The 60,594-nt window shown below is 36.0% G+C and overlaps 1 protein-coding gene across 1 annotated transcript; it reads left to right on the forward strand.

Moving 5' to 3' along the window:
• Window positions 1-2,993: 2,993 nt before the first annotated feature.
• Window positions 2,994-56,513, forward strand: LOC132552513 (E3 ubiquitin-protein ligase ZNRF3-like). The gene is made up of 10 exons (XM_060216696.1): window positions 2,994-3,225; window positions 44,556-44,672; window positions 50,740-50,814; window positions 51,062-51,214; window positions 51,460-51,546; window positions 52,023-52,049; window positions 52,371-52,544; window positions 52,877-52,979; window positions 54,319-56,016; window positions 56,278-56,513. The coding sequence occupies exons 1-10, from the start codon at window positions 3,025-3,027 to the stop codon at window positions 56,337-56,339; spliced, it is 2,697 nt and encodes an 898-aa protein (XP_060072679.1). The 5' UTR covers window positions 2,994-3,024; the 3' UTR covers window positions 56,340-56,513.
• The last annotated feature ends 4,081 nt before the right edge of the window (window positions 56,514-60,594 follow it).

Genomic DNA, 60,594 nt, shown 5'->3' on the forward strand with positions numbered 1-60,594 from the left:
TCAGGCGGATATTTCCCCGCCACTGAACGTCAATACGGCCGAGCAGTCATCAGTGAAACTTCGTGGGAATTCGAGCATGCTTTGGAATTAAATAACTAGATTCAGTGTGTTAAACCATCCGAACTATACAATACATAAGAAGTCGATCCTGTTCGTAAAGATGTCCACTGTCCCGAAATGTCCATTCTAAGTCCTTCTGTTACAGAATCAATCTCATGCCGTTCCCTACAGTCGCAATACACCGTAATGCACTCTGAAAGAGATTGCGACTGTACCTCCTAGTTACGTACGAAGCAAAGTCTGGCGTCCTTCTATCACTGTATACGACTTAGTACCGAGAGGTTCTGTCTGGCGTCCGCCTATCACTGTATACGACTTAGTACCGAGAGGTTCTGTCTGACGTCCTTCTATCACTGTATACGACCTGGTACCGAGAGGTTCAGTCTGACGTCCTTCTATCACTGTATACGACCTGGTACGAGAGGTTCTGTCTGACGTCCTATAGTACAGGCTATATTTATGAGTAATGGAACTTCATCAACAGGAAGACAGAGAAAAGAGCAAAACGGCCCCGTGACTGTAACCCCATCCCTTCTCCATACCCTCCCTTTCAGAAATTGTAAAAGGAAAACCGTCAAAAGAAAAAGAATTTTTTTCTTTTGAGGCGAAAACATGTCAATTAGATGTGTTTTATGGGTTCCAAACAGAAAAGCAAAACATCACGTTTAGTTTGATAACTGGCGCTGTATCGTGTATTTTTGTCTTTGCCAAGTATTAAAGAGACGTTTTCCTTAATCGACTTGTCCTCGCGGAAAGTTACTGTTCACAAGAATGTTCCGTGTTTTTTGACGTTGCAGTGTTCACAAGAATGTTCCGTGTTTTTTGACGTTGCAGCGTTCACAAGAATGTTCCTTGTTTTTTGACGTTGCAATGTTCACAAGAACGTTCCGTGTTTTTTGACGTTGCAGTGTTCATAAGAATGTTCCTTGTTTTTTGACGTTGCAATGTTCACAAGAATGTTTCGCGTTTTTTTTTTTTTTTTTTGGCGTGGAAATGCTCACAAGAATCTTCCATGATTTTTGACGTTGCAAGACAATAACCCGAAAATCTGAAAAGAAAATGGCAACAAACAGTCCTACAGTACTCATACGCTATGAAAGGACATTAAAAGTTTGGTATTTTCCTAAGCCAAGAAAGATGTGCTAGGTACATGTACTAATATCATCAACCTACAAAAACAGAAGTTGGCATTTGTGACACAGTGAATGCCATTACCCCATGTGACCGTTCTGACTCTTTCGGCAGTGAAAGAATACTAAGTAAATCAAATCAAACGCAAATAAACAGAAAATGTAAGTATTGATATCGAACTATCTTTAAGTGGCATTTACAGGCGTTATGAAAGACATATATGGTATCTGAAAAAGAAAAAAAAACATACCAAGAGAATTTAACAGATTTACCAAATAATGCGTATATTTCATGTGTAAGCACATAAAGATTGTATCGATAGGTTAATTATTAAAAACAGCTGCAACAAATATAATTTCCTGATTTTGAAGAAACATTTCGTGTATATCACCTAATTTAAAACAAATATTTTTTCAATAATTATATTTCCCAGCTCATGCATGCAATTAGAAGAGAAAGAGCTGGTCTCCTGTATAGAAACACCGCATGCGTACTTACTTGTTAGCTACGTTACGACTTGCGTGTCACCGTTTTAAAACATTATAATAAACATATATCGCAATACTGATTAATTTATAGACTAGTAAGTCATACCAATATACGTCATGAGTGTTTTTACTTACTATCTAACGATCAGAACATTCATTATACTAAAGTAAATATAGAAATTAAAACTACAGAAAATGGCATTGTTCGTGTCCTTAATGTAATATAATTAAAAAAAACAATCCGTAAAATATCGACTTGTTAACAGAACAACTTGGGCAAAATCTATATAAAAAGTACAGGAAAAAATGAGACCAGGTGTTCCGGGAGGGTTGGTGTTCTCTGCTTCATTGACGACACCCATTGTGAAAATCTTGGCCGCTTGAAGAAACCAAGTAAAACAATGAAACCACGGGCATACTAACGAGCATCATACAAACAGACTGCTTCTCAATGAGATCGTTATGACGATCGTAACCTCAATGTTAGAAATACCATAAACAAAGCAAATTAATTAATTATTCTTAATTGTTTTATCGTACAGATGAACTACCGTTTAAGAGAGGTAAAGGGTTGGTATTTTTTGCCGTAATTGGAACATAGTCCTAATTGGCCTACCATGTCATGATGTTGCATAGATTTCACTAATTAAGATATATAATCTTGTCGAATTCAGCTCCATTATTTGAATAAGTGTGCAGCTTATAGGGATTATACCAACTCATATCTCCCATCATATTGTCTTTCTGACACCTAAACTATGACTACGGACTAAGATGTCGTAACAAACGTTATTTATGCCAGGAGGCATCATCACCCTCGTCGTCGTCAGATCAATTCTCGCTTTCTCCGTGGTATGGTTACAAGGCAAGCTTTAACAATAACCAAAGTAACAATAAGTTAATTCCTTATAGTGTAAATATCGGTATGTAACCGGTCGCACTAAAAGAAACTATCACAATGGCCCACAGCTAAACCGCTATGTTAGACTCTTTGTATGTATTAGGTTTACTATACACCGAGTTACCTGTATAAACTACACAGGTGAAATCGAGACTTTGATGTTTCTTTTTAGGGCACGAAATGTATGTACGTATTGATCCATTTACACAGGGAAACACCTGTAGGTGGCGCTTTCGTTGGGAGATCCACAATAAATTATTCATACGAAGATCGCTGTGGGCGGGGAAACCCTGGCAAAGTCACGTGATATACACTGGAAAACTCTTTAGATGCATGCCGCCATACGAGCTGTAGTGCTCCGTAAGGCAAGAGGTGTGTTGTGGCTTAACTTCTTTGTGGATTTTTTGGGATATACCTGCGAAATATGCCGCGAAGAAGGAAGCGATGTGTTTCACGATGAATGGAGAAGTACTGATATTCAGTCTTCTCTGCATGTTGGTCATGGGTATTAAAGAAAAGGCTATTTTGGAAATAGTGTTACATCGAGGCACTGAAAATGGCGAGTACGCTATCGAAACTGAGAGACTGTCTGGATACTACACATCTGCAGGGTCGACCGTCAGTGCTGAGGGGAATGTTTTACAGGTAAGTCCGTCCCCGGGGGGAATGTACCTGTGTACGGGTGTGAATTACCCTCCATAACCGTGCCCCGGTAGCGCACACACACTACGGAAGCTGATCGAGTGACAGTGTGTATTAGAGGGATCACTTCAACACCAGGTCCAGTGTTTCGGTGTTTGTAAAAGTTTGGAGACTACTGTCATTAGGGTGAACACATCTCCTGCCCCCTCATACCCGTGTTTCGAAGCTACAGCCGTGTTTTACATCATGGTTTTGTTTTATTTCCAACGAGATACGTCTGACGGACCGTGCACGTGTCCAGAAGGCTGGTGTGGACTACCTGTGTTGTTTACTACCAACGATGGTTATACCAACACGCATATTTTCCACGTGATTGACAGTGTTAGTGTTTTAATTGACACAGGTGTGTAGAGATAATTAATTGGGTGTATATTAGATAGAAGAATGTATTACAAAGTTCACATAGATACATTGTTGCTTTCTCTTGTTTAACGAGTCTAGTGTACCAAGTTCGGCCAAACACTAGCCTGTGTTATACAGGTAAGGCTGGAGTGTCGTTATTGACACACCTAGGGTCCCCGATCTCAGTAGATACGACATCCTTTGAAGTTGATTAGCTAAAATATATCTGGTTCGCTCCGGGCGACCGGAGATTACAGGCCATTATATCTTTGTAGTGGAGGGATCTGAGACAGAGTTGGCAGTATAAACTGTTTAGGGCTGTATCTCAAGCCGTCCCCTCTATCTCACTCAGTCACTACATTCCTGTGTCAGGGCCCAAAAACGACACCAAATAGTCATGTCCAGAGTGAAGTCCTTTTATATAGTGAGATATGACACTGTAACAACCTGGCGAAAAATAGCCTAGTTCAACGTGAAGCAGTTTTTTTTATACAAGTGAAAAAAGTCACCTGTACTGACAACAGAAAATATGTTTTATCTAACTAAATGTATTAAAAATAGAGCAGACTTTGCTGGACACAGATAGAAAACCTAGACCTGCTATATTACATCTTAAAATTTTCTTTTAACTCCATTATCATAAAAAATTGTTTGATGTTTAGAGATGATAAAAGAAAATGCTGCATTAGTTTTTATATTGGTGAACTGTACAAACATACCTGGTGTGTTAATGCTGAGAATGGTTATTACAGAATGTGTCATTTAGAAAAAAAAGAAAGAAAAACTGTTGTTGGGTTTAATGATATACAATTGGGATAACATTAGTATTGGTATGTTACTGTAATATTGTATCTAAAACAAAAACAATGTTATACTTATTTACACAAAAAAAAAATAGAGAAAAAATTACACCTTTTTTATGTATAACTGAAACATAGACATTAAAAGATATTTTAAAATTGTGCTTGTCAATGGATCAGAAAATTTTTAAAGCCATTTCTTGAATAGTTTAGAATTTGAATATATTTTTTAAAAGGATTTTTATCATGGAAACTTTAAGAAATAAATCATTTATGATGTAAGTGTACTAATTTATTTTAAAATCAATCTCATTTCATGTAAAAAATCAAAATGAACCGATCGACCATAAGCTCTTGGACTGTTCTTAACTTCCACCATATCAAATTTCATGAACCAATTGAAATGATTTATTAAATCTTGTTAAAGTGATGAATTTTAAGGAAATAGCTTATGATACGTAAAACCTTTGGTATAAAAGCTTAGGGCAGATGTATTCTGTAAAAATACAGTACACAACAAGTGTACATTTTTTTAAAAAATGAATAATTATAACGATATAGATATTATGTTCCAAATTTATATACACATAGATTAAATAATCTGGTTCATTTGATGACCAGGAAAACATTGCTTCTGATTTTCAGAAATTACTTCTGTTTTTGTTAATTTTTTTTCCTTTTTAAACAATTTCCGTAAAAGATATAATTCAAATATAATGTGTTCTTTCTGCAATGAAAATGGAATTGACTCACAATGGCAGAGAAGTCATCGTGAAGATCAGAATTGGATGGTGTATAACCTGGGTAGTGAACCATATCCATCCTGACCCTTGTCACACCTGAACTGTTAACTGCTACAGTGGAGAAATCCACTCCCCCTCCATCATATGTTACAAGGAATCACTTGAGGATTGAATTGCAACACCTATTTTGTGATAGTGACTGCATCAGTGATCAAAGGCTTCGGAGGATTGAAAAGCTTTAGAGATGGCACTGTAATCAGTCATTCACAAACTTCCTTATCTCTGTCAACTTAAGAGTTATCCTCAACAGCTTCACCTTTTTTCTCACACATTTTCATATTTATTTTTTTTGTGGTTTAAAGAAAATCATTTTGTCTTCCTAGAATGAACATGATTAATAATGATTTTTAATGTAAAATATACACTCGCTTTTGTCTTTGATATCTAATTTAAAATCGGTGTTAAGAGTTTTCCGTTAATTTGCCTTGAAGCTAACTAGAGTTGTATAAAGATAATTTTATTGAGTGAAGAAATTATAAATCAATTTATTTTGTTAATTGAAGCCAGGTGATTTAGTTTGATGTTATTAAAAGGCTGTGAATAGGTTTATGTTACTATGTAAGGTGTTGTAATGAGTTCCTATCCAGAAAGCTGTAATAGACTGCTGGCTTACAGCTGATAATTAGGCCAATGTATTGAATTGTCAGAAAGTGACAGACATAATTACACTTATTACTCTATGTAATATCAGCATGCGTCTGTTCCATAATGAAGTTTTGTGATTTTGATAACCAGCCTATTTGTGTTTCTTTGTCGGTATGTATGTTTTATTTTTATCTGAAAATTACTTCCATATTTATCAAAAAAGCTTATAACTTCAGTATGTATTGAATAAATACCAACATCCATTTAATTCCAATTAAGCTGTACACATTCTGCAGTGCATTTTAGGATCATAAACGAGGCTTGATTAGGTATAACAATTCAAATTGGCAGTCATAATAAACCATGACAGAAGGTATTGTTATTTATCCAAATTTTCCTGTCCACTGATGATGAACCACATTGTATGAGGTAGATTTGTCTGCTGAAGAGCAGAAAGGCCATAAAATAAAATAAAAATGAAATAGTGTAAATGATATCAGGATATAGATAGTAATTTTATTGATCTGTGCTTGCCTTCTGGTTCACACATTTTTTATGGTTTAGAATTTAAAGACTCCTGAATTGTCTAAATGTCAGTATACAGTATAAAGTTGACTTGTGGTAGAAGAAGATACCTAAATATCTAATTGATTATTAATATGTTTTTTACATAAGTAACTTCAATTAATTTAGATTTCCTGTTTTAAGACTTGAAGCATTTCAGGAATGTGCTTGATGTCTGAATAGAAAAAAAAACTGTTGGATGTTGTGTTGGAATATCCAGGTTTAGCAAAGAATGATATTTCTGTGGGGTAGCACTATAAAGTTGAGTTCTGGAGAAATACAATGAAATAAATGACCATAAGGTATCAGCTATCTATTTCTTAGCTTTGTTAACATATAAAATCACAATGAATTAAATAGAAAAGTAGAAATCTTATCAACATACAATATCATTATACATACAGAATCATTAAAAGGTCATGAAAGTCTTTAAATGTAGGTTAAGTTTTTAACCAATTTATACACAAACTTGAATAAAAATACCAACTGTCTGATCACTTACTGTCTAATCATGTCGAGTGGTTAGGATATAAAAAGTCAGCCATGTAAAAAATTAATGTCAGAATGAATTTGTTGATCTTCCAGTCCCAGACAGCAGCTACTATATTTACAAGGGAGGTTATCATCTTCTGCTTGTCCAGAGGGCAAGCACTGATAACACTCTGATATGGTAGGAGGGGAGATAGATTTGCTTTGACACAGAGGACAGGACTAGCAGGTGCCCCTTTTTATTGTCACAAAAAGTTGCCAGAAAAAAGGGGATCAAATTCTAATTCTTCAAAAAGAAAGTAGGAATAGCAGGTGTTGATCTATAAATCAAGTTCCTGGAGACTGACTTGTATAATGCTCACTTCATGTGTTTCTCTAAGGTTTTGGAGGCATTTTGTATCATTGCATGTATTATAATTATTGAGAAAAATAACACCATGCAATATTAATGAAAAAGATAATGGTTTAGACTGCTAATAACTGAAGGAAGCAAAATATTATTTTACAGATATTTTTATGAAGAAGTAGGAAATGAGTTCTATAGAAAACATCTTGAAGTTGCTCGTTCGTATACAAGGCATTTATGTTCTTTAACGCTAACACTTAGTGTGCTCAAACTGACGTGTAGTATATATATACATGAATCATGAGAGGCCGTTTCCTTGCCCATCTACTTACAAGTGTCTTTGTAAAATATAATTGTGTCTTTAACAAAAGCATTTCTTATGAAACGAGATGAAAGCTTTAGAGATGAATCAAGATACTACCAGTTGTTCAAATGTGTTTTTTTTTGTTTTTTTTTTAGCGTGTCACATTACACACAGTTTACTAGATCTTGATAAACTGGTCTGGCTCAACAGAATCAATTGTCACATCTGTCATAGTTACAATCAAGTATCTGGGTGGCTTTGTCTTATATCAAATGGTTCGGAAAATGGATGGAAGACAAAGCCACTGACATTGAGGGTGCACTAGATGTCAGCATGTTACTACAAAGAACTCTAGTCGAGTCTGCATATGGTGTCATTCTTGTGCATGGTGCTGCGATACTGTAGACAAGTATGATTATGTCCGAGCTATTTGTTTATTTTATAGCACCATAAATATACTACAAGAGATGTTGTATGACATGACGCTAGGAGGGAAATTGTAGGAAGCCTTGAATACAAAACGATCATGTAAATAGCAACTGGACACTAGAAGAGAAATTGTGTGACTCCATTCTATTTATAACTGAGAGCACTACTGAAAAATTGTATGAATAAGAGATGTGATTAATAGATGGGACATTTTTTCATTACGTTGGAAATAGGGCTAATGGCATAAAATTTGGGAAAAAAGTTGGGCAAAGTCTTAAGTTTGGCAAATGAAAAAACCACAAAGATATTAGAATTCAGTTATTACTAATAGGTGTGTCTAATTTCTCTCCAATATAGCAGAAAACTTTGTTCAAGGCAAAACATCACCATTTGACCTATGAATCTAGAGCTGACATGTTGTAGATGGGATGATGCCATCCATTTTTTTTTTTTTTGAAGAAAATTGTTACACTACATTGATTTTGAGGTTTTAATGCTTGAATGGGTGAGGGGAGAAGGGGGGGGGACTATGACTGGACAGTACATTAGGAAAGTATGAATCCATGTGAGGAAACAAATTTCAGGATTCTAAGCATGTTAAAAAATTCTATGATGGCGTGCTTTGTCACTGAGGGTCTGATGACATCTTAACTACTTACTTACTATAAAACATTGTCATACTGTTATGCTACCTTATCAGTATCAGAAATTTGTGCTATAGTAAAGTTCTGGGGATCCCAATCCACTAGATGTCACAACATAGATAATGAGTCTTATATACAGGTTTAACTTGATCAGTAGAAGCATGGGTTCAAGTAGTTATTATTTACAACTTTGTAAAGCTTAAGCCAGTTATGGTCAATGAATCTGAAGTGTTTAAGACATGACAATGATGCCTTCATCCCTGCAGGTCCAGGCCACATGCAGAGGGAAGGTGGGAGGATGTCAGTTCATGTAAACCACTGTAAACAATATCTATGCATTTCAGAGAAATTGTTTATAATTATATTCCTCAGCTTGGATTTTATTTGAAATAAGATTTATTTTAAATCCATGGCAGTTTACTGAATGTGGATGTGTATACTATACACATAAATATATATATATCTATGCGTGGTTATATGTCACTATTGTTAGCTTTTAGATTAAACATTCTAGGTTAGATATTGTAAAGTACAAAGGCACAACTTTGGTATGATAAAGCCTGCTTTGGCTAAATATGTTTTAGTTCAAAAGAATTTATACAAAAAAGGTAGGTTTATACATGACATAAAAAGGTGTTTATATATAAACATAAGCTAATTTCTGGAAGATTGGGAGGATGAAAGTTTAATAAAGGTATGATCATCAGTCCCCATGTGTCAAATGACTATATAATTATCACCATCAGTTTTATATTTAGAAGTGATACCCTATGTATAGATAGATAGGTCATTATTCTTGGATGTACCCAGTGTATTCCTCCAGAAGTATGTAAATATAATGACAGATGCCAGGAGCTACTCAGTCCTCTTCATTTTAATCAGCTCTTTCACAGATTGACGATTACATGGATGCCTGCACACTGCCTTAAAAACGTTTTGGTCATGCAGGTCTTTTCTATAAGTTTGATATATATAGAGGTGTGTCGTGGTAGTTATGATATTATTTTTCTATCAACTGGATCAATAGTGAATGAAGAAATTATATGGTCAAGGTCCACAATTATTTTTTCCCCACAGAGTTTATTTAATCGTTCCGCTGGCATAATTTTCATGAATTAGATGAAATATTATTTTTGAAAATAAAGACAGTTTGACTGACTGCTCTGGTTAACATCCTTTCATTTTAATGGTGTACATACATCTTTCCTGGAGTGTGATAGAGTATGGTAAAAGTCAACATGTTGATTCATATTTTGCAGCACTGTTGATATGTAGGATAAAGTGGCTTATGTACAGGTCTTTTATTTCAGTGGATTTAAAATAAAATGTTGGAAAATATTCCAGATATCAAATCTGTGGATGTTTTCCAGAACTCTGTCAAAAGTGTAATACAGACTTATGTATAAAAGATCCTGGGTGTGGTCTTCGTTACCAGGTGTAGAGCTGGTGGTCCTCATCATTATAGTCTTTACTAAATGGACCGTACAACTAAACATGTGTTCCTTCCTACCCAATACATTACCCCCCACCCAACTCCCACACCCCCACACCCTTCTCCTTTCACCCAGCCTTGTCATTCTAAAATCCTTCCCACTTAAACTGCTGTATGTTGTAAAATCTTTCATAATTATCTCTTTTCCAAGAAACATGGCACCCATTAAGCACATTAGAATTTGTCATAGATAAAGACAACATTAGTTCGTCCACAGAATTCTCGTTAACAGTGATGAAGTTTTATGAGTATTGTCAGATTTCATTTCCTCAACTCGTTAAAATTGCAACACAATAAAGCTAAAAAGACTTCTGTTTTATAGAACAAGAATTCTTAGGTTATTTAATATCGAATTTTGCTGGAGATACATATTTTGAGTATTTGTCGTGTATGTCAATCCTATGGTTAGCTAACCATTCATTTGGACCCAGTTTTAGTTTAAACAAGTAGTCATGAATTGGAATGGTTACATATTTAATTGGGAAAAGAGTCCTTGTAATACAAATGTGCTGTATTTTATGTTATCTGTAGTAAAAAAAAGGCTCACAGAAATCAAAGAAACTGAATCTACTATTTATCCCGACCAAATTTTAGGATGGCCTTGGAGTATGAAACCACAATATATTCTAGAAGGGCACAAAATAAATGTCTTTTTCATGTTTCAATACTAACAATGATTGATATGCAGCAAACAAAATAAAAAAAACCCAGAAATAACCGTGAAACTGGCATCAATGTAAATTAAACCTGAACAGGGACAGAGGATAACAGAAGATCTAGGATTCAATGTAGAAGTTGTCCTTATACATACATAGCAGGGCTGTGAAACATATTTGGTAGCATGCCTCTGATTAACTTCAGTTAATGAAATATAAAGATTTCCTGAAAGCTTTGAAAATTGATTTTTAACCTTTATGAGGGTGTGAAGGCAAAGCAATTAGATCCAATTTGCAGCTAAAAATAATTAAGGATATTAAGTGAATGTCAATAGATATCGCTTTCTAAAATGAATTTTCTAAAAAAACATTGAAAGTGAACATGAGTTGATTAGTCTCTCCCAGCAAATATCGTTAGAATTTTGCATAAAATCTTAATTGCTACGAAAATTAGAAAAAGTCTGTGTAATATCTTAATGGACGAACAGCTTAAAAGAGCAAATATTTCCCCTTTTTTCTTCATAACAGCAGTTTTCTGTTTGTATGCATTTTTAATGTATTCAGCTCTTTAGATTTTATGGAAAGTTATTAAAAGGGAAAGTGGTATATACCAGGTTCATTTAGTGTATATATGATCGTTATATCTTGATGTCAAAATTCATTTTGGATCAAGATACACGGATCCAAGTAAAGTCATTCAAACCGTAAAGTAGGCTTCTATTCATATTCAAATTCCGTTTGTAGCTATCTGTTAAAGATCTGTTTCGGTGCATAATAAATTCAGTTATTCACGTTTTCATTGTTATACTGTCAAAACCTCTTTTGTAAACAATATGTGCTGTTTTTATAAACTTCTTTGAAGTTCTATCCAGATTGATTTTGATATTTATGGAATAAATCACAACTTGAGCATCAGAGTGTTTGTAACGCATCATTTGTTCCTGTAGATCAACCTAAGATGATTTGTAAATCGTGTCGAAGCGTAAACCTGTGAAGCGCTCTCCACATTTGTTTGTTGGGAGCTCAAGATAGAGAGTCAATGTTTTGGTCAAACAAAATTTTATGAATGAAAGCTGGGAACAATGTTGGGTGCATTTAACACAAGTTGATTGTAAGCTGTCAAGGGGGCTGGTCTGATGTGATTGAGAATGGAGGGCAGACCCTACCAAACAAGGTCAACATCATTTATAGTACTAAAACCACCTTACATTACACCAAACCCTTCAGTACAAAGACTTGTTAGCTTGGTAAAAACACATTATTTCATTTTACCTTATAGAATGTTTTCTTGTCTTTATCTTATTTTAATTAATTTGCATTCATCTTTGCATGTGAGTGCTATCAGAACATGTATTAATTATAAAATCTCAAGTTAGATATCAGTAGAAATTGAAATATGATAATTCCATGATTTTGTATGATTTTCCAGGTGTCCTGTTAAGCTGGTTTTCTTCAAGCCCCAGAACAACTCTCCTTTAAAAGCAGAATAGAGAATGAATGCGATTACAGATGGAAATTGGAATATTTTACCTGAATAACACAGGCCCAATTGTGTTCTGGCATGGTTGATTTAGAATGTCCCAGACAAATTTCAAATTTCAACAAAGAAATTCATGACCAATCTATCTTTTGCTGTCCTATTTCGGCCATTTTTCTCCCCTGGGTGTTAGGTTTGATGGCCATTTAATCAGTTCAAATTTTTTCCCTCACAGGTTTTTGTATATCATGAATGAAAATGTTTGAATGAATATGTGTGAGCGATTGATTGAGGAAACTCAGGCTTATAAACAACTTCAGCTAACCCTCATTACGTTGAAAATGTGTGTGAGTACTAGACGAGGAATGGCGGAACACCAGCTTATGCTTTATAAAGATGAAAATATGTTTGAGTACCAGACTACGGATGTTGGTATTCCAGTTATCCCTTAATAAAGTTGAAAATGTGTTTGAGTACTAGACTAGGGATGGTGGTACTCCAGCTATCCCTTTATAATGATGAAAATGTGTTTGAGTACTAGACTAGGGATGGCGGTACTCAGCTGTCCCTTTATAATGTTGAAAATGTGTTTGAGTACTAGACTAGGGATGACGGTACAAGCTGTCCCTTTATAATGATGAAAATGTGTTTGAGTACTTCACTACAGATGGCGGTATATTGAATCATTAAGCAAACTCAGAGAAACTGAAAAAGAATACTTGTTTGTGCTGACATGTTTTTTTTTGTCCTTAGACTTTTCACCCTAATTGTTCTGAATGACATGTGACAGGCCTCCTGTCTTTCTGCCTGTGTCCAGACCTGAACATGAAACTTGGTGTTTTATATTGGGTATTTTCAGACAATGTGCTGTGTTATGAAGTAAGGGACTGCAGTACATTATACTCACAGGGTTATTATGCAGTATTGAAAGTTGTATCCAGAGCCTATCTTCCGTTTAAACTAGGATAAAGATACTTGTTGTATCCATTAGTGATATTAATGTGCAATATATCAAAGTCAGGGCCAGCAACTTCTTAACTACAGAGTTATTGCCCTTTGTTGAAGTTTGCGTCTAGAACATATTGTAATAACTGTATTTTGAATGGATACCAATGAAACTTGTAAATTTTGACAGTAAGTGCATTTTTTGGAAAATGTTTTCAAAGTGTATGAATTTGAATTCTTGATATTTCACACAGATGTACACTATCTAAAATAACAAAATATTCACAATAACATTTATACATATATGTACAGTACAAGTGTAACATTTTACAACATCATCTTTCACTCTTCCAAACCCTCAACTGTTAATATATTTTTTGTGATATGTTTTATTAATATTACTAGATATAAAATTCACGGAAAAAAAGCCTTCAATAAAGGATTTTTTTTGGTGGGGGGGAGCATGCAACAGTTCACTTATACTCTTGTAATTCATTGTCCTGTTCTGGTTCATCATGATCTGTTGATTATGGATGGTATATTATCTAAGTTGACTTGTACAACATTGTAGGGAAATGTATATAAATGTTTACAGTACTTATGAGTGGTTTGCCTCAAGTCAATATTAAATAAATTCAATGATATGAATACCATTGATGATGATAATGAAAAGCGTTACATGTACACAGCTATGTTTAAGCTGATAAGATTTCACATTGTCTTGCATACACAAAGTAAGTATAGAAACCTGTCCAGTATGTATACACCAGCGACGTCCTAACGGCAATACTTACAGATTGTAACTCTATAGGACTTAAAAACATCACATCATAATGTCTACAACATCACTGCACCTGATATGTTGTAATATTACACATGCAATGTCACAACATTACTTCATATATGTCATAAAATATATCAAACTTGGAATGTATGTCATAAAATCACCCGACCAGTATTGTTATAAAAGCATACCTGTACAGGTATTGTCAAAACCTCACTGTACACCTGTACAAGTATTGTCAAAACCTCACTGTACACCTGTACAGGTATTGTCAAAACCTCTCCGTACACCTGTACAGATATTGTCAAAACCTCTCTGTACACCTGTACAGATATTGTCAAAACCTCACTGTACACCTGTACAGATATTGTCAAAACCTCACTGTACACCTGTACAGGTATTGTCAAAACCTCACTGCACACCTGTACAGGTATTGTTAAAACCTCACTGTATACCTGTACAGGTATTGAGATAACACCTAGAATGTGATTACACTGTATAAGGGTTGATTATGATTGAGGTATTTGTCTGTAAGTACTTTCTGGAATATTGAGGTGCAACATTTGATAGAAAAAGATAAGAAGGATTACAACTTTTATGTAAAGAATAAGATAGTTTCCCCTAATCATAACATCACAAGAAAGTATTAAATATCAAAGGAATGAGAACAATCATACTTGTTTATTTTCAACCTCTAAGACCATTCAATGTTATATAGTTCAATTTGAAGATCAATAGATTAATAAAAAGTGATCAGAATAATTCACACCTACATGAAATGGCGATTTGTTCTGAACAGCATCAAAGGATTCAGCTGTACAGCTGTCTTTCAATAGGGTTCCCCCTCACTGACTTGCAATGGATATTCAGCCCACCTCGGTGGAGGGTGTGACCTGGCTGATTTTCCTTGCTCTGAATTATTAACTACAGAATAGCTGCTGCCTATTTGATCTACTTTTGTAGGGTACATCAGGGATTTCCATTGATGGGATATAGAAGCACTCCGATATCTGTGCACTATGTATCTTTGAAGTTTGCCTTCAACAATACTAGGTATAAATAGTCAATCATGACTTCATGTTAACTCCATGTGTATCACACAGGTTTCTTGTTAAAGTAGGGAAGAATTTGACTTGTGGAGTGGGAAACAGATCAATAAAAAATAAACAGTGACAAGCTCTTACACAAGTATGTCAGGGGCCTGTCACATCAAAGGAATTGCCACTGGCCTAGTCTGACGGCAGGTAAGGCGATTAACAGGTGAGCAGCAGCCGATTTATAATCAAATTTATTGGCCCATCTGTGACAAATAATACATCGTTTGATGATAATATATTGTTTATCTGTTAAAATTTAATGAGAAAGTAAAGCAGGAATATTGGAAAACAATATATTTACTTAGACTTTTTATTGTTTGTGTATAATAGTTTATAAGTCTGGACAGTCTTCATGTTAATTAGACAATGACTCTGTTTTCCATCATTATTTTGCTATCCTTTACATATGTAGGCAAAATGAACCACTCATATCACCAAAATGAATTTTGTAGATTAAGTGCACAAAAATGATTCCGAGTAATTTTTACTCACAGCATGAGCTTGTTGCGAAGTAGGAAAAAAAATCATTAAATTTTAAAGGTAACATTTTCACACTAAGGGTCCTGAGCTTACATTATATATCCTGTAAGTAGTAACCATTGATAACAATATCATGGTCCAGGTGCAGCTTTTCAAACTTTTTAGATGAGAATTTGAATTGGATTTGCAATAAAATATATACTAGTCTGCTAGGAATCCAAGGTAAAAACTAAATAATGAAACATAGGTAAAAACCTAATAATGAAACACCGGTGAAAACTTAGTAATGAAACACAGGTGAAAACTTAATATAGGTGATAAGTCATCATTACCTTAACTTCAGCATACATATATTTATATTGAACAACTAACGACATGCGTTTGGTTCCAGTGAAGTAAAGGTGTATTGATAAAAATCTGTTAATTACAATTTTTAGGAGTTTCTACATGTTATCCTCAGATTCCTTCACCTAAAATTATGTTTTTTCTTTAAGATATTTTATGATTTGACAGATTATTTTGTACCAGGTCCACATATTGATCAAGGTATGTTGGTGGGACGTTGTATGTCTTTGATGTACCAGGGAGGATGTCCTATACCTACAAGGTAAATAGGTCTCCCTATACTGGTATATGATTAAAGAGAATAAATAGTTACACTGTAATTACTTCTGTACCTGTAATAGTTTCTATACCTATAAGGTATGAAGTTCAGGATCATGCTATGACAGACTTTGATGTACCTATCAAGAGGAGAAGTCTTTTATGTACAGTATTTACTGCCCAGGTGCACTGTATATAGATTGAGGTAAAGCTAGAAATACCTTTGATACCCATGTACATGTGCTTTCCCCAGGAGGGAGTTGTTGATGTCATGCCCACCGACAGAGGTCAATAGATGGGACAACCTTGTGTGATGTCTACTCACAGGTAGTGCAGTAAAGTATATAACCAGCCTCCTGGCTGTTTATAGATGATTTCATATATTATGTATGTAGTATACACTTATAAGTTATCAAATTGACAGGTAATTCTGTTGGCCACTTTCAACAGGTCGCAGTTACAATATATTGTTCATGATTTGTTTATTTACAGCCCCATGAATAGCAAGGATCATTTTGAGGTGGGGTATATATTCTCGTAGTAGCTGGTGACTACTTGATTGAACAACTTACAGAAGGCCCTTCACATGCTATTCAATGCAGTTGGGGTAAATTGCCTTGCTCAGAGACGCAACGACATCATTACAGACAGGTCCAATTCAACAAATTGCAATTGGTTGGGAGAGTCCAACCAGCACCTCAAGTCTTCTACTTAGGTTATGTAGAGCAACACTCTAAGTGACCTACTAATTATCACTAAATGACCTACTAATTATCACTAAGTGACCTACTAATTATTACTAAGTGACCTACTAATTATCACAGTCTCCATTTGTACGGAAAGGATGACAGAGAAAAAACACATTACACCTCTAATACTCTGTAGACAGGTGCATTGTTGATGTTAATGAGCTACACTCGTTAGAGTTGATAAAGTGTCTGCACCAGTAATAGTGGTTCTGTTTAATGATTTTACAAGCAGGCGGGTGGTGTGGTTTATTTATAGAAATAGATGCAGTATCAGTTTTTATCATCAGCTGGCAGAGTATGGTTCATAGGCTCTGTAGGTAGTGATGTGGATCTTACGCCAAAGATCTGGGTTGGAGTCCTGTCTTTCCCTGTTTAACTTGAGTTATTAGCATAATACATAGGATGGTAGTTTATTTGGTTAAGTATATTGAAAACCAATTACAGAAATGTTTTTCTTCTTATCAGTGATTAAAGCTATCCTACTCAAGTGTGAGAAAGGGATGGTTTGGTGACAATGTTGACAGCAGGAGTTGAGACACCAGAGCAAATGTCAGTTGGATGCTCTATACAGGAAAGAGGGAAGCAGAGTTTTCTCATTCAGCATTAACATAGGACTTCTAAACAGAAAGCTAATACGACAGTTTACATAAACTTTAATGTAAAAAAGCCACGTGGAATGTATACACTGTAATTTCTATAGGGGGAAATTGAAAAGTTATTGAGTAGGAGACTGTCATGGCAGAAAAAAATTGTATTGTGGTATAATGGCTGTTACTGGTGTACATACACCTTGTAAACTTTGTCACCCGTTTGCTTGAAGTATGGTTACCTCACAGTAGTTTGAATAGAGTTGTATTTACAACAGAACCAAAAAAATGAAAAATATTAAGCTTTCTATTTTAATTCCCATCTTCAAGATGTACATGAACAATGTGCTTTTTACATACTGTAAGGTGAAAGAAACCTCTGATGGAAATTTGATTTTGACTAACTAGTGAGAGTCGGAGATATTGGAGTATGAAGGTATATCATGACACGGTTGTAGGATACAATAGGTGTGGGGACGACAGTTCAGCTTTAGAGTACATCCACCCCAGTATCATCTGACATGACACGACAAAAGCTGACAGCACCTCAATGTTGTATAGCTTGATTGCAGTCTCACAACTGTGACATCTTGTGCATCCTTTAATTCAATATTTCAAAGGTCTTATCAATGTATATTCTTTCATTTTAAATAGTTTTATGCACCTTTACCACACACCTGTCAATTGTTGGTTGACTCTACAACTAATAAGGATCTGTGAGCTGAAAAAGGTTTCACGCACTTCTCAGGTTGTGAAATTCTTCATGTTCATGATCAGCGTTTGAAATGAAGAAGTGTACTTTGTATATCTTATGATGTTTGAGTTTTATGACAGTTACATTTAGTTAATATAGATTTAATGCTGGCCTTACATGCTGATAACAATGATTTAAGTGATTGTTCTCACAGGACTTGTTTGTCTTAGGTAAAAAACAGTTCAGATATTTACTTAACATGTACTGTATTGTTATTATCAACAATAATCTGACTGAGGTATTGCAGTTCTGTAAAATTACAGAAAAAAATGTGTTTGCTGGTAATATCAAATCAGATTCTGATTGTTGTTATTTTAGGAGTTAGAGATTATGATGTTAAAGCTCATCTCTTTGATTAAAAAGGGTTAAAACTCATCCCTGACTTTGATTTAAGGGTTAAATCTCACCCCTGACTTTGATTAAGAAGGGTTAAAGCTCACCCCTGACTTTGATTAATAAGGGTTTAAGCTCACCCCTGACTTTGATTAATAAGGGTTAAAGCTCACCCCTGACTTTGATTAATAAGGGTTTAAGCTCACCCCTGACTTTGATTAATAAGGGTTAAAGCTCACCCCTGACTTTGATTAATAAGGGTTAAAGCTCACCCCTGACTTTGATTAATAAGGGTTTAAGCTCACCCCTGACTTTGATTAATAAGGGTTAAAGCTCACCTCTGACTTTGATTAAAAAGGGTTCAAGCTCACCGTTGACCTAGATTAAGAAAGGTTAAAGCTCACTTCTGACTTTGATTGAGAAAGGTTAAAGTTCACGTCTGATTAAGAAGGAGGAATGGGGGTCAAATTTTATTGAAGCAAACAGCAATTTTACAGTATTATATTGTTTCCAAGCATGGGGAATATTGTAACAAACTTAAAAAATAGGTAACTACCATCAAAAAAATTGTATTTTAAGTTTTAGCAGTGAAAGCTGGATAAGATAAAGAGAGAAAGAAAGATAAAAAACTTTAGTGATAGATATATATTGTTCTTGTTGATATTATCCTGACATGTGAGTAATTAATTTAGGTCTTTGAAAAGTTGAAAGAATCCTTGATCACATACATACCAGCCATTCCACCAGAACATCAGTAGATAGTTCTTATCAGAACCTGGTGAGGGAATGGTCCTTAGATCAGTACCAGTACTGGTAGCCATCATATCAGAACCTGGTGGGGGAGATGACCTTAGATCAGTACAAACCTGGTGGGGAGACGGTCCTTAGATCAGTACAAACCTGGTGGGGAGACGGTCCTTAGATCAGTACAAACCTGGTGGGGAGACGGTCCTTAGATCAGTACAAACCAGGTGGGGAGACAGTCCTTAGATCAGTACAAACCTGGTGGGGAGACGGTCCTTAGATCAGTACAAACCTGGTGGGGAGACGGTCCTTAGATCAGTACAAACCTGGTGGGGAGACGGTCCTTAGATCAGTACAAACCAGGTGGGGAGACGGTCCTTAGATCAGTACAAACCTGGTGGGGAGACGGTCCTTAGATCAGTACAAACCTGGTGGGGAGACGGTCCTTAGATCAGTACAAACCTGGTGGGGAGACGGTCCTTAGATCAGTACAAACCTGGTGGGGAGACAGTCCTTAGATCAGTACAAACCTGGTGGGGAGACGGTCCTTAGATTGGTATTCCCAAGATATCACATCTTTCTATGGAAAATAGTACTGTCAGCTAGATCTGCTTCTGATGTACCTTATTCCTTTGGTATCTGTCCTATTTATCTTTGTTCTTATACCTAGTTTTCGACTAGTGTGATGTTAAAATGTTTCCAGACATCCAAGTTCAAATTGGCGGCAACTTTTACCTCCCGTCTGTACAGCTGAATTATAATTTAAACCACATCGATTGTTTGTTACAGTTTTGTGAATATCATTATTTAATTAAACAAAAGATTTTTACAGGTATAAATCTGAGGTAAATGTATCAATGGGTATAGGGGAGGATATTGTACCTGTATATTGTACTTAAGCCATATTTTAAAAAAAACTGTATTGTTATTAACTATAGTCTGACTATAGGCCCATTATATGCTCTAGACGTCTTATTTTTTCACATTTTGACTGCATAGACCCATATTTGGGTATAAATCCAGATGTGCCAATAATTAGGAGAAACGTGTAATATGTTGTATCACTGTAGAACTATACATGGTTTATGAATGACTACTGTGTGAAACTTTAACACTAGTTACACTGATTATGTATGATTTAAGTATAATATAAAGTTACTGAAAACAAGAGAGATGACAGAATATCTCATACCTTAAGAAGGAGGGGAGGAGGAAAAGGTGTCTCACATGTAATATAGTTAAAGAGAAACAATTTAAGAAAATTGAAACAATGACAATACTTTTACAAAGATGTTACATTTCAGTAAGATAAGTTTTATTCCATAGCTGTAAGTAATGAAAATGAACGACCTGATGCTAGTTTGATAACACTTTTTTATGGTGTGAAACTTGTTATTTTCTTGTCAAATGGAATGGCTTAGAGCACTACAATAAGTGAAATCTGATAATTTTCCTATAAAACTTGAATGGCTTGGAGCATTTACAACAGATTTGTTTTTAAGATCGATGTGCTGGAGGCAGATGTGTTCATTTAAAGCTTATGGTATTGGGCTATATTACCAATTACTACCAATTACGACAAGGTCTGAGGGCCAATTACTCCTGGGTCTGTTCGCCATTTACAACCATGGTTATGGACCAATTACCATGAGGATACTGGTCCAATCACAACCAGAATTGGGGACCAATTACCATGAGGATAGTGGTCCAATCACAGCCAGGATTGGGGACCAATTACCATGATGATAGTGGTCCAATCACAACCAGGATTGGGGACCAATTACCATGAGGATACTGGTCCAATCACAATCAGGATTGGGGACCAATTACCATGAGGATAGTGGTCCAATCACAACCAGGATTGGGGACCAATAAACTAGGAGGAGAGTGGAATAATTACTTGGAGGTCTGGGAGGTTTGTGGATCAGTAACCCAAGGTCTGTGGACTAATTGACACAAGTATTGTTCACTAATTATAACAAGGTCTGTGATTAATTGCTACCAGGGCTGTGGACCAATTACATTGAAGACTGTTGACCAATTAAAACCAGGATTTTTGATTAATTACTATGAGGACTGTGGTCCAATTACTACGAGGACTTGACTAATTTCTATGAAGACTGTTGACCAATTAAAATCAGGATTTTTAATTAATTACTATGAGGACTGTGGTCCAATTACTACGAGGACTTGACCAATAACTACCTGGATAGGACTATGAATCTGTTTACTTCCAGGACCCACAGTGGACAAGACACAAACACTGTTTGCATTGAGCTGATTAGGAGGAGAGATCTGTGTTTCTTTTATTTAGATAGGTTTAGTGTATAGTAATGAGGGAATGTTATCAATGTGTTAACCTAATGAGGTTATGAATAGTGACCAAACCTACACCAGTTGTCCCTTTATCAGGTCGACCTTATCTGGGGGCTTGTCAGTATCCAGCAGCCCTCCCAGCCTGTAGGTAACTCCTTATCAGGGTCTCTGTAGGCATTGCCCTTATTTTCTAGAAAGGAACTTTGGGAATGATAAACTTTCTGAGCTGTGTTGTCTTTGTTAATATTCTCAAGATCCTAGTTAGAATCATTTAATGCATGTTCTAGCCCCAGGGCTTAAAAGTTACTTTTTTTCTTTGAACATAAGAAAAAGGCGTTTTTTAAGATATAGAAATAAAAGCTTTGTATTGTAGATTGAAAGCTTCCTCAGTTACATGTGTAAATTCTCTGTTGGTAGTGGAACACCTGGCATTCCAGTGTATTGAATAAAAGCCACTCTTATTTCCTTAGGATTCAATTTAATTTACAAGTGACGGAGTTCTGAACTTACCTGTGTGCCGTAACGATGATAATATTCATCTCACCTGTAGTCGACAATAACCCTTGACCTCTGTGAAGATTTGTGGTTAGTTTTAAAGAGAAATATCTTTTACTACATGGTTGAATGAAATACCAGCCTTTACGGGCTCAGATTTCATTGTTTCTATGTTGATTGTAGAAGGATGCATATGTCAGCTAGTAGCTTTACTTGCTGAATATCTACCACAGCTATATCTACTGGAGGTCCTTGTAGGTAGGTGGTCCTTTTAACGGGTGGTCCATTTGTACAGGTTTATCCACTTATTTAAACTCTGCACAAGGATAAAGATATATATTCTATTCATAGATTAGTGATTCAACTTGATATATGAATCTTTGAAATTTTACCAAAAACTCCATGTATTTAGCTCTATACAAGTAGACCTGGTTCATTAGAAATAGATCTTTAAGGTCCTTCTGAACAAGTAATATTCTATATCAGTTCAGTCAGTTCTGGTGCTTACATTCTTAAAGAGGTTTAATCATAATGTGTTGTATTTACACAGGTTTGATTGACTGAACCTGTCTTATGATCTTGCACAGTTTTAGGTAGATATATGGTAACACTAGTCCTGTTTCTTATTATATATGTATAAACAAACAGTCAACTTTGGAAGTTTTACTTTGCATAACTTGTAGTGGTACATCAATAAAAGATCCAGATAACTGATCATTGGTTTCAGTGGGAAACCTGTTTTTTACATAGCAAAAATAAATATATGATTGGCTGATGCTGTTTTCAAATTTATTAGATTAATTTTGGAATGTTTATTACAAAATTTCTCAATTTACTTCCTTAGAATTTGTCAAATTGAATAATTTTTGAACTCCTTTTTTATTTGAAAGTATAGGCAAGGAAGTTAATCGACAATGCAGGTTTACTTTACTGGGTTTATCAGTGAGCAGTGGTGTGCTTGTAGTGTCTGGTGGCTACCTCACTGAACAACATATAAGAGGCACATCACATGCTATCATTACACAACCACATCAACACAGACTCGTCCATTTGTCAGCTTCCTTGAGGAACATAAACAGCCATAGATATGTAGCATCAAATCAGATGAATGGGATATTTGCAATTAACCAATTAAAAGTTAATTACGGAAAAATAAATGGATTATCAGATCAGTTGACATCAAATGATCAAGTATACAGAAATGTATCTAATAAGGGTTGTCTCTGAAATAGATAATCATTGTAGATTGATTCTAGTTGTTACACCTGGTTAAGCCCGATGTTTATACTGCTAATTCTCTAACCATGAAAAAGTATATAAATGTTGGATTTGGAATAAACAGGACTTACAGTTAATTTTGTTTCTCTGTGATGATTTTTTATTATCTGTATTTCCTTTTTAGATGGTACAGCATCTATCTCAACAAGAATGACTGGTTTACAACACACATTTCAGTCACTACTAGTCAATAGATTTACTGTTGTCATATTTTATAAGTTAGTACAAGTCCATGTCAGCTGTTTCCTTACTTAGTTACTCAGTACTAAATACTGCCACTTGTTATTGATTAACAGGTGAATAACACTGGTGCACAATTATACCAAATCTGCTGAGTGTTTATCATTAAACCCTGGAGAACAATTAGTGAACACATCAGTGTCACCAGGAATTAATAGGCTCACAAGTCATCAGATATGTGTTTGGGATTAACTTGCAAGAATTGGATTTTTATAAATGGTGCCAGGTTTTTTTGTTAATTGGTCTATGAATATCAAATGCTAAATAATGTTTGCTTTCTAGGTCTTTGAGTTGCTTCAGTGACCCTAGCTGTTCTGGGATGTTAAGCCCCGAAAAAACATTGCTGTTGATGTTGCACCTCATTGCTTGGGATTCATTAGATTTGTGTTGTGGTGATTGCCATGCCCTGCGAGTCAATAGCTGGTTTAATAAAAAAATGGTATTATGTTGTTTGCTCAGTGAGTCACTTGGATTTGTGTTTTGCTTGCCTCGTGAGTCACTTAGAATTGTATTGAGTTTCTTACCGTGTGAGTCACTATATATCTGATTGAATTGAATTTCTTGGTCTTTGTGAAGACTACCAGTCACTAGATTTGAAGTGTCAGATTTTGGATTTTGAGTAGCAGATTAGTGCTGGTGTGGTCTTCTGTGTAGTACATATTGGTACATGTAGGTTATAGAGCTGGCTGATTAAAATCCATGCAAAACAACACCATTAAACAAAGTGTTAGATACAACACTTGTTGAATCTTGACAAATTGAGTTAAAAGGCAACCCATTTGTGAGTAATTGAGCTAGCCAACCAGAATGCTTGTTATTTAGAATTAAGATAGTCAAATTCATTATTAAAAGGTTCTCTAGATTATATCATTGACCTGTCATATTTTCATTTTAGGTGTTTTAGTAACTAATATCGTATGGTTGGTCAACATTAGGTCGCAGTTGTTATTCTATTAAGTCTGTTTAAGTGAAGATGTATAGCTGTGAAGACATCCGCCCCCATCTGTAGCTCATATATTCTCTCTTTATTACACTGTCCTGGTAAACTTCTCTCATAACAACAAGGCATTTGACTTGCTAATGAGACACTCTCAATAGCTACATTGTTCTAGTTTTATGCAGTAACAGTCTCTATACTTATAGTCAGATTAGTACATTGTTTTTTGTACATTTCTTTATAGAGAGTTGCCAACAATAAGGCTAGTAATATCTGGACATCTGAACCTTCAAAAATGAAGAGTAACAGTGCTTTAGAGGGTCATTTGGTTAAAATGACCTTATAATCAATTTTATTGTGTAGTTATCACATCAGTATATATGTATTTAGATGATGTTCTCTGTAACATTGGAACAGCATTTGATTTCCCTGATCTGTAGAGTAGAACAGCCTGTTACAATGAAGACCCTGATATGTACAGTAGAACAGTCTGTTATGATGAAGACCCTGATATGTACAGTAATACAGTCTGTCACGATGAAGACACTGATATGTACAGTAGAACGGTCTGTTACAATGAAGACCCTGATATGTACAGTAGAACAGTCTGTTACGATGAAGACCCTGATATGTACAGTAGAACAGTCTGTCATGATGAAGACCCTGATATGTACAGTAGAACAGTCTGTTACGATGAAGACCCTGATATGTACAGTAGAACAGTCTGTTATGATGAAGACCCTGATATGTACAGTAGAACAGTCTGTCACGATGAAGACACTGATATGTACAGTAGAACAGTCTGTTACGATGAAGACCCTTATATGTACAGAAGAACAGTCTGTCACGATGAAGACCCTGATATGTACAGTAGAACGGTCTGTTACAATGAAGACCCTGATATGTACAGTAGAACAGTCTGTCATGATGAAGACCCTGATATGTACAGTAGAACAGTCTGTTACGATGGAGACCCTGATATGTACAGTAGAACAGTCTGTTACGATGGAGACCCTGATATGTACAGTAGAACAGTCTGTTACAATGAAGACCCTGATATGTACAGTAGAACAGTCTGTTATGATGGAGACCCTGATATGTACAGTAGAACAGTCTGTCATGATGAAGACCCTGATATGTACAGTAATACAGTCTGTTACGATGAAGACCCTTATATGTACAGAAGAACAGTGTCACGATGAAGACCCTGATATGTACAGTAGAACAGTCTGTCACAATGAAGACCCTGATATGTACAGTAGAACAGTCTGTTACGATGAAGACCCTGATATGTACAGCAGAACAGTCTGTCATGACTTCAGAGACCCTGATATGTACAGATGTACAGTAGAACAGCCTGATGACTGTGACCCTGATATGTTGGAGTCACAATCTTAAGTATGTTTGCCCCAAACAAGTATATTGGATTCTCTGACAACTGGTGACATTAATTTCATTATACACACCTTTCCATCCTGTACAGTGAAAAATATCATCAATTTTGAAGGAATTCTCGACATTGTTTGCATGCTAATTTTGTTTGCTTATGAATAAATGTAAGAATTGTCCTCTGAAGAGGTGATGTCCTAGAATCCCCAGCTCCAACACTTACTCACAGTGAAATTAACCTCTCCACACAAAATTCTGTAAATTCTGAATATGTGTGGATGTAATACTGCAACCTGTCTAATTTCAGAGTCTTAATCTGTTTTGTTTTTGTGTGTGTGGAAAGTTGACAGAAAGTGATGAAGTTTTAATCAAAATTTAAAGTTATCAAGTCGTAACAGAGGCTTGTTAAATATTTTGTATAAATTGAGTGAAATTAGTTTGATGATTGGGAGCGTATTATTAACATAAGACGTCTTATTCAAACTGGTCTATTGTAAACTTCAGTCCAGTGCTAATTTTGAATTAACTTCCTATTTTGTTTTTAACTGAATTGAAATGCAGTTAAATTGAATTTCTGTCAAAGTGGATTATGAAAAAAATATCAAAGAGTTCCATTGTAGAAATCCATAGATAACTTAAACAAAATTCAACTCTTTCATCTTATTCCATTTCTTTCTCATGCTAGGCTGTTTTGTTTTGACCTATTCCTTAGTTGAGAAACACAAAGAATTTGAGAGAATAATACATTCATAACCACATATCACGAAGCATGCATTCTAGATATTGCGAGGCCCATTACGAGCTCTCCAGGGTAATTAGGATAAAGTGTCTTGCAAATAGACACAACCATGACAGCACAGAAAGCTGGTGCATTTCTAGTTTGAGAAACAAAAATTATTCCAATAAAGGAGGGATTGAACCACACACCTCGGATCTTCACGTGAGGTAGATAGGCCAATGCTCTACTGCTTCAACTGTAGACCCTTGATGAACATCATCTCTGTACATAATAATAACAGAAATTACAAAGGTTATAAAAAGTCAATAGTAAATTATAATCTGTTTATGGTGTGGGTTTGTTGAACTGCATACTGCATGTTATAATTTGTTTAATTCATGAGTCTGTTTATATTATGGGTCTGTTTATTGCATACGCTTGTAAACTTATCATACGGGCTGTAAAAAGTATTAGAAACGAGAGAAGTATGTGCATTGAGATTGAGGACGATTGTATGTGGTGGCCGGGTCAATCTCTTATGTACCACTTTGTGGTTTCTAGGTCTCGTTCAGTGTGACGCTACCTGTAGTTAGATATATCTACTTCATTGATTCAGTTGACAGATTAACACTGATAACTGAAAAATTACGTCCTCTACAAAAAATGTTGTCGGTAGCTCAAGTAAACCCTACACAAGAACAGTATGTTGTCAGTTTCTTTATTTTTTAAGTGTTTTTGAAATGTTTCGTCAAAGTAGATCCCTAATTTTTCGAGGATAGTGATAAAACTACTGTAGAATTGTTACATTGACTGGAATGGGTAGTAGTTATAAGTGGGCCTAATACGACCAACATTTGTGTGTAGTAGTGTACACTGTCACAGAGCTTGAGTTTGTTTACTTGCCAATGCTATTTGGATACTTTAAATGGCCATCACTGACTGACATACCTAAGGAGTGTCGGGTTGTTAACGGCCGACTTTAGACGTGATTACAAACTTCCTCTGTCCGAGTCACACACAGGTGAAACCTACCTTGGTTCACTTTCTGTTGATACAGTTGTAGTATCTCTGCCGCCTTCGACAGGGATACAACAGCGTTTAGTCAAATATATGGCTATGAAATATTTCTTAATCAATAATTATTTAAAATGGAGCAACTATGAAAAAAATATTTCTCTGAAATACTGTACAATATCTTTGTAAAATATTTCTTCAAAATATAGAGTAAAGTGCGAATTTTTCTGAAAGCCAAAGCAAAAACGGAATTGTTTTGTTGCCTATAACTATGTTGATGATCATCTTTAAGATGAATTATAGCAGAATCATAAAAGAACTGATCAAACTGGAAAATTTTTACATTGTAATTAATACTTTCAATTTGTTGGTGTCAGATATATTGTACTAGTAATATACTGGAAACAAGTATTTTTGAGCAATATTTTTTTCAGTGTACGAATGCCAGTAGCAGGACACAGTTGTAAAATATTGATACAAATGGAACATATTATACTGTAATGTACATGAGTGGAAACAACCAGGACAATCTCTTATTTACAAGTATACTTACAGGATAAGAGGGAAACTAGAAAAAAAATTTTCTGGCCAAGAGAATTAATAGATTTATAGGTATTACTGTGATGGACCTACAGCAGTGTTTGGAGTGTTAGTTCACGATACTGAGGTGTGTGTGATAGTACCCTGGTACCATAGTGTCAGCCTATCAGTATCTTTGGTACACATGGTGGTGATACTGCCCTCCCTGGTGTCATTGTTGAGGAATTTAAAGCCCCAGTAGGGTGTCAGTGTGACCTGTAATTTGGGGCCCTGGTCCATTTAACTACTTTAACATCTCCCTGATTTGTGAGGTCACGTCTACTGTAAATAGCAATCTCTAAATACCGATATTGAACTTCAGGTTCCATTGAAGGAAAATGTTTTAAATCTTACTCGACGTTTTTACTATTCTTGTGGCTGTCAGCATCATCTTGTTGTCCATAAATACTTAACAGACAACTAACACAAAGAATAAAGATATGTCATTGAAACAAAAACACTCCATGATAATTGTAACAAATAGACACAATGAAAATCGTGACATTCACAATGAAAATCGTGACATACACAATGAATAACATGACATACGCAATGAAAATCGTGACATACACAACGAAAAACATGACATACGCAATGAAAAACATGACATACACAATGAAAATCATGACATACACAATGAAAATCGTGACATACACAATGAAAAAACATGACATATGCAATGAAAATCATGACATACACAATGAAAACCATGACATATTAAATGAAAAACATGACATACGCAATGAAAACCATGACATACACAACGAAAAACATGACTTACGCAATGAAAATCATGACATACACAATGAAAATCGTGACATACACAACGAAAAACATGAGTTACGCAATGAAAATTGTGACATACACAATGAAAAACATGACATTCACAATGAAAATCATGACATACACAATGAAAAACATGACAAACACAATGAAAATCGTGACATACACAATGAAAATCATGACATACGATGAAAATCATGACATACACAATGAAAAACATGACATTCACAATGAAAATCATGACATACACAATGAAAAACATGACATACACAATGAAAATCGTGACATACACAATGAAAATCATGACATACAATGAAAAACATGACATACAATGAAAATCATGACATGCACAATTAAAATGTAACATACACAAACAATGATAATCGTAACAAACAAAAGTAACATACACAAAGAAAATTGTAACGTATATAATGATAATCACTACATTCAATTATACTCAATGATTATTATAACAAACATTCAATTATGTTATTCATGAGAGGTAGGACAATATGCTGACTCCTAGAAGCATGAATGTGTATATGACATACAACACATGAAGATATTATTTAAGCATGCATCAGCTATTCTTTGTCTTTGGTCAGAGAGTATGTAATTTGTTACCAGGTCAGAGAGAATGTTATTGTTGTCGGTTTTGTCTGCATACATTTATACACTACAGAATAATTACAACCTTAGTAACACATTACACATAAAGTGTCACAATTTCAGCAAAAACCATAAACAATTGGTGACTTTAACATTTGGTGTCAAACAAAATATTTGGAAATAGACTTTGACTGTGACAGTGGAGTTTTGACAATTGCTGTCCTGTGGTGTTATGTGTCCAATGCCATATCTACAGTATATATTTGAAATTGTCTCACATTTGAATTTGTTATCTATATATCTTCATGTAATGTGTTTACCATATACCCTTTCAAAATGTTTATGTGGCAGAAACTGTAATTTAGTGCTTAAAGTGTTCTACAACAACACTGTTTGACAAATATATGAGAGAATGCCAAAGTTGAAACTGTTTAAAAGAATCTTAACATAGACAAAATTTTAAGATTTCAGCATGTTTTTGAGGTCAGTGATATCTCTGTAGTATGTTAAAATATGCATTGTCCAAAGCCATGTATTTAGGGAGGAGACTACTCTGGCTCCAGTTTCAAAACTCGTACAAAATTCTAACTAATCTGTGAGTATCATGTCTGTCATTACCGTAGCTGTATATTCATGAAACCCTTCGAGAAGTAAAAAATATTTGAGGAGGGGAGGAGGGGCTAGTATAATCATGATCATGAGTGTGGAGAAAGTTAAGGAGAGTTAAAAAAAATGTTTTTCAGAAGGTTTACAAAGAAATAGAGGGGCTGTATTAAGTGAAGTTTGTATCTCAGTTTGTGCCAGCTGTAGCACACATGTACAGTGTGTTTACTGAACCCAAACACACTGCACCATGCAAAACAGATTTGTTTTACTTTAGTTATTAGCATGAACAAAGTGTAAGTATCACACCGAACTCGTGATTACAGACCTGAAATGTGTTAGGACAGTAATATAACATATTCATTCTTTCTTACCCATTGACACTTTCTAGAGATTAAAATAGATTGGTTATTTGAAGACATCAACAGTTTTTTCTTTATACTTTTTTTTAAAGTAAATCCTGGAATATAATTTAAATATCAAAACACCAAATGGGTTCTGTTTTTGGTGTATATAAAAAGTGAAGATGAAAAGAAACTTTATAAAATTGAAGTCGGGTGAATTTCCATTTATTCAATGACTGTAATAAAAAGGACTGCTACTTTAATTGGCCCATGCCGAGCACAGGATACGGTTGGAGAGAAATCTGATGTATGTAGATGTACCAGCCCCGTGTAATAGAATGTACCCCGCAACCTTTTCAACAAATACACTTATTATTACATATCAAATAAAATCGTTGAAATGTATTCATTATATTGCCATCATGGAAATCTAGCCTAATCACTGAGGTATGAAGTGGTACGACTTGAGATTGTATCATGGATTGTACCCAAAGGAAACTTGTGTAGTGGAAACATTATATATAAAAGCTTGTAACTAGTGTTAAACTCGCGTACTGGTATGTAGGGTAGAGGTGTGTTTCCTTGTGAAGGTAGTACCTAGAATTTTACATAACACAATGTCCCTTTTACACAGGTCTAGTGTACTGGCCTTGTATGTAGGGTAGAGGTGTGTTTCCGTGTGAAGGTAGTACCCAGAGTTTTACATAACACAATGTCCCTTTTACACAGGTCTAGTGTACTGGCCTTGTATGTAGGGTAGAGGTGTGTTTCCGTGTGAAGGTAGTACCCAGAGTTTTACATAACACAATATCCCTTTTACACAGGTCTAGTGTACTGGCCTTTTATGTAGGGTACAGGTGTGTTTCCTTGTTGAATGATGTGAAGGTAGTACCCAGAGTTTTACATAACACAATGTCCCTTTTACACAGGTCTAGTGTACTGGCCTTTTATGTAGGGTACAGGTGTGTTTCCTTGTTGAATGATGTGAAGGTAGTACCCAGAGTTTTACATAACACAATGTCCCTTTTACACAGGTCTAGTGTACTGACCTTGTATGTAGGGTACAGGTGTGTTTCCTTGTTGAATGATGTGAAGGTAGTACCCAGAGTTTTACATAACACAATGTCCCTTTTACACAGGTCTAGTGTACTGGCCTTTTATGTAGGGTACAGGTGTGTTTCCTTGTTGAATGATGTGAAGGTAGTACCCAGAGTTTTACATAACACAATGTCCCTTTTACACAGGTCTAGTGTACTGACCTTGTATGTAGGGTACAGGTGTGTTTCCTTGTTGAATGGTGTGAAGGTAGAGTTTTACATAATACAATGTCCCTTTTACACAGGTCTGGTGTATTTCCTGGTGCAAATGTTGACCAAGAGATATTGAGACATATTAAGTTAGTTTGAATAGAATTTCAGGTAAAACATAGTTCCTACTAAAAGTTGTCTACAGAATCCAATTTGTACAGCGTTTCATATTATCTAATGTCTGCTTTAGTGAAGTGTAGTGCATTTCCTGTTGGGAAGAGTGCTCTTAGAGATGTGGACGTACTTTGTACAGTTTTAAATTATAATGAGAGATACTTAAGGCAGGTGAAACATGTCTAATACAGATGACATAAAGGGAATGTGTTATATTAAGTGCATCTGTATAGGTGTGATCACAGTGTATTGTCTTAGCAATAAAATGTTCTTATGCATGTGGAAAGTTATCATGGAAAGAGAAAATAGGTGTTATACATGTATATGATGAATTGACGTATGTCTTCAAAAACAGATATGGATATAAGATACTTAATCCTATATCCCACAGTTGTTATTTATGTTAAATTAAGACTGATAAATAATCATCCTCAATTAAACAGTACACATATTCACCAGCTCCCTACTAAAATTCAATAATTTATCAAACAAATTTTATAATGGTGAAAGATCTGAAAATCATAACTAAATGTGAATGACATGGTGTGGGATGTATATCGCTGTGGTATCTAACAGACAGCATGCAAACTATCACTCCTCACTGATGCTGTGTACTCTCTGATAGCACTTCGTAACGATAAATTACTGATGATTGTGATAAAACTGTTCAAGGGAAATGTGTTGGAATTCCTTTGAGTGAGGCAACAAAACTACATAGTTATTATAGTAAAAGGTCATTTGAAGGTCAGATGGCATGGGTATAGGGTACAGATAATAGCTTACTCTAGCACTGTTTGTCTGTACCTATCATCAGTAACATATATCTCACTATTAGGATATTCTTTACATTATCAGGTGAGAAGAGGTCTGAAATGATGAGCTATGTATTATACATTGTTGTAAATTAAAATTCCATTGTTGTAATTCACTATAAAGGTCACACGATTGGTGTCGACCATATATATCCCAGTAAACATGTACCCTGTCATAGTGGGAAAGATGATTTCCTTCGATTATTTTTGAGAAACTGATATTGGAGTTAATTTCCTTCGTTTGACCTCCACAGAAGAACTTTCTTTGTATGTTGCATTGAGATTATCAGCTATTAAATGCAGACTGTAGTCTGTATTAGCACATTTTCTGCTAGTATGCATGAATGAGTGTAGATATTTCTCCTGATACAAACGTCACCCCAAAGTCAACCCCTGACCCTTGTGCGTTCAATCATATAATGCTCTATGACCCAATAATAGATATTTTCAGAGGTTAGGGTTTTTGTGTGTACTTTAAAATTGCTGTGTATTTTTTTGTGTGTCTGACTATGTTATCAGTTGTTTTGATTGTGTATTGATTGATTGCTTGTGTGTATCTTGATGACATGGTTTGTCAGGGGGCTTGTGTTGATGTGTGTGGCATGGCGTCTTATATACCCTAATATCATTCCTCTACCCATATTAGGCGTCCTATTATTCCATGTCAGCAGTACCTGTCACATATTGTGTAACAATCAACTGCATTTCTAACTTACATGTAAGACAACTACATATGAGTTACACTAGAGGTAAAACATAACACAAGAAAGTTAATTTTTAAGTATTAAAAACCTGTACAGATGTTACAGGCTCTGTTGTCATATGATTGAGTATGACGTTGATATTCTCTAGAGGATTTAAATACTAGTGAATAGAATTTTGTCCTCGTTATAAGTTATTGTATAACTCAGCTCCTCAAGCATGGATATGTTGAATTGGAACAGTCTAGGCTAAAGGCTGGAGACAGGGTCAGGGCTGGATTTAGGGCTGAAGTCAAGGCAAGAGTTGATGGCAGGGAACACAGGGCAGGAACCACGGGGATAAACGCAGGTCCAGGGATGGGGGACAGGGCAGGGGTACACAGGGCAAGGCTGGAGGCAGGGGTTGGATGGAAGGTAAGGGTTGAATTGGATAAGGACAAGGACTGGAGACAGCTAGCGCTGGAGGCAGAGTCAGGACTGGAGACAGGGCAGGGGTACACCAGGCAAGGGCTATTGGCCGAGGGTAGAGCATTTTGCAATCTTAGTTTCCTTTTTTTCAGGTTAAGAAGGGCTTTGTCAAAATTGCCAGTCATACACAGGCTTCCGTGTTTAGGCTTGTGTAGGGGACTATTGATCAAAGTTAGCTTTAAATGATAGATAGTACAACCTCAGTTATATACTGCCATCATGTATCTGATCCCTTCTGGTAAAAAATACTACTAAAGAGGAGCTTAGAGATATATTAAAGCAGACTTGGGATATTCTTGAGAAAAAACGATGAACCTTGGTATACAAAGACAGTAAACAAGGTGGAATACAAGAATTACGCAGTTTTAATATCTATACATATTGTGGACTGACTAAATACACATCTATATCCTGCTGTTGCTATTGATGTTTTTCGTCATGTTTGGTGTAGATAGGTCTGTAGCATTTCATTCTTATCTCTCCTAGTTTTAAGTTATGTTTCTTTTCATGATTAAGTAACCATGCTTTTACACAGTGAAGTAATTTGTTTGTATTTCAATGATCAAAGATATTACAAGGTTAGAAGCCATGCTATGATTAAGTCCACTGCTTTTTTTGAGCAAACAAATAAATCTTAAGTAAATATAGTTTTTGTGAAGTTTGTATACATTTTAAACAGTGTTTCCACAGTTTATATGGTAGTTATCTTGGGTGACAAATCTTGGGATTTAATCAATGGTTTTCATAGAAGAAGCAATGTGTGAGAAAGACACCATCTGTGTAATGGGATAATATATTTCTGTTGGGTTTGCTTATTTTTGATGCATGTATTTCACTTTGATGTTGTTTACTCTATTTTGACCTAGATAGCTTCATAATTGAAAGATTTTGCCAAATGCCATCCTGAACCCCTAACCTACAACTGTTAAAACACAACACCAAGATTTAGGAACATTGGAAAACCGAAATAAACACTTAAGTAGTCAAAACATTACTAAGAACATGAGCTAGCCGTTTGCTTTACAAATATTACTCTAGATTATCAAGATTTTATATATATCATGGCAATCTGTCAAGACAAAATACTTAAACAGGCAATGAAACTTGTTGGAACTCTTTAGTCATAAGTCTGATTTTCTTCATATTCTGTATTTCAAAATGTAAAGACGAATTGAAAAGCTCATTATTCGACCTCTTCCTTGTGAAGTTAAAAACCTGTTCTAGTTCTCTTTACAAACACTTGCAGATAAACATGATTCCAAACATGAAGTGCCAGAGAATGCCTCAAGAATGTATGATACATTTTAGATATTTTAAGTGTGAACAGAACATAAGTGTATGTAAAGGTTTAAGGCTGAAAAGATTGACCAGCATGTCTTTGAGGACACAGATCTAGAAGTATCAATGAACCAGAATGTTATAAACAGTTTTGACATTCCCCATATTGGTGACCAAGTCGTTAACATTTACTCAAGGTGAAAAGTTATTAAACATATTTCGAGGTAAGGATTTTTGGGATTCAATCATGCATTACTTGAATATGAGGAATTATGTTGCTTTTGTAAAGTTAACCTGTGTGATCTGGAACCAGTACTCAAAATGTACTGCTGCAGTCCTACAATTATACATCCAAATATAGTGTCTCTATGTTGTGCGGTATAATTGTTTTTTCTGTGTAAACCAGATAGTTTTAACTTGTCTATGGAACTTGTATACAGTAAACCAGACTTGGTACTAGGTTCCATTATACATACCAAGGTCAGTCTAAAGTTATTGAACGCCTTCCACGAAGTGTCAGTGTAAATTTTTCTTTACTACAGTGTACACAGAGGTGTTCCTGTATAATATGGACACCTGTATATAGCAAATTACAGATTAGATCCCTTTGTAAATATCTCTGTGTTACCCTGTACATTTCTGTTTACCTGTATAAGCTGGTCGCCTGTATAAAGCAGACCTTAAATTAGATCCCATGGTAAATATCTCTGTGTTACCCTGTTTACCTGTGTAATCTGGAAACCTGTATAAAGCAGACCTTAAATTAGATCCCATGGTAAATATCTCTGTGTTACCCTGTTTACCTGTATCAGCTGGTCGCCTGTATAAAGCAGACCTTAAATTAGATCCCATTGTAAATATCTCTGTGTTACCCTGTTTACCTGTATCAGCTGGTCGCCTGTATAAAGCGGACCTTAAATTAGATCCCATTGTAAATATCTCTGTGTTACCCTGTTTACCTGTATCAGCTGGTCGCCTGTATAAAGCGGACCTTAAATTAGATCCCATTGTAAATATCTCTGTGTTACCCTGTTTACCTGTGTAATCTGGAAACCTGTATAAAGCGGACCTTAAATTAGACCCCATTGTAAATATCTCTGTGTTACCCTGTTTACCTGTATAATCTGGACACTTAACCAGACCTTCAATATATCCCATTGTAATAATTTCTGTGTACCTTTATAATCTGGTCACCTGGGTAAATTAAACCAAACTCTCATGCATGCATATGTTTTTGTATAAGGCCTGTTGTGATAAAAGACTTGCTCAGATTGTCACATTAACAGAATGTATTGAAATACTGTATAAATCTTGATTAGGACTGTGATGGTGTGAATAAGAAACATTCCTGAAATAAAACCACCAAATGAACGTTACAAGTGTGGTGTATTTTGTTCCTCGGCGTAAGTATGAACAGACCGTTCTGTCTACATATTTTATACAGCACTGAAGTAGATATGTGGGACATATATTTATCAAATTAAAGAGAGATCTCAACCTCTGCTGCACTCACAAGTCTTCATCAAATGAAACCAGCCTAATTTTTCTTGTAGAGGAAAGCATTCCACATGAGTAAACAGCTGGTGGTCCACTGAATAACATCACTGTAGGGGATACCATACCCTATAGACCCTGTATTACATCACTGTAGGGGATACAATACCCCATAGACCCTGTATTACATCACTGTAGGGGATACCATACCCCATAGACTCTGTATTACATCAATGTAGGAGATACCATACCCCATAGACCCTGTATTACATCACTGTATGGGATACCATACCCCATAGACTCTGTATTACATCACTGTAGGGGATACCTTACCCCATAGACCCTGTATTACATCACTGTAGGGGACACCATACCCCATAGACCCTGTATTACATCACTGTAGGGGATACCATACCCCATAGACCCTGTATTACATCACTGTATGAGATACCATACCCCATAGACTCTGTATTACATCACTGTAGGGGATACCTTACCCCATAGACCCTGTATTACATCACTGTAGGGGATACCATACCCCATAGACCCTGTATTACATCACTGTAGGGGAAAAATACCCCATAGACCCTGTATTACATCACTGTAGGGAATACCATACCCCATAGACCCTGTATTACATCACTGTATGAGATACCATACCCTGTAGACCCTGTATTACATCACTGTAGGGGATACCATACCCCATAGACTCTGTATTACATCACTGTAGGGGATACAATACCCCATAGACCCTGTATTACATCACTATAGGGGATACCTTACCCCATAGACCCTGTATTACATCACTGTAGGGGATACCATACCCCATAGACCCTGTATTACATCACTGTAGGGGAAAAATACCCCATAGACCCTGTATTACATCACTGTAGGGGATACCATACCCCATAGACCCTGTATTACATCACTGTATGAGATACCATACCCTGTAGACCCTGTATTACATCACTGTAGGGGATACAATACCCCATAGAGCCTGTATTACATCACTGTAGGGGATACCATACCCTGTAAACCCTGTATTACATCACTGTAGAGGATACCATACCCTGTAAACCCTGTATTACATCACTGTAGGGGATACCATACCCCATAGACCCTGTTTTACATCACTGTGGGGGATACAATACCCCATAGACCCTGTATTACATCACTGTAGGGGATACCATACCCCATAGACCCTGTATTACATCACTGAAGGGGATACCATACCCTGTAGACCCTGTAGACACTGTATTACATCACTGTAGGGGATACCATACCCTGTTGACCCTGTAGACACTGTATTACATCACTGTAGGGGATACAATACCCCATAGACCCTGTATTACATCACTATAGGGGATACCATACCCCATAGACCCTGTATTACATCACTGTAGGGAATACAATACCCCATAGACCCTGTATTACATCACTTTAGGGGATACAATACCCCATAGACCCTGTATTACATCACTGTAGGGGATACAATACTCCATAGACCCTGTATTACATCACTGTAGGGGATACCATACCCCATAGACCCTGCTTTACATCACTGTAGGGGATACAATACATTGTAATTTCTTATCACATAAAGGTTACCCCATATTCCACATCATCATTTATATTATTTTATACATGTGGACTTCCAGTCAATCTGTACACCATCTCTCTCTGATTTGATATCACAACATTTATACTGGACTATGGTGATGCATTAACGGCCCTGCCATATCAATTAGGGAGGGAGTTGGAGGGTAAAGTTGTTCTTGTCGTTAAGAAAGCAGCATACACCCTGTTACTCATTTCCATATCCTTTTTAATTTAATCCTATCATTAATTTGAGTTTGTATGGAAGTTGTCTAAGTATCTGTGAATTGTACAGTAAAATAACATTTTATGAGTTTGTGTAGTTAGTGGTGTGGAGAGTAGGGTAAAATTCACAAAAAGTGGTACCATGTTATGCTAGGTATTTGTATGACCTGGTAGGGGTCTCTCCTGACTAAAGTCGTGTGTCCGATTCCAGAACTGTCTGTGTCAGCTTGAAGCATAGCTGATATACAGGTTATGTCACAAAAACCTAACTTTTAACTCGTCCATTCGCCAACTGCAACTTTTTTCTAGACAAGCAGGCCTCTTGATCGATGTTCCTTGTCGGCCATGCTTTGGGTAGCAGCAGGTGAAAAGGACCAGTGTCAGGAGTGATACATGTGTCTTATTCCAATCCTAGAAGGGTTACTGGTTAGATCTAAGAGCCCTGATGGAGCTGGTAGATCACCTTACATACCAACACATTCTAGAAACTGGTTAGATCTAAGAGCCCTGATGGAGCTGGTAGATCACCTTACATACCAACACATTCTAGAAACTGGTTAGATCTAAGAGCCCTGATGGAGCTGGTAGATCACCTTACATACCAACACATTCTTATTCTAGAAACTGGTTAGATCTAAGAGCCCTGATGGAGCTGGTAGATCACCTTACATACCAACACATTCTAGAAACTGGTTAGATCTTAGTGCCTTGAGAGATGGTAGGTCAGCTTACATACCAACACATTCTTATCTTAGTGCCTTGAGAGATGGTAGGTCACCTAACATACCATCACATTCTTATTCTAGAAACTGGTTAGATCTAAGAGCCCTGATGGAGCTGGTAGATCACCTTACATACCAACACATTCTTATCTTAGTGCCTTGAGAGATGGTAGGTCGCCTAACATACCATCACATTCTTATTCTAGAAACTGGTTAGATCTAAGAGCCCTGATGGAGCTGGTAGATCACCTTACATACCAACACATTCTTATTCTAGAAACTGGTTAGATCTAAGAGCCCTGATGGAGCTGGTAGATCACCTTACATACCAACACATTCTAGAAACTGGTTAGATCTTAGTGCCTTGAGAGATGGTAGGTCAGCTTACATACCAACACATTCTTATCTTAGTGCCTTGAGAGATGGTAGGTCGCCTAACATACCATCACATTCTTATTCTAGAAACTGGTTAGATCTAAGAGCCCAGAAGGAGCTGGAAGATCACCTTACAAACCAACACATTCTAGAAACTGGTTAGATCTGAGAGAAGAGCTTACATACCAACACCTGAGAGATGGAGCTGGTAGATCACCTTACATACCAACACATTCTTATCTTAGTGCCTTGAGAGATGGTAGGTCACCTAACATACCATCACATTCTTATTCTAGAAACTGGTTAGATCTTGGTGCCTTGAGAGATGGTAGGTCACCTTACATACCATCACGTTCTCATCCTGGAAATTGAATTCTAAAAAAGACATTTTATGGTATTAAGCAGTCAGATATGTTTAATAATATGAACATTATGACATTTTGTTGTAAAAGGTACAGCAACATCCACAGAGTATACGTCTTTGTGTTCTGTAAAGGGAGATAATTTGGTATAGATTAAGGACTGGTAACCTATATTCAGTAACTTATAATTAAAACATGATAATGATTGATTTTAAGTGATAAAGTACTTTATGTGGTAATGATCTAGCATTATTGACAATAGTCAGATTCCACTTTCTACTGTATAGTATTTTCTTTGCTGGGGATATTAGCAAACAGACCTAGGTGATAGTGTGTGGCTTCAACAAACACAGGCATTTCTCAACACTGGTAATTACGAACTGAAAAAGAACTATATCGCATGTACCCCAGGACAGTACCCTTGTCAAATTATATACGAGAGAAACACCACCTCGGTGCTATATATGGATATAGAATGTAGGTTATTCACAAACTAAAAGGCCTATAGACCTGGAGTTGTTAACAGAAGTCAGCACCAACACCGACATCAATAGAAGCTTTGTTGCTGTAATATAGTTACCTGCGTGTTCACTCTTTGGTGATAAGGGACGATTTTCCTTCTCGTATTCAGAATTAATAGATTTCATTATTTTGATTTGGTACATTTAACTTGAAATTCTTCTATGATTTAGCATAAAAAAATGCATGTCATATGAAAACATTTAAAAGAAAAACTACACTTTGTGTTTATAAACGTACCAGTACATAGCCTAAACAAATATATGTCAACATTGGACCTGAAAGTTGGTCCATATAGGTTATCTATGTCATATTGGCACCGTTTTAAATACGGACAAAGTTCTTTGATTGTTGATATTTTTCTTAAGTTTGTGTTTATTTATGTCAACATGTGTACACTTAAGAAGCTCAGTGGGTTGAGTTGATTTAGAAGCAATGCACATGACTGGATATTACGCACAGGTTACAGCCAGGCCTAGTCAATAAATGTGGCAAAGGGGATGAGTTTTCTCTATAAAATGACTGCTAATAACAGATTTATTTGTTTGCTGTAGATATGAAATTGGTAGACATCAAGTGATCTGCCATTGCTCTATCAAACAGGTCCTGTACACATGTTCCTTAGTTGGTATACCAGCTACTTGAGACTTCACTCTGATCAGTTATAAATCTTGGCCTGGTAGAAAACAAAATTGTAAGTTGGGCCTTTCAAGTTCATGAGCCAGCAGGCTAATATCTTTTACTTTCAATATCCTTGTCATACAGTCAACAGTTAGATTAATATATATTGTGGTCTGATAAATACTCCCTTACTGGGGCCACACAACTGGGTCATAACCTTTCCCCAGCAGAGAGGAATATTGAATAGCGAGTTGGATATATCTGGGTTGCAGTGTTAAGCTGCAGGAATGCTTCATAGCAAAAACCTTATATAAAATATTAAGATGTCTGTGTTGGCTTTATCAACCATGTCAGTATTTATTTCAAAACTTTTGGATTACTTGATAGTGATAACAAATAGTATAGATTCAGTATCTTTATAGGGTAAGAAATAGATTTCTGCTTTGTTTTATAGAACTTAAAACAATATGGTACTGAAATTAAGAATTTACTGTGTCTTATATAAGTAAAGTATGTGTTATAATCATATAGCCTTTTCAAATGGTTATGTAAAGAGACAATTTCATTGAGAATTTCATACAAACCGAAGGAAATCATAAAATATATGATGAAATTTCGTAGTATTTTGGTGACAAAAACAACAAAGAAAATACAGACATGTCAACAGATGAATTTGACGAAACTAAGGCAAAATATGAACAAAAGAAATATTTTCATAGAGACTCCTGAGAAGATACAAGGAGAATACGACCAGAATGGAGAGCAGCTTCCTTGAGTTTAGACAGTCAAGATTATACAGACCAACTTGAAGGCTTCGGGAAATGAAAGCTATAACCAGGGAAAGTTCAAAATGCAGAACTCCTTGGCATATAACTCTAAAGATCTCATATGAACTTCACTGCCATTGATCTTACATTAACATTTAGTTTGCTTATTGCATTGTGTTTCACAAAAAATTCAAACTTCAGAATTAATTGACCCACAAATGGTTTAAAATTACCATAATTTTCTTGTTCTAATATGTATTTACCCTCTCCTGAAGTATTTAGTTTTGAAATACAGAAGTATTTTAGGAATAGGTGTTTTATGATATATTGGGGTAGGAACTCATTTCACTTGACCCTGTTCCCCCGTGGGTCTAAGTACCTTTGTGAGTCATACTGTAGGTTAAAGGGTATTGAACAGCCATTGTAGGGACCTCTCCATGGCAGAATGGTGCACATGCACACTGAATTGAACTATAAACAATTATCAGAAACACAAAACTTAGCTGGTTGTTTGTAAGTTAGCTCTAGCGAGTGCTTTCAAAATAAGATATTTAGTCAAGTGTCAATACATAGTTAAGATCAACAATGGGAAAAAAAGACTCACCTGGGAGACAAGTCAATATTTAAAGTCATGTTATTCACTTAAAACATTAAAATTGGGTGGTTTTAGTGTTGGTTAATGGGCAATGACTCTTTCTGTCAATAACATATCTAGTGTTGACTACTTACATCAAAAGGGTAATCGTGACATGGATAAGTTGTGTGCCTGCTAGTGTAGAGAGTCCCAGGTGGTTACCATATTTGGTCCATTATGTAGTGTTTCAGTTTCAGGTTAGGTAGAATTGCTTAAATGTATCCAGGCTTGATTAAATAATTCATTTTTGCATAAAAATTAAACCGCTACCTCGCATTTTTTTTCTTTTCACTGTTTTTTTAAAATTGAAAATTGATATGCCTTTGTTTTGACGATGATAACAAATTTGTGATATAAAAATTTATTGCTCCAGGACATATCAAGTTGTTATGAACAGAAGCAATCTTATACATATGATGATAGAAACTGAGAATGATATTGTATGTTACGGAGCAGGGTTTTTACTACTAAAAGAAATTTTACGATTACTTAATGTTATTTGTTACTGGGGATTACGCACTGAGAATCTACACACCAGACTATAGGGGAGCAACAGCTTGCTCAGTGTCATGTATAAACCAACAACATTTTGTTGGCGATTTTGATAACATTCAATTGAATTGTCACAAATACATAGCGTGACTGTGCACTATATTTTGAATGATTTTTACATTTAATTAGGTTAATTCAAAAGATGTAAACTAACCATCCTACAGTAAAGCTCACAATATAATATACTCAATGCATGTTATTGTAAAGTGTTATGCAGAGAGAAAAAAAGTCAAGCTTTTAACATATGTAAACTGTTGTATAAGATTGAGTAAAGATCTATGGTCTCAATAGGTATCTTTAAAAACTGAATAGAACTTTAACTTTCTTATAAACATGCGGTGTTTAAACAAATCCATTCGCTATTGACTGTCAAGCTTTGAAGTTAGATAAAAGTGGTAATCAGATTGCAAACTGGCTTTATTTGCTTCAATATAGATGATTAATCTGTAAATAGTTGGAGTTAAAACTTAAAATTTGTTATTTGAAAGATGATACAATTGCAATAATTTATTAGGCATTATGCCACATTACTCTATATGTGTTGTAGACATCTTAGTATTAGCTTGGGGACTGAAGGAAGAAGCCTTATATCATAGTACTGAGGTGAAAAAAGGACAGTTTAGCATATTTTAAATGTCTGGTGGAAGGATTGCAGTGGTTCAGATAAATTGTCCTAGGATATGTCTGTCGCGACATACAGAAGGAAAGTGGTTCAGGTGAATTGTCCTAGGATATGTCTGTCACGACATACAGAAGTCCTGGGATATGTCTGTCACAACATGTATAGTTAACTCCCAAGTCAAAGGACACATGTACATTACACACACTAGGTTTCTTCTGCTAGATATAGTGTGAGGGCTCTACTGTTAGATATGGTGTGAGGGCCCTACTGTTAGATATGGTGTGAGGGCTTTACTGTTAGATATGGTGTGAGGGCCCTACTGTTAGATATGGTGTGAGGGCTTTACTGTTAGATATGGTGTGAGGGCCCTACTGTTAGATATGGTGTGAGGGCTTTACTGTTAGATATGGTGTGAGGGCCCTACTGTTAGATATGGTGTGAGGGCCCTACTGTTAGATATGGTGTGAGGGCTTTACTGTTAGATATGGTGTGAGGGCCCTACTGTTAGATATGGTGTGAGGGCTTTACTGCTATCATGAAAGGGTTCTGGTTTGTCACAATCCAAATCTAAGAAAACATATACCGGGTAAATGAAACTTCAGACAATAACTATTATGTTTGTGATTTTATTCTTATTTGGCTGTTGTATTAAGTGTTATATTTGTGAGTTCATTCCTGATTGGCTGTTGTATTTTTTATTTATATTTGTGAGTTATTTCCTGATTGGTTGTTTTATTTTGTATTTATATTTGTGAGTTATTTCCTGATTGGTTGTTTTATTTTGTATTTTAGCTCCATCCCATGAGTATCTGCAATGAAAACTTGAATGAAAAACACCTCTATGGTTGGGTTGGAGTGATGAAGCTAGAGGCGTTGTTCTCAAGACCTTGTATGTCTCTGTACCAACAGGTAAGTCTTGAACTCCTTCATTTATCTCTACCAACAGTTGAGTCTTACACACCCATCTCTACAGAAGGTTAGAAACTGTCACCAGGTGGCACTGATGACAGTATAGAACACAGTGTAGATAGAAACTGTAACCAGGTGGCACTGATGACCGTATAGAATACAGTGTAGATAGAAACTGTCACTAGGTGCCACTGATGACCGTATAGAATACAGTGTAGATAGAAACTGTAACCAGGTGGCACTGATGACAGTATAGAACACAGTGTAGATAGAAACTGTCACAAGGTGGCACTGATGACAATATAGAACACAGTGTAGATAGAAACTGTCACCAGGTGGCACTGATGACAGTATAGAACACCGTGTAGATAGAAACTGTCACCAGGTGGCACTGATGACAGTATAGAACACAGTGCCGCTGACAATGATAAATCACAATGTGACTAAATAACTGTCACTATTGTAGACAATAAAACCCAACCACATTAGGCCCCAGTCACTTGTTGGTATTTATACTAGATTTCTATGGAGTGATAAAGGCTAAAGTCAGAAGAGCCAGATGTTGGTGGAGATTGTACTGCTATCAACACACACAAATACTTATAGTTTTTAACTGATCATTCCACAAATGAGTTTGCACCAGTGTGCCCAGTACACTTGACTGTGGTATGGAGATTACCTTAGTGGTAACTGTAGTTTTCAGTAACATTATATAATGGATTCACAAATAAAAGCATGGTTATATTCCTGACCATATTTATGATCTCTTAATCAGAATGACTAACTTACTTCTGACAACATGGACTCTCATAAAAAAGAGCAGTTGTACAAGATAGAAAGGTCTTATATGTTTCTGTAGCCATATGTACAGACAGGTGTCTTAGGTTACTGTATCTGTACAGACATGTGTCTTAGGTTACTGTATCTGTACAGACAGGTGTCTAAGGTTACTGTATCTGTACAGACAGACACACTAGGTTACAGTATCTGTACAGACAGGTGTCTAAGGTTACTGTACCTGTACAGACAGCAGGTACACTAGGTTCCTGTATCTGTACAGACAGGTACACTAGGTTACTGTATCTGTAGGAAGAGACACACTAGGTTACTGTATCTGTACAGACAGACACACTAGGTTACAGTATCTGTACAGACAGGTGTCTAAGGTTACTGTACCTGTACAGACAGCAGGTACACTAGGTTCCTGTATCTGTACAGACAGGTACACTAGGTTACTGTATCTGTAGGAAGAGACACACTAGGTTACTGTATCTGTACAGACAGGTGTCTAAGGTTACTATATCTGTACAGACAGGTGTCTAAGGTTACTGTACCTGTACAGACAGCAGGTACACTAGGTTCCTGTATCTGTACAGACAGGTACACTAGGTTACTGTATCTGTAGGAAGAGACACACTAGGTTACTGTATCTGTACAGACAGGTGTCTAAGGTTACTGTATATGTACAGACAGGTACACTAGGTTACTGTATCTGTACAGACAGGTACACTAGGTTACTGTATCTGTACAGACAGGTACACTAGGTTACTTACTGTATCTGTAGGAAGAGACACTCTAGGTTACTATATCTGTACAGACATGTGTCCTCGGCCACTGTTAGATCGTGGGGCTTCTATTACACAGCCTGCTGTGTGGTTTACTAGAGATTGGATCACCCTATGTTGTTCTGGTAATGGTGGAACAAAACAATGATGATCATTATCAACCCTTACTCCTGTAAGTCCTAACAGATAAATGAATGACCAGCTAACATGCAACAGACCAATCTGTCCTGTTATTGTTAGGAAGTGTGACATAGTTTGAGAAAGGCCACAGGTAACAGAGATAGAACAGCCAAGATTTCTGTTTGATCTCTGAGTATATACTGAGAGGGTAGGGTTATAACAGGAAAGCAAAAGGATAGAATATGTGTAGTATGAGAGGAATCACACTGGAGTGTTGGAAGAAATATACTGGTTATAATAGCCTAAATCTACCTGTATAATAATCAGTACCACCAGGTAAACCTACCTGTATAATAATCAGTACCACCAGGTAAACCTACCTGTATAATAATCAGTACCACCAGGTAAACCTACCTGTATAATCATCAGTACCACCAGGTAAACCACCACCAGGTAAACCTACCTGTATAATAATCAGTACCACCAGGTAAACCTACCTGTATAATCATCAGTACCACCAGGTAAACCACCACCAGGTAAACCTACCTGTATAATAATCAGTACCACCAGGTAAACCTACCTGTATAATAATCAGTACCACCAGGTAAACCTACCTGTATAATAATCAGTACCACCAGGTAAACCACCACCAGGTAAACCTACCTGTATAATCATCAGTACCACCAGGTAAACCACCACCAGGTAAACCTACCTGTATAATCATCAGTACCACCAGGTAAACCACCACCAGGTAAACCTACCTGTATAATCATACCACCAGGTACCACCAGGTAAACCACCACCAGGTAAACCTACCTGTATAATAATCAGTACCACCAGGTAAACCTACCTGTATAATAATCAGTACCACCAGGTAAACCACCACCAGGTAAACCTACCTGTATAATAATCAGTACCACCAGGTAAACTTACCTGTATAATAATCAGTACCACCAGGTAAACCTACCTGTATAATAATCAGTACCACCAGGTAAACCACCACCAGGTAAACCTACCTGTATAATAATCAGTACCACCAGGTAAACCTACCTGTATAATCATCAGTACCACCAGGTAAACCACCACCAGGTAAACCTACCTGTATAATCATCAGTACCACCAGGTAAACCACCACCAGGTAAACCTACCTGTATAATCATCAGTACCACCAGGTAAACCACCACCAGGTAAACCTACCTGTATAATAATCAGTACCACCAGGTAAACCTACCTGTATAATAATCAGTACCACCAGGTAAACCACCACCAGGTAAACCTACCTGTATAATAATCAGTACCACCAGGTAAACTTACCTGTATAATAATCAGTACCACCAGGTAAACTTACCTGTATAATAATCAGTACCACCAGGTAAACCTACCTGTATAATAATCAGTACCACCAGGTAAACCACCACCAGGTAAACCTACCTGTATAATAATCAGTACCACCAGGTAAACCTACCTGTATAATAATCAGTACCACCAGGTAAACCTACCTGTATAATAATCAGTACCACCAGGTAAACCTACCTGTATAATAATCAGTACCACCAGGTAAACCTACCTGAAGTCAGTACCTCCAGGTAAACCTACCTGAAGTCAGTACCACCAGGTAAACCTACATGTATAGTAATCAGTACCACCAGGTAAACCTACCTGAAGTTAGTACCTCCAGGTAAACCTTTCTATAATCAGTTACCCTAAAATCAACAAGGATGTCTGGTGAATATTACTTCCAAATATTTATTACCAAGAGGACACAAAGAGGCATGGAATAATAATACAGAGGTAGACGTTTACATGGTAAGTAAGGATATTTAAGCACTTTGTCATAATACCGTTTTTATGCAAAGTCATCAAGTAAAGATTAATTCACAACATCAAAAGGTAAAAATCTAAACAAGATAAAAACTATATTCCGTGATGAATGGGATGGCAATCATTGAAATCTGATGGCCTTTTATAGAAATCGGATCAGAATGTAGGCCTGGTGAGTTGATAGAGTTTTGGGTGTAGTGGAGGGTGTAAGGATAATTAGATGTTCTAGGTAATCAGACTACCTGCTCCCTCTAATTACCACTGTACACCTTATATCAACACATTTCACATGTACTGAATGTGATAGACACTCTTCATCAAAATGTCTGGAGTTTTTAGTTTCCTTTTTACCTGTCTGATCCTTTTGTTGGTTATGTGAATGGTGTAGGGTACGCAGTTATATGTATTGTGTACAGGTACCCTGTACAGGTATATATTACAGGTGTTTGCACACCCGGGGAACTCAATATACTGTGTATACCTGTAAATGAAGGAAGGATGCGATGAGTTATATGATGTAGATGTGAGGTATAAGTTTTATCATTATTCCTAATGATTGCTAATATAGAATGTGACCATTTCAATTTATGTAAAATAGGTTGAAATCTGAAATATAAGTTCATACACAGATTTCAATTTAGAATAATTTATAAAGATGAAAGACATTGGTTGACAAAGTTAATGTACCACCTAAGACTTGTATGAACAGGAAAGTGGGCAAGTGGCATGAAATGATACCCTTTGAACTTTTTTTTCTTGTTAATAAAAGACTATTTTGAGAGATCTTAAGAAAATGGTTGAAGATTTAAATCAATTACATAATAATTATAGAACCCAGGTGTGAAATAGATAGGTATTCACAGGTATACAACGATCATGTTAAACAAGTTGTTTCTATAATTATGTTATTATCTGTGATGATATTTCAACACAAAAGACTTCAAGGTATTCATGTTAGGATTTGAAATTACAGGAACTATTTTTATCAGTAAGTATGATCGATAGACGTTCATAGTTTGGTGTTTAATCATCAATAGTTGTTTGTAATTTGAAAGGAACAAAAAAGTATGAGTTAGATTAATGACAAAGTATCCCTGCCAATGACACATAAAATGGCACAATATTAATTTTTGAATTAAATGAATTGTGTCTGAAAACAGCTGTTATGAACCTCTCAATTACAAACTTGATCAATATGAATTTGCAGCTCAAAAATAGTAGGTAGCATAATTTGTACAGCAAATATTAATTAAGTGTACCTTAATTCTTCACAAAAATTTTACAGGAAAAATTGTTTGTAGTGCATTATGTGAGAAAAGGAAATAGGTAAATAAACAAATCAACAAACCAAACCATCCTTTGTGTAAAGTAAATCTGTTAGCTATAGAAATCACCCATTCTTTACAAAAAGATTTAAGATGATGTGTGTTTTAAAAAATATACCTTGTAGTAAACTTTCCCGAAGAAAACACAACCAGTTATAAAAGACATGTAAAAACACTTGTGAACACACTATAAATCATCTCTTGGTGTTGACATTCCAGCTTTGAAAAAAAATGTTGGTCTCTTGACTTGACAAGATTTAGGTCTAGTGGCGGAAATCAGAGCGACAACCAGAGACTGGAACGCTTGTGATGGAAAATGGAGCGGAAATTTAAGAGTCTGTGATCTCTCTTGATGGGTGACAGTGATGGCCCATTCTGTCCAGGATGACCTTTGGTCAAATTAGTTTTTTTCACTGGGGTCTCAGCTAGTCATTTTTTTATGGTGGTGATAATGATTTTTAGGAGCTCTGTAGCTTTGGACTGCCTGGGGGTCATAGATTTTATTGTAGTAACAGAATATACTTCATGGAATGTACTTCATGAGCAAGGGTCAGCAGCTCAGCTGTGGCCCACAACATATTGAAATAGAATCAACAGCTCGACATGGTCCACACTATAGTGAGATAGGGTCAGCAGCCCAGACATGGTCCACACTATTGTGAGATAGGGTAAGCAGCTCGACATGGTCCACACTATAGTGAGATAGGGTCAGCAGATCGGACGGGGTCCATACTATAGTGAGATAGGGTCAGCAGATTGGATGGGGTCCATACTATAGTGAAATAGGGTTAGCAGCTCAGACATGGTCCACACTATAGTGAGATAGGGTCCACAGGATACTGAGATAGGGTCCACAGGATAGTGAGATAGGGTCCACAGGATAGTGAGATAGGGTCCACAGGATAGTGAGATAGGGTCCACAGGATAGTGAGATAGGGACCACAGGATAGTGAGATAGGGTCCACAGGATAGTGAGATAGGGTCCACATGATAGTGAGAGAATAATCAAAACATTTCTCTGTCTCTGATTGGCATTATCCTGTTTGTCTAGGTTATTCACTAATGAAAGCAGGTCCAGAATGTAAATTTCATGGCATTTACCTTGTGTTTAATGTTACTGGAGAAAGGGGAAACTGAGATGTTAAAACTAAACAACCAAGGACGTTGATCTCTTGTAATATTATAGGTTTATCGTTGACTTGGTCCCAAATAAGTTAAATTGTTTTTTATTTACAGGCGAGGAAAGCTATACACCGAGGGGCTACAGCCGTAGTGTTTGACATCACAGAGGTACCCAGTGCAGCAAGCGAGGTATTGACTTCATTCTAGGACATACAGTCTTGTTTACAAAACAATCCAAAATTTGAGAAATTTTCTTAGTATTATGTTGGAAAGATTTAAGTAAAAATATAGAAAATTTCTTTAAATGAAGAATTCAGATTGAAAAAAATTTCAGAATGTTGATTATTCTGCACCTATATTACCTACCTGGAACATACAATCAATATCAAAATTGGCCATTAAATGAAAATATAAAGGAAAAATGTTGGTGTTGTAGCTAAATTCTCGAACAGAAGACCAACTGGACCGTCCTGTCATCGTGATCCATGGACTGGAGGCTGTGGAGCTAATGCGTATCATTGAGCAGACAACAAACAAAGCTAGAGCCAGAATTCGATCCCAACACCAGCAACAACCTATTGGACCTCCGGTGAGTTACTGTTATTTTTGACAGGTCATGTTCTTATTGTTTTCAAAAATTTAACAACCCTGTTTCAATCGTCCTTGAGGAAAATTTGTTTAATATCATATGACTCGAGCTCTCATCGATGCTAACCATTTGTTGAAAATTTCTCCAATGACATGTTACTTACATTAATACATATTTGTACAAATAATTTATATTTGACATGAATGGTATGCAAGGCTTTATGGTATTCTTATTGTCTATTTCAGAAAAGTACCAAAGAATATTTTGACATGGGCATTTTTGTCGCTGTGTTTTTCCTTTTCTGTATCATCTGTATCATAGTCATTTTAAAGGTAAGACTTGCACTTACACAAACAATCTTGTGTCTTGTGTCAAACAATTGTAGACATGTCTAGTGCAAAACCTTCTGAAATATGCCTTGTGTTAAAACTATCTTAGACATGTCTAGTGTTAAACCATATTCAGTATGTCTTATGTCACAACTATCTTAGACATGTCTAGTATTAAACCATATTTGATGTGTCTTGTGTCAAAACTATCTTAGACATGTCTAGTGTTAAACCATATTCAGTATGTCTTGCGTCACAACAATCAAATTTAAATGTCTTTTATATCTGTTGCAGAGTTAGAATTTAGGTATTCTGTGCACACTAGGTTTAGATCTTCGGGATTCTTTGCTAATCTAATATTGCTACACATTGAGGAAATTGATGTTTTCTTCTTGTTAAGTACAGACATTGTCTTTATACACGCTCAGACAGCCTTATCACAAATTTCAATGATCAATTTGGTGTTCTTTTTTTTTCAGTTAAAGCTGAGACATCGAGAGCAACAGGTAAATTATAATCATGGTTTGTGAAAGACAACAAAACATTTTTGTTGATAGTCTTCTGTGTCTATGGAACATGCTACATGGGTTAAAAAAACAACTTTGTTAATCCCTATTAGTAACTACTTAACAGTTCCCAGTTTTGCTGTAAAAATTATCTTTTTTTTTTTTTTAATTTTCTTTTTTAAAATGTTTGGAAATTTAGTTCATAGTACTGTTCAGTAAAAATGAAAACATGGGTAGATGAGAATGTTTCTTTGATATTTTAGACATCAGATCCAAGTAATCAGGAGAGTTCCACTTAATGTGAATATATTTCTATTGCAGCTTTCAATGTCTGCTTTGGCAAAACGTGCAATATCCAAATTGGAAACAAGAAAGTTTAAAGGATCATCATCGGGGAAATCCCTGAGGGTTCAAACCCCTGTGTCCGACATCTACAGTAACTCGTCTGGCTGTGAAGGATGTGCAATCTGTCTGGATGAGTACACAGAGGGACAGGTAACTTAGCAACCAGCCACATTGCTATGACAATGTCATTTTAGAATTGTAGAAACATTTCTGATCGGAAATATTGATGAATCATTTATTGAGTGATGTTTGTTATGTAAACAACCCCAAACTGTTGATGGTGAATTGTTTATGTAATGTAAAGCAAGGTTTTTTTTATTTTATTAATTCCTTTCTCAAAAGTAATCAAATATCTTGTCACATGTATGAGGCACTTATGTACACATAAAGTGAATGCTACCTTAATAAACTGTTCCTGTACAGTGACAAATTCATACATGTGTTTGCCAAATCTTATACTGGTACCTGCCATTTCGTTGTAGATCCTACGAGTGTTGCCATGTTCCCATGAGTTTCATCGTCTCTGTGTTGACCCGTGGTTAGTCACACACAGAACATGTCCACTTTGTCTCTTCAATATTGTTGGTAGGTATATGATAAACCATCGTCCATAGGTGAACTGTAAAATAATATTGGCAGGTTTATGATTAATTATGTCTGTAGGTGAACTATAGAATATTGTCAGCAGGTTTACGATAAATTATGTCTGTAGGTGAACTATAGAATATTGTCAGCAGGTTTAACTATAGAATATTGTCAGCAGGTTTACAATAAATTATGTCTGTAGGTGAACTATAGAATATTGTCAGCAGGTTTACAATAAATTATGTCTGTAGGTGAACTATAGAATATTGTCAGCAGGTTTACAATAAATTATGTCTGTAGGTGAACTATAGAATATTGTCAGCAGGTTTACAATAAATTATGTCTGTAGGTGAACTATAGAATATTGTCAGCAGGTTTACAATAAATTATGTCTGTAGGTGAACTATAGAATATTGTCAGCAGGTTTACAATAAATTATGTCTGTAGGTGAACTATAGAATATTGTCAGCAGGTTTACAATAAATTATGTCTGTAGGTGAACTATAGAATATTGTCAGCAGGTTTACAATAAATTATGTCTGTAGGTGAACTATAGAATATTGTCAGCAGGTTTACAATAAATTATGTCTGTAGGTGAACTATAGAATATTGTCAGCAGGTTTACAATAAATTATGTCTGTAGGTGAACTATAGAATATTGTCAGCAGGTTTACAATAAATTATGTCTGTAGGTGAACTATAGAATATTGTCAGCAGGTTTACAATAAATTATGTCTGTAGGTGAACTATAGAATATTGTCAGCAGGTTTACAATAAATTATGTCTGTAGGTGAACTATAGAATATTGTCAGCAGGTTTACAATAAATTATGTCTGTAGATAAACTATAGAATATTGTTAGCAGGTTTACAATATGCGATTGTCCATGGGTAAACTATAGAATATTGTCTGCAGGTTTATGACAAAACATGTCTAGGTGAACTGTAATATTGTCGGCAGGTTTATGATATAAGATTAATGGTAGGTATACAATGAAAAATTGTTGGTATGTATGCGATGTTACAGTTTAGACTGTTGAGTTTTTATGATGATGATTTTTCAAAACAAACAGGATGAAAATAAAAAATAATGTGTTTGAATATTTAATTTTTTAATGGAAAATAGTAAGAAATGAAAATGAAGGGAGAAACCTCAAGGAAGTTTACTGTTAGAAGATTTTCATGTTTTAAGCATTTTGCAAATTGAAAAAAAAAATTAGTAGTTATTGTAGCTACTTCTGTGATAGTGCTGTGGATTTACCAGAATAAGAAATGTACAGATTGACAGAAATCATTTTTATTAGTAGGGTCAAAATGAAAGTTGATATCGTGTTATTACAGCTCAGCCAGAAAGTTCTGTGGACCAGGAGGAGCCAGTGAGGAATGAACCTAGAACTCAGTCTAGTTCAAGGCCAAGTAGACATGAAGGACAGTATGATATCCCTCGAAACAGTTCGTATGAGGTGCATAACAGTAACACTTCAGCATATCAACAACTTTCACACACTGAATACCTTCATTATGTTCATCCCAGCAGAGACTCCCGTTCAGCAAGACGGCTGCTTCATCATGGCTGTCCATCTTGTGAGGGAACTCTTGGATCATCACCGTCATCATGTAGTTCATATTTAAGAGAGTTTCATCCAAACTTTTCAGGAGGCCATGGAAAACGACCACCAGGGTCCAGTGAACTCTACCAGAATGTGCCCTATGCTCAGGCTGTAGCTCCATGTTGTAACTCCTCGCACTCCCACACACAGTATCATTCCACTCACAGGTTAGGGTACAGTAGCGCCCCCTATGTGACTACAAGTATATATAACTCAGGGATATCTTACTCACAATGTATGTCTGTATATGGTCGAGGAGGAGGTGTGACAGAGCAGTGTAGACGTCACACAAAGACAATGTCTTATCACGTTGCACCTTTCTATACTGGTCACACATCAAGACGTTGCAAATACCCACGGCCTTTTGTATGTGAGAGTGAGCCGGAATACAATGGAAGTGGGCGGGACCTGAGTGTGACCGCTCAGTATGGAAGCTGTAGTAGTAGTGGGTCAGACAGAAATCCCAGTAGTAGTAGCCTCGAGTGTGAGCTTTGTCGGAACATTCTGGACAGTAACCACAGCACGTACGGCAGCAGTGACATGCGTGACAATAGTGATGCCAGCAGCTGTGAATCCAATATTTTCTGGGGAGGAGCACCAGACCAAATGTGTACCGATGGCAGTTCTGACCATAACTCCTTACCAGACATTACAATGCATACAAACACTGCAGAATTTTGTGACTGTAAATTGTGTTCAGGGGAGTTAAATCATGGAAATCAAGTTTATTGTGAAAAAAACTCTTTTAATGCAGAAAGTCAGTGTATATGTAATAGTGAGTCTTCACTCAACCTTAGTGAGCTCAGTGGGTGTGATAGTGTACATTCGTCTAAGGAAATTTTGTGTGAAAACTGTGCTAGCAGTCAGGAAACAGTGAAAATGTGTGCAAGGGGAGATAACTCCAGTATGTTGGCCAGTGAGAATGATACCTCACGCTGTGTTGATGTTTGTTCAGATACTAGTCATGTTATAGTAAAGGACAATTATGGACGACCTTTACCTGAGAGACACAAAAACCCTGATGTTAGAGAGGCGGAGTCTGAGGCTAGGGCCGGCATCGTGATGGTGCACAAACAATCATGTGATAAAGACACAAGTTTTTGGCAAAAAGATGAATTATATAGCTCCGAAGGAGATTCCTCACAGTCACCTTTACTAATAGCTGGAAAACCAAATATTCCCTTTAATGATAGCCAGGAGCTTGAGGAGTCTAGAACTTCACAAATCAACAGGTTTCCTCCATTAGTCCCTCGACCAGTTACTAAACAGTTGGATTTCAGCATCATTAGCAGGAGACTTACACGCCTTCTCTCTCCTAGAGACATGTTTCCAGAGGCTCATGGGTATTGCCCCTGGCAACAGACATGTGATAGTTGTCAAAGCAACGAGGCTGCTTCTCACCCATCCATGGTGGTTTACTCAGAAGAAGGTAGGGCTAGAAGTAAGGGTATACTAATTATATTAATAGAATAAGTAGTATTTCATTATTATCTATTTATTATATAAGTTTACTTTTCCTGTTTACAGGGTGTTATAAGAGAGGGAATTTGAGGCTTGAGTTTTCAATAAATGTGATTGTTAGTGGTCAAAAGTGTTTGAAAAGTTATTTTAAAAATAATGATGTTAAAAAAAGCATGATCTTTAATCGATATTAGAATACATTTTTTTAAAGGCTGATTTTTTTTTCCAGGCGAGTACTTGACTGTTCCACTTGATGACCAAGACCATTACAACTCGGTAAATGCTGTGTAATTGACTTCACAAATATTTGTGACAGACATGGCATTCATCTCCATGTGTCCCTCCTAGCAACTCATCTTCCATGTACAGCACCTGTGACAGTTCTTTCAGTATTCAGGGCTAACGTTTTCTTTATTTCTGTGAATATGCATTATATAAGTGATTTTGTTTCAAATCTTCAGTTAGTTAAAGATCTTTTCCTTTTTCTGTTATTTGAATCAGTTGGTTTGATTATCTGCGAGAAATCTTCTCTCATTACTGTATACAGGGAAACATTCACCCGAACAGATCATTTGTACCCAGTGTTAATATTCATACTAAAATACTGCAAAATGTGTATGTTTCAATCTTTAACCTTCAACTTCAAGAAACATTTTCTTTGGGTTGTTGGCTAATGGGTGAACTGAGTCCTCTGTAAAGTACCAAATAATGAAAAACTCTTAATTCAAGTTGTTTTTCCATTTCTTTATTATAATAATTTTTATTTGCTCATTGACAAATTTACATGAGTAATATAAGAAAATTTGTAAAAATCTATTTACACTTTGAAATTATGAAAAACTTGCAGCTCTAATCATCTAATGATGGAGATTTTTGTTGAGTCAGACTAGGAAACACAAGGCATAAAAATATCTTGTTCATCAGTTTGAAAGGACAGTTTGAAGGCTTGTTCCGATTTTCCAATTGAAAATGTTCAATCAAGGATCAAGGTCAGAAAATGTTCAGTCAAGGGTCAAGGTCAGAATTTATTTAATCAAAGGTCAAGGCCAGAAATCGTTCAATCAAGGAAAATTGATAGCTCACAATCATTGGCATGCCTTAAGAAAAGTCATTGTAACGACTTGTAACAGGTATACTTGGATCACTGACTGGACATTTTCAGATTCGTTCTGAGGAATGATGTAACACAGATCATGTGTCAATTATGGTGCTATATATGAACTATTAAGTCCTTACAAGTGTGAGAAAGAGTGAATGGAAAATTTAATTTGTGTGATTGAGTGATTACTAAATGGCTTCTGTATTAAATTACCAAATGTATAGATCACCTGTCTGAAAGGTATGTGATTTCAGCTGATCTGCCTGACTGAGGGGTTTTTATATTAGCTCACCAGTCTTAAGGGTAAGTGATCTAAGCTTACCTGCCTGAAGTGGTAAGTGGTCTTACACCATTGTGTAATGTCCATTGTCTATCCAGCATCCTGTTTATCGTGTATGACATATTATGTATAAGTGACATTGAATCATCATATAAGGCCAGTATAATGCTGGGATGAAGGTCTATAAAGTTTGAACTTCAATTATTACAGTGTGTAAAAATATGTATAAAACTTTCTCATAGTAGCTAGGGGATCCAGAGGCATATTTGCCCAGTCATGTAATGATGTTGAGGCACTTTCAGCAGGGGTCAAGTTATACAATAAGCATGGTTGCCTGGTTTGTTATTGGTAAATTGAATGACTAAGCTTTGCAGGTTAACATAATGAAGCGTTGTTGTTAAAATGATAACCGCACTCCAGATCACAAGTCATATGTGTTAAAATCTTCTGAATAACTCCAAATGCATGGAGTCATGATATTCAACATGTGGCATTCAGATATGAGGAACTATCAAGTTTGTTCATATATATGGCCTTGACCAGCTTGTAAGGTCATAGGAGGTCATGACAGGTCGTGTTTAGGATATATGGTTTTCTATATATTAGGTATAGGAAAATGACATGGATCAAATACTTCAACAAGATCTTCAGCTGAATTTTATTGAAATCTTCTGAATAAAGGTTCTTTTAGTGAATTTTAAATACCCATATCAAATTTCACAGAACTTGAACAACACTAGATTAATACAGGTGAGCAATACAGGCCCAGTGGAATTTTTCATTTTTGTTTCTAATGGCCAGTCAATAGATATATATAGACACCAAGGTGTCTTCCTTGATCACCCAATTACAAAAGAGATTATATAAATTCTGTATTTGTAAAACATTTCAGATTGGGTAAATGTAGCTAAGATGGGGGTTCAATTATACATTTTTCAGTGGTGAGAGGACAAAGATTTCAACACTTGATTTCCCTAGCTCTCCTATAATGTGTGTCAGCCATTTGCATTGTTTCAAAATTATCTATCATTAGAAATATTCTTTCTTAAAACATTGTAGCATATAATCAGAAGTAAACTATGTAACCAAATTTATAATCCTGATCAATGTTTTCTTTTATCATTGTTTTATCTCAAGCTATTTAAGTTTGTTCTACTTTTATTATCTCCCCTTTTACACACATTAAATTAAGTCATCTCTTCATACATATTGGTGTTGATTCCAATAATCTTTGATGATTTAAACGAAGAAAGAAACTTTTCTGTGTACTGCTGGACTGGATATAGAACCTCTGTAATGATAAATGAAAGGTCACAATGGTTTTATTTAAGTCTTGACTTTAGAAATGATGTTTTTTTGCATCCTGATTGTATGAAGGTCGCGTGTATGTAATTGTATTTAATGCATATGACAATGGGAAGATATTTGGTTATGCTTTAGAAATAAAGATAAAAATCCTTTCCTTTTCCACACCTGTTAAAATACTCCTGGTCTTGAGAAGGGCAGGCTTAAGTTAAACATGTACAGTGAAAACTGATTACTAATTAGACCAATTAGTTGTGCCAGAGTAACGAGACAATCGTGTATTTAATGTTATTACTACCTCATGATAAGGAGTTTGTACAGTTAGAGCAGACACCAGTTTCTATATGTGTTTTACTGTTCTTTTTGTATTTTATTTTACTTATGGGCATTTAATTAGTTACTTGCCCCTTGTTCTCTTGTCACAAGTTTTCTGCTCTAACAGAATAATGAATATGTAATTATCTGCTGTTCGCTGTGCCCTTGACACTTATGGGTAGGTTTCTAAATAACTATTCCTGGTTCACCAGGTAGGGTTATCTTCCCTTTATCTCTTCATGATGTATTATCCATGCAGTTATCTGCCCTTGACAAACTATGATGTATATGCTGTATTACACTGTGGTTATTTGCCCCTGTTAAATATAGGTCAGTAAAATTCAATGGCTATAAGTCTTGTGTATGGTGAATGTTTGTAAGTGTATAACATGTCCTGTGTTTCTTTGCTCTATAACTGTTGTAGGAGAATAAGGAAAGAAGTTTGAATGATTGAAAGGGAGACATTACCTGTGAACACCTGTGTGTTCAATAGATCAACAACATAAATGAACATTATGTTCATTGCTCTAATCAAGTGCGAAACATTTCTAAATGCCAACGTGTTCATTATTGTAATTCTGATAAACATTAGTGAAGTATATCATTTAAATTTTCTATGGAAAGTTGGAAGGATTTGGTAGAAGACAACAGTAATAGTAGTGAAGCCATACATCAATTGAATGGAAGGACAGGTAAAATCACTGCTAACTCATAATCTTTAATCAGAAATAGTAAATACGACGAGTGAGAATCCTCCTCTAGGTAGAACAATTTGTGCAGTTATACTGTAGCAATGTAAGTGCTGCTCTGATCATCATTGTAGACAATACATTATGTCATTGTTAATATTTTTCAGCACATGATACTACCATGTGTTGTCAACGTAAGTCGTTATTAAACTAAGAATTATTTCTTTATTATTATTATTATTATTATTATGGCACTTCTGTGTCACAAAATGCAATATTAACTTATCCTCCATTCCATGGTGATACTGTGGAGAAACTGAAATAAAGTCAGAAATATACAGCTCTTGTTGTGTTGTTTATGTATGGGACAAGACATACTCTGATACACTCAAAGGTTAGAGTTCACTGTAGGCATTAGGGTCATAGTGAACTCAGGGGTCAGGGTTCACTAGGCATGTGGGTCAGTGAACTCCGGGGTTATGGTTCACTATAGGTATTGGGGTCATAATGAACTCAGGAGTCAGGGTTAATTGTTGGCATATGGATCATACTGAACTCGGGTGTTAGGATTCACTGTAGGCATTTGGATCATAGAGAACTCAGGAGTCGGGGTTAATATTATGCATTGGGGTCATAGTGAACTTAGAAGTTAGGGTTCACTGAAGGCACTGGGGTCATAGTGAATTCAGGGTTAAGGTTACACTGCGAGTATTTGGGTCATAGTAATCTCCAAGTGTTGGGTTGAGTGTTGTCATTAAGTTTATCAATTGAAATGCAACAAATGCTCAATCTTGGATGATGCCTAGTTAGAAACATCATATCTCTCCTCCAAGATTTGTTTATATACTTCAATTATTC

This window comes from Ylistrum balloti, unplaced genomic scaffold (genome assembly GCF_031769215.1).
Source record: "Ylistrum balloti isolate Yb309-2 unplaced genomic scaffold, AGI_CSIRO_Ybal_v1 Utg370252, whole genome shotgun sequence".
NCBI classification, from domain to species: domain Eukaryota; kingdom Metazoa; phylum Mollusca; class Bivalvia; order Pectinida; family Pectinidae; genus Ylistrum; species Ylistrum balloti.

What these genes read in the sequence shown, in the direction of transcription:
- LOC132552513 (XM_060216696.1), top strand. Translation starts at nt 3,025, where the DNA reads ATGTGTTTCACGATGAATGGAGAAGTACTGATATTCAGTCTTCTCTGC. An exon ending in AACAACCTATTGGACCTCCG is followed by an intron (nt 51,215 to 51,459) that starts GTGAGTTACTGT and finishes TGTCTATTTCAG; the next exon opens with AAAAGTACCAAAGAATATTT. An exon ending in GGTGGTTTACTCAGAAGAAG is followed by an intron (nt 56,017 to 56,277) that starts GTAGGGCTAGAA and finishes TTTTTTTTCCAG; the next exon opens with GCGAGTACTTGACTGTTCCA.